This window comes from Clupea harengus, chromosome 25 (assembly GCF_900700415.2).
Source record: "Clupea harengus chromosome 25, Ch_v2.0.2, whole genome shotgun sequence".
In the NCBI taxonomy this organism is placed as follows: domain Eukaryota; kingdom Metazoa; phylum Chordata; class Actinopteri; order Clupeiformes; family Clupeidae; genus Clupea; species Clupea harengus.
The window spans coordinates 9,042,082-9,114,170 of NC_045176.1; the positions used below are offsets into that span (position 1 = coordinate 9,042,082).

At 42.4% G+C, this 72,089-nt stretch overlaps 1 protein-coding gene across 1 annotated transcript; it reads right to left on the reverse strand.

The window, feature by feature from the left end:
• Positions 1–21,055: 21,055 nt before the first annotated feature.
• LOC105900481 (cadherin-18-like) lies at positions 21,056–55,341 on the reverse strand. Its single transcript, XM_012827799.3, has 12 exons — positions 55,138–55,341; positions 49,871–50,413; positions 42,963–43,257; positions 41,436–41,555; positions 37,906–38,073; positions 37,416–37,603; positions 37,036–37,289; positions 36,466–36,602; positions 27,337–27,458; positions 25,320–25,434; positions 22,234–22,485; positions 21,056–21,851 (listed from the first exon to the last, which is right to left on the reverse strand). The coding sequence occupies exons 2-12, from the start codon at positions 50,132–50,134 to the stop codon at positions 21,343–21,345; spliced, it is 2,424 nt and encodes an 807-aa protein (XP_012683253.2). The 5' UTR covers positions 50,135–50,413; positions 55,138–55,341; the 3' UTR covers positions 21,056–21,342.
• Between the last annotated feature and the right edge of the window lie 16,748 nt (positions 55,342–72,089).

The window sequence follows — 72,089 nt, forward strand, 5'->3', positions numbered from 1 at the left end:
ACAGATGACAGCCAAATTTAAATCCGGTTTTTGCTTTTTGAGGTGCAGTCCTGGAACCTTTTGATCGCACCTCATGTGTATTGCATAGCACAGCATTTGTGCATGTTTACATGTCTATTTATTTGTTATTATTTCCAATACTGTGCAAATTAATTTGAAGGCCTTCAGTAGTTGCGCTGCATAGCCTCTAAGTGTCGTCAACTGACAAAAAAACATTAGAAATGTCGTGTAGACACAAAGTTGCTGTGGAGGAACGCACATCCTCACATTATTCGAAGATGGCGTATGCAATGTGTATGTATTGTGTGTACAAAATCTTTGTACATGAGGCCTCTGGTGCCCGAGTCTCTGACGATCAACATGGGAGATGGTGCACCAGTGGCAGTGTGTTCGTTGACTTGCAGGGTCTCTCGGATACGGGATGAGCTGTAGAAGTTGCAGTGGTTGGTCAGATCTCATGGGTGCGGGAAGCAGTGTTGCAGCTGGTGGTCAGACATGATCTGAGACAGTGTCCGAATGAGGGTGATCCAGCAGCATGAAGGCCGAATGACGCCGGGCTGGAGAAGAAGCGGGACAGCGGGTTTGTGTCATCAACGAGGCCACAGCGATTGGAGAGGGCGATTGAGCAGTAGCCTGAGTATAAATTAGATCTTTGCTCCAGGAGCAGCACTGGTGGCAAGCAGGGGGAAACTCTCCACTGGAGGCACATGTATGTCTGCTTGCAGTCGTTCGAAGTGGTTAGACAAATCCAGCAGTAGGGCCTTTTCGGACCATGAAGGACTTCGGTCCAGACTGCGCCTTGGCGTATGCCAACAGGAGTTGAGTGTAGAGAATTCAGCAGTTGAGGCCCGGAATGCAGGGTCTACAAAAGGGAGTCTGAGAGGGTTGTGATGTTTTTAGCTTGTTTTAGCTTTTAGCTTGTTTTAGCTTTTAGCTTGTTTTTAGCTTGCACAATAGTAGGGTGACCAGACGTCCTCTTTTACCCAGACATGTCCTCTTTTCGAGACCTAAAAAATGCGTCCGGCAGGGATTCCAAAATCGTCCGAGATTTTGCCTCGTCGGATATTTGTGTTTCTCTGGGTCTTTCACAAACTAGTTATTACGTCCTTACAAGTTTTGGAAAGGGTATCTCCCTTACGTTCCACCTTCTTGCGCGAGCTCTGACTGTAGAGAGAGCATTGGTAGGCCGCCTTCCCAGTGTTGCCAGATATGATAATTATCCTCTGAATACGATCATTTTGAGCCTTTGATACGATACACCATTTCCAATCTGGCAACACTGAGCACCTTGCCGCCTCCACTAGTTGCATCTTTTACAATAGTACATGACATCTGCATGTGAAAAAGATGTCAAAACTTCATCGCGGGGGAGGGGGCGGGGTCATCTGCATGTGAAAAAGATGTCCAAAAACTCTGTCGCGGGGGAGGGGGTGGGGTCCCACGACAAAGTGTCCTCTTTTTCACAAACTCAAATCTGGTCACCCTACACAAAAGCCATCGTGGTATGTCCTTCAATAAGCAATTCTTTAAGATGCAGCTCCACTGTAAGACGACAGATGATGTTTTTTTCAGTCCATTAATATTATGACCAAGGGAGTATCAGTGGTCACAAGGCATCTTACCAAAGCGATCGGACATTAAGGATGGCCAATATTGCCAATGTAGACTGTAAACTTAGAATGGCAAAATGAATAAAGATTAAAAATAAATATTAAAATGTGGTTAGCCCGATTGCAAAGGCACAGCATTTCATGTCTGCCTGACAGAGTCTAGACTCTAGTCCACATGTGCACCAGGAGAGAAAGAGGGACAACCAGTGATGGTCTCACCCAGACAGCTGTCTGTCTCATTTCTGCTCTTTCCCACTGGTTGGTGTCAGAACCTGTTTGTTAGGTGACAAAACTTGCCAGAAAATGATACATTCTGTACTAATTTGGTATATAGAGGGTTTCATATAAAGAGGGTTATTTGAGAAATAACAAGTAATAAGTGAGAGCAGAGATCTTACATGCCATATCCATCTGAGGTCTGTGTTTTCTATGTTCGTTAACGGCCATCATCTTTCAGCAATGAGAAAATATGCTATTTTCATTAAAAAGACGACCATACCTACCATATAAAGGTTACATACATGAGGATATCTCACCCTTGTATGACTACTGGGTGTTCTGAGAATAAATTGGGTATATATATAGGGTATATGATGTATACAGGTTGTTGTTAAATTGTCATAGTGTGTGAAGAGCAGTCAAAGAAATTGTATACAAATTGAAACTCACCTCATCTTAGTGCCAGCAAAGTGTAGTATGCCAGTTACAACTCACATAGCTACATATAAAATTGCCTTTAAGAATGTCACCAAGACCAGAAATTTGTGGGGATGAAGACAAATCTATTTGGGCATACAGTTGCTTCAACAGATCCTACATACAGTGTTGACTTTTGGCTGTATGCCAATAGGATGTCTTGATTCCAATAAGGTGTTATTGCTTCATCTTGACATGGTGGTATGGTTCTCTGAAGCCCACAGGAACCGCATGTGGGGATGGGTGTGGGTGGTGATGAATGAGGCTTCCAGATTGAAGGTGGCAGATGAATAACAAAGAAATGCAGAGCTTAATTAGCTCAAATGAGAAAGTGTTTGACTAAGTCAAATATGGGGTATGTCTGTTGTGGCATGCCTGCCCTAGTTACCCCATGCTGGTTTGGCTCAGACTGCCTGAAGCTTAATGTTAGCATTCAAAAAACATAAATAACCACTTAATAATGTGGATATATAGCACACATGTCAATGGACAAACTGGATGGTCATTGGCTTATGATTTAAAGGTAGACTCAAGGATTCTGGCAAACGGTTGTTGATATTTGAGCTTAACAACCAATCAAATTACACATCTCCCTTCTGTGCTCCTGAATGAATCCGAATGTGTCCTTTGGGTGGAATTGCTAATGGCGCTCTCCAAGCCATTACTGTTGTTTCCCATTTACAGAGCCAGGACTGTGTGAAACACAAAAGTTTCTTTGAACACACACACACAGAACGGACAGCTAGAGGACCGCGAGGAGTAATTTGAGCAGTTGATTGTTTCATGAAATGATTGAATCGTTCACCTCCTGACACCTGACATTGTCATGTAGGTTAAGACAATCATCCAACATTTCTTTGTAAAATCATTTTTTTGTCATATTAGTCATAATATCAAAGTAGAAACTTCACAAAATCCCACAAAGGCTTTTTTGTATGAGGCATGTAGGGCTTCTGAAAAGGGTCATTACGTCTTCCATTTGCTTAAAGTGGTTTCTCAAGGTAAACAGCATTTTCAGCGGACCGGCGTGCAGGTCTCAGGAAGTACCCTCAATTAGCACACAGAAAGGCCACATGTCGTCGGCGGGCCCGTAATGAAATGGGCAATTATGTAGTTCATTATTTTTAATGCTGGCCGCCATGTCAAGCAGGGATGTGGAGACTCTTTGAGTGCCCACTCCTGTCTCATAAAAATAGTCACCAAAAGACAGTGTGGAAAATTACTCAGCAGCCAGTGAGGTCTATGTTCTGAGGCTTCGCATGGCTGGAGTCCCCAGACTCTTTATGCTGTCGGGTTCGAATATTGTGACATTGTGTGGAATCATACAAGGGTATAGTTTTGTCATAAGCTTCCGATGCAGTTGCTCTCTTTGAAGGTACTGTATGTGTTTGTGTAGTGCCGAAGTGCCTGTCGATTCTGCAGGTGTGGGGGCTCAGTGTGTTCATTCTGTGCGTACACATTTGTGTGTGTGTGTGTCTGAGTTTGAACCATCCTGCCATCTCTTTCTCCTAATAGTACAAAGGCAGCTCTGCAAAGTGTCAGCATTTTGTCAGTGAAGTACATTTCGCTTATTTGTTTGGACTGTGAGAAATACATGCAGTGCAGTTTGCCTGAGTTCTATTCAATTTAGGCAGTCCTTAAATGGATGATATTCACTTTCCTTGCCCTGTAATATAGCTACATTAGAATCCTATCCTCAATACTGTCAGAAGAAATTGCAATCAAAATGAAATTATGGCTCGAGCAGTCAGTAGTCAAGGTCACAACCTCATTTGTCTCCCACACGTGGTGTTCTCATTCTCAGTGCCGGCATGGCAAGGCTTCCCCTTCATCCTCTCCAGCTGACACACTGATCTTGTCGTTTACTTGGAGATGTTAACGTTGCATCCCTCACGAGAATACTTTACCAGAGCTCTTTAGTCATTATAGTTGTGTTAGGATACCAGTTTTTGAAAGACAGTTAGTTTTGGTGTACTCCACAAAAGCACATGAAAAACATGCTGACGGCACAGTTGTTCAAGACGTCCAAGCTACAGGCTGGGGACACAAGATGGCAAGAAATGGAGAGCGTGCTGCTGGCTTTTATGAACAATGATCTACTAACTGAACCACTAACATTTGTGGAAGTCATGAGTTACTGCCTTACTGCTGAAGAAGACAATGTGTCAGCTCTTGTTAGGATTTCTTAACTGAAGTAGGCCATTGAACTAATTATCAGATTAACTTGATTGAACATTGATTATAATGTACATAGTTCATAGTGCTTCAGACCTCAGAGAGTAATTACAGTACAGTCAGTCATTTCAGATACTTTCAAGTTGTGTATTTCACTGTTTAAAACACTACACTTCAAAAGTCCACAGAGATGTTGCTGTTACAAAAGCATGTAGAAAACTAAGTTGTATGTTATTTAAAAAGTTAATTCCAAAATTGGGATGGGAGCTGTCAATTCATGTCTTATTTAGAAAAGGATCAGTTTTTAAATGGCAAATGTACAAAAACAAAATTTGATTTGACACGTGCACAGGTAAAAAAACCACACCCATGCTGGTTTAGAGTCCAATCTGAAAAATGTGAAAACATATTGTCCACAATCATTGTACCCACAGCTACTGCACATAAAGTCATCCTAATTGGTGCTTAAATCAGTGTGGAAGAATGAGGGCTACACACGAGCAGGTGTTAAGGTTATTGAAGTCAAAATCGGAATATTTATATTACAGTGCCGAAGAGAATCAGCCCAGAATCTTACATTAAACTCTAGTACCTATTCATTATAACCTATTCTGTGGGGACAGTTGTAAAGTGGCGGGCTATTCCTTTGATTTACACCTAGTACACTATGCTTGTAGCCTACGGTGTCAGGATTCCCTTGGAGGCACAAATTCCTTGGAGGCATATACTGCATACTGATAAAAAGGTTTATCTTCCTTGCAATTTGAATGAAAGTAAAGAGGTCCATACTGTATGTACACAGAGTGTTCCTTACTGGTCTCCTTTGGGAACTGTACATTTTCAGAGCCTGTGGCACTCCTGAACCTGTTAGTTAATCTCGTATACAGTGTGCTTTGTCAATAATATTTACAGTGCAGCGCAAATACTTGTCCATGTGAATAACAGGTCAATATGGGAGTTTGACTAGCTCATCCTTGGTCCTTCAAGTAGGATGCACATTAATAATTTACTGGTATTATTACTTAGATTTGGTACAGGTCAGGTAGTCTACATTTATGCCATTGAAAACAGACATTTTTGTAAATTACCTCAAGATGATGATGATGATGGTATGGAGGTCAGTAGAGATCTAGACAGCATAAAGACCAACACTGACAAAGCAAGACTTGGTAACATTTTAGTGTTTTAGAGTACATACATTTTTTATAACACATTTATAGGTACTGTATAATAATCATACAGATGTGTTTGTGAAGAACTTAGTTAAGTCTAACATTTCAGTCACAGGCAATCTTGAGTTCTGGTTAGAAGCGTGTAGTAGGATAGCCGCGTGGTCTAGGGGGAAACAAACTCATTGCAGCAACAACAGAGAGTAAGTGGTGATGAAATAACGCTTTGGTAAATCAAAATAAAATGGCTATCCCAACAGGGAACTGCAGAGCCAGGAATTTGGACTCGAGCAGTGTTGTTAATGACTATGCTGAGCACAAGGCCTGTAGGATGAACCTCTAATGGCTGAGTAGAGGTTTTTCGCAATGTCATTTTACCTCTCATATGTTAGAAAAAACACCTACTGTAAGCTTACTGGTCCAAGAAAAATATTTGCAAAAATGATTTCTGCAATCAGAGTTACGTTACTAAATCAATTGCACCATGGCTCCTATTCACCGTGTGGTCCGTTACTTCTAACCGAGATACACGGCTTAAGTTGAGGCCTTGCTGGGTGGATGCTCTGCCTCACAGTGTCCTTTCAGTCTGATGGAGATGAATGCTGTACATGCTGTAGTGAGATGAATTCACCATGCTCACGTCACTGCACTCGTTCAGCACACCTGAGTAATTAGTGGCCATTGCTTGGGTGTGGCTATAAAAGCCTGGAAGTGTGCAATATCTGGAGATTGTGAATCGCTACCTCCTGTGCAGAGTGGCTTCCTGTTTCTCCCGCGGTAGGTTGCCTTCGCCTCTAAGCCAGTTGCGTGGAATTTATATCACACTGTGGACTAACTTCGTCCTTTATTGTAGCCTGGTGTTGTGATCATCTCCTCCTTCGCTGACCTCGAGAACGGTGGTTCACTCTAGTTCCAGATATGCGCTGTTAGTGAATGGGTTAGCAGACCTGGTCATTGAACTTTTATAATTAGGGTTCCTCCGTCAGGAGGAAACCTATTGTTATTGTAGGTATTATTATTATTATTATTAGGGTTCCTCCGTCAGGAGGAAACCTATTGTTATTGTAGGTATTATTATTATTCTTGTGCCATTGAAGTCAATGGCAGCCCCTAGAACCGTATGGTAACTTTTTGTGAAATTTGGCACACTCATTAAGGACAGTCCCTTCTCCACTCACACCAAGTTTCATGTCTCCCACTAGACCACACTAGCGCCACCAACGGGTCAAAGTTGGACTTTTGTTAACACTGTAACTTTTGAACTGTTTGGCCGATTTTCAAAAATGAGGTACCATTGGATTCCTTGGATCAAGACGAATGAAACACACCCTATGGCGTCAATTTCCGGTTATATAGATTTTCTGCAATTTCCGGTTTTATCAAAAACCTTTGAAAGGCATCAACTCCTACAATTTTTGTCAAATCTTCTTCAAAATCACCAGAGATGATCTTCAGACCAAGCCTCACAAAAATTCTCCAACCGAATTTTGATCCTCACAACCGTTTGTCCGACACAGCCACTCAAATGCAGCAGAAAAGCTTTCAAACAGGAAGTGAAGTCATATCTCAGCAAATCTTTCAGATATCAACATCAAACTTGGTATGCACGTGGAAGACACTACAACATGTCCCCGTGTGCAAAGGCAACTTCATATCTTCAAAAATGATTGATATAAAGCAAATTGCATTAATCGCTAACGCGAATGGTGAATATGTAACCGGGTAGCTTTAGGACCCAGGAGTTTATAGGCAGCCAATGGTTGACGTGCTGTTATGAATGCTGCCTGACACGCGCGCGACATGCACGAGACGGACAGACACAATTTTATTGAGACTATTTTGTGGATACGAGAGAAGAGGACGATTTCTGGTGTGGAGAAGATTTTCGTCTACATTTGACCGTAAGTAATAAAAGCATACTTATTACTGTTTAATTCGTATGATAACTGCAAGACGATTTTATTCTGTTTTTATTCTTGGTTAGTGTATTTGAGGTAGCGCAGATGTTTTGGGTCGAAATGGTAGCTAGCTTAGTTAGCTGGATAGTTATCTAGCATTAGGGAGAAGGCAACTTTGGTACCGATAGGTACATTTTGAGGAATTGTGTTCAGAAAGTGATTTAACCAAAGGCCAGAAGTTTAACACAGTTCGTTTGCGTTGATGAATACAAATTAAGTGTTTTATTGACTTGTTCCAGTATCACTTTGTGACTCCGTGCTGTTGTAGCTATCTAATGTAAGTTAGCTGTATTTAATATTTCACTGGGTCTTGGAGCTGTTTCATTCACTGAAATAATTATGAAATGTGATGTTCTATTAGCCATTTCGTTACTTGAGCAAGTCACAGTATTTCCAAGGTTTGATAGTGTAACTGAGACGACACAGTAAATAATTCATCTTTGCTAGTAGAAAGTATGTTGTATGGTAGCATAGCAAGCTAGTAGTATAACTACAAACCTTAACATATAGGCTAGTTTTTGCTTCTGTGGACGGCGTTTCAAATTAACGTACTCTACGTACCTGTACGGTTGGGTTATTGTATATTTACATGTCATTGTGGATGTAATTGTGTTGTTTTAATTAGTGCGTTCCAAGTTTTTCTGACGGTCTCCACAGCGCAAGTAATTTTTTCGAAACTGTAGTTGGCTAGTTAGCTAGGCTACCTTAATTAGCTGTATAGTTAGGCTACCTACCATTAAACTCGTAGCAATGGTAGCTACACTACCATGGTTGTTGTACTTGCTACGTATTAAGCGGTTCAAGGTTTGATCGTTTAGAAGCTCCATTGAAAACATATAGAACTACAGTACAGTATTTTTGTAATTGTTCGTTTGATACGATTAGCTATTGAAGTGTTAGCAGTAGTACTAATTTGAACATAGTTTTTGCTTCTGTGAGACGGCGTTCTAAATATACCTATAACTTAACAACCTGTAACTCTACTTTCATAAATAGGTTTCCCCATCTCCTCCCATACCATGGGCCAGAGGAGCATGACCACCTGGGTGAGGAGTTTCTGAATTATCAGACCATGCCAACCACCTCCCTTCAGGACGAAACTGAGATGGAAAGCTTCTGGGCTGGAATGGCAACACGGAAACATAAGGTATACTTTTTTTTGGCTTTCTTTTTGGCAGGTGTGGCTTGGCTACATCTGTTGCTATTATTGATGCATGCCTATATCGTGTCATACATGATGCAAACTATGCATGTTGTATCTGAACTTTGTTACAGTGTACTTACAGTATTAATCAAAACAAAATATGGTATGTTTTTCCATTTTGTTCTTTGTTCATTCTCAATAGGTGGCAGGAACTAAAGAATTTGAGAGGCTTGTTGCCGTCGCCAAGCTGGTCCTGGTGTTGCCCCATTCGAATGCAGATGCTGAGAGGGTGTTTTCAGTGTTCAGTGGGACTGAACAAAACTAAGACCAGAAATAGCCTGGCATTGGATGGCACCCTGTCTTCAATAATGGCCATAAAGATGGCCGACCTGGAGCCCTGTTTCAGATGGGAGCCCCCCTCAGAGGTCATCAAGGCCTCCAAGAAGGCCACAGGCCAGTACAACCTTGCCCACAGATCTTAGAAAATGACTAACCAGGTTCTGATCTGCACCTGATACCTCATTTTTAGTTATTTTTGTCATGTGTTGATCTATTTTATTGCTTAAAAAGGCTACTGTTTAAGCACTTTATTTGTTGCACTTTTTTGTTTGATGGAACGTGTGGTGGGAGGCTTTGAATAGTGAAAAATATTTCTCCCTAACTAATCTTGTGTCATTTTTTGCTGTTCATAAATCGTTAAGTGCTCATAAATCATTAAATACAATTATTAACAATATAGGTTAGGTTCCAGTTAAGAATTAGTTGAATACCATTGTAATCAAAATGTCAATCAACCTACCTTGGTAAAATCTTAAACACAGGTCTATTAATTAGGCTATATTGTGGTACATAGACAGTCATTGAGGCACAAGAATAGTTTTCTGGTTGAATGTTCAGCTCAAGTCTAAAAGGCCCTACAAGTCATGATCAGATGAACATGAATCAGAATAAGTTCAGGTATTGCACATCTTTAGCATACCACCCAAAAATCCACTAGAATGCAGGAAATAACATCTACTTAAACCAAAATGTCCTGGGGGTGGACCTTCAGCTATGTCTTTGCTTCACAGAATGTAACCAATGTTGTCCATTTCCAGTAGGCCCCACAGTAGGCAGACTTTGGGCCCCAAAAACCAACAGAATGCAGAGCACAACATGGGTACAACGCCAAATTAATTCCAATTCCCTGATATCTGAGCCACCCAACGTGTGTAGCTGCGTGCACGGCAACATTTTCTCACTCCAAGGTTTTTTGAAAAGTTGGCAGCTCTGTGGTGACACGTTTTAGTACACTTTGCAGTGAGTGTGTTTGCCCTACAATGCTAAAAAGTTGCAGTCAAATTTGGCAAAATTGCTAGCTTGGATATTATCTTTACATTTAGATGGGTTGGTGGTTACAAACAATGAGGATGCGCATGCAGCTTCAAGGCAGAACAATGCCTACCATTTCACCTTTACTGTATATGTTCCATCCACCCCCCCTTTCTGAATAAAGTTCCATTGATCTGATTTGTTGCTATCTGTTGCTATAAAAACCATTTTAGCCAAGCTAACTAACATTGTTTTTAGCTAGCTGACATTACCATTCAATCACAAACAAAACATGAATAGAAATAACTTGCTAACAGGGTCCTCACGTTTAATCAAAAGCTTGTAGTGAGATGCATGACCCCCGAGACAAGCTTTCATGTTAATAATCCTGTTGGTCACCCTGATTGTGCATGTTGTGTAGTTAAATGGAATGAGAGAGTCTGACCATGATAAAGTATTGTCAAGCTGCTGTACCATCACAAGGTACACTTGCAAACAGCTGGACATTAGCTGTACCTTGGTCCAGTTCACTGCATGCCTCTTGTCAGTTGTGTATGACTGAGACTAGAGAGATGTCAATTCAGGGAGAGTTCCTATAACCATGGATTTTTAACCAGTTTTTGGGAAATTTTGAAAACAGTGTTATTGTGTGGGACTACGTTTTTTGGGCTACTTCTAATCCTCATGCGGCCGCCGCATTTATCCCTTGGCGTGACCTGCACTGGGAAAGAGGGAAACAGCATGGATGGGGAAAGTGTGTGGGCAGAGCAAGCAGTAGTAGTACATAACCTACAAACGTCCTTTAGTGAAGTGTATCCTCACTTTCATACAGTTATTGTTGTAATCAAAGCTTTTAAAGAATGGATCTCTGCATTAAGGGCCTGACCAGAGCACAGGTGGCCTGACAGAACACGCTTCAAAGTTGTCACTTTCAAAAGGGTGGCATTTTAACCCTGTCAGTCCAAAATGTCTAAAACTTGGTACCCATGACTTATTGCTCATGGGAAACAAAAAAGTCTCAAGAACCCATAATGTCACCAGCATGGATATTTCTCGACAGTGACAATTTGTGAATAATTTAAAAAAAATTACTTCAAATCAGCCATTGATCCAATTATCTGTCCAATGTTGTGTACATGTATGAAATACATGTCAGTGTCATGTCAATTTTGTAGTGATTGGAATGTTGAGGAGGAACCCGCCATTGCTGCCTGCAGCTATATTTAGGGTTCCTCCGTCAGGAGGAAACCTATTGTTATTGTAGGTATTATTATTATTATTATTATTATTATTCTTGTACCATTGAAGTCAATGGCAGGCCCTAGAACCGTATGGTAACTTTTTCTGAAATTTGGCACACTCATTAAGGACAGTCCCTTCTTCACTCACACCAAGTTTCATGTCTCCCACTAGACCACACTAGCGCCACCAACGGGTCAAAGTTGGACTTTTGTTAACACTGTAACTTTTGAACCGTTTGACCGATTTTCAAAAATGAGGTACCATTGGATTCCTTGGATCAAGACGAATTCAACACACCCTATGGCGTCAATTTCCGGTTATATAGATTTTCCGCAATTTCCGGTTTTATCAAAAACCTTTGAAAGGCATCAACTCCTACAATTTTTGTCAAATCTTCTTCAAAATCACCAGAGATGATCTTCAGACCAAGCTTCACAAAAGTTCTTCAACAGAATTTTGATCCTCACAACCGTTTGTCCGGTACAGCCACTGAATTTCAGCAGAAAAGCCATCAAACAGGAAGTGAAGTCATATCTCAGCAAATCTTTCAGATATCAACGCCAAACTTGGTATGCACGTGGAAGACACTACAACATGTCCCCATGTGCAAAGGCAACTTCATATCTTCAAAAATGATTGATATAAAGCAGATTGCATTAATCGCTAACGCTAAAATAATGCTTTACACATTTTTCATTCAAAAAGTGATACTCTGATTCAATCACAAGTTCATATGAAGACACTTGAGAATGTTTAGTACACAAATCTGAAAAAAAGTTGACTGTAAGATGAAAAGTAGATTTTTGGTGAATATTTGAAACATGCATGCTTGGCTAATTGCTACCACCATTTCCAGTGTAATGTCTCCCTCTCTCCTCCTTCGCTCCCCGCGCGGCTTGCCCCAGTTCTCACAGACACAAACTTCCACCTGACACACCAAACACTTGTCAAGACGCACACACACCATTTCATGACATTGTGGCCTGACCAAGGCCCCGCCCCCTCCTTAGCTTGAAGCCTTGTGGATCTTGACAGTATTGCATTTCAAATTGAATATCCCATTGGTAAGTCTGCAGCATGGATTTTTCTATACAGTGACAAATTGTGCAGAATATACATTTTTCCCTGGTTCACAAAGTCTCAAGAACCCATAATGTCACCAGCATGGATATTTCTCGACAGTGACAATTTGTGAATAATTAAAAAAAATGTCTTCAAATCAGCCATTGATCCAATTATCTGCCCAATGTTGTGTACATGTATGAAATACATGTCAGTGTCATGTCAATTTTGTAATGATTGGAATGTTGAGGAGGAACCCGCCATTGCTGCCTGCAGCTATATTTATTATTATTCTTGTACCATTGAAGTCAATGGCAGCCCCTAGAAGCGTATGGTAACTTTTTCTGAAATTTGGCACACTCATTAATGACAGTCCCTTCTTCACTCACACCAAGTTTCATGTCTCCCACTTGACCACACTAGCGCCACCAACGGGTCAAAGTTGGCCTTTTGTTAACACACACAACTTTTGAACCGTTTCACCGATTTTCAAAAATGAGGTACCATTGGATTCCCTGGATGAAGACGAATTTAACACACCCTATGGCGTCAATTTCCGGTTATATAGATTTTCCGCAATTTCCGGTTTTATCAAAAACCTTTGAAAGGCATCAACTCCTACAATTTTTGTCAAATCTTCTTCAAAATCACCAGAGATGATCTTCAGACCAAGCCTCACAAAAGTTCTTCAACAGAATTTTGATCCTCACAACCGTTTGTCCGGTACAGCCACTGAAATTCAGCAGAAAAGATGCCAAACAGGAAGTAAAGTCATATATCAGCAAATCTTTCAGATATCAGCACCAAACTTGGTAAGCACGTGGGAGACACTACAACATGTTCCCATGTGCAAAGGCAACTTCATATCTTCAAAAATGATTGATATAAAGTAAATTGCATTAATCGCTAACGCTAAAACAATGCTTTACACATTTTTCATTCAAAAAGTGATACTCTGATTCAATCACAAGTTCATATGAAGACACTTGAGAATGTTTAGTACACAAATCTGAAAAAAAGTTGACTGTAAGATGAAAAGTAGATTTTTGGTGAATATTTGAAACATGCATGCTTGGCTAATTGCTACCACCATTTCCAATATAATCTGTCCCTGTCCGCTCCTTCGCTCCCCGCGCGGCTTGCCCCAATTCTTACAGACACAAACTTTCACCTGTAACCGGGTAGCTTTAGGACCCAGGAGTTTATAGGCAAGCCCACGCCTGACAGGCTACATTTATTAGCTTTAGGATCCAGTAGCTTCTAGACAGCCCATGGCTGACGTGCTGTTTTCTTAAAGTGGCATTATACAGTAATTGTACATCAGGATTAGGGTTAGGATAAGCAGTTTTACCTTAAAATAACAGTTTTTAAAAAATTGGGGCGCTACAATGACTTTTCATATGGAGAATCGCCTCCGTGCCATTGCTATACCAGGGTCCGTAGGCATATTACTGCTAAATGTAGGTTTGCTGAAGCTGCCCCAATTTCTACTGTCTGCTGAACTAGTAAGTAACTTATTTGCCGTCTTGCTTAGTCTTGTGTGTTGCACTTGATTGGTGTTTGACTGTGTTAGGACAGTTGTTGACTAACTAGTTTGTCATAATGTCAAAGTCAGCACATTTCAAGAGATTTCGTTAGTTTTAGCCGCTAGCATATCGTTAGCGATTAGCAATTGTTCCGTTATCCTTAGGGTGACCAGACGTCCGTATTTTAATGCACTGTTCGGCGCAGCATCAAGCCGGACGCATATTTGTCCTCCTTTTTGGAGTTGGAGGTGCAGAACCCAGCTTGACCGCAGCAGAGAAAGTGATTGTAACCCCCAAAAATCTAAAGAGTTATGTCTGGAAATGTTTCGGATTTTGGTCAGTTGATTGTAAACTTGTTGAGCCTACAGCTAAACTAGTTTGTAAGCTAAGTCAAGCTAGAGTTAGCTAACCATTCAACAACTAGCAACTTGAGGCTACATCTCCAAAATGTGCACCCAAGTGAATATGGCCTAATATGTGGAACTTCAGCGAAACAGCCACGACTGGATACATATTTTGCGCCGTCCGCCACAAGTTCGTTGTCTGCGGCACGACAGGAGGCCTGCACGCAAAAAATGATTTCGTTCATATGCAAGGACATGAGGCGTGTGTGGTGGATGGGATAGGCTTCATGGAGTTCTGTGAAGCACTGGAACCGAGGTACCGTATCTCATTTTATTTTACGTTAACAGAAACATTACTTGTGTGAGCTAGTCGCTACTGTACTGACTGTATATTGCATGAATGAAATAGATTAGATAAGCTACAACAGCTTCATGCACTGGTTTGATTATTTGCCGTTTCATGCCAAGGAAAAGTTTCATGTTTACCACAGCCCAGCTCGCTCGGAGCGTTCAATGTCGGTTCTATACTGTAAAACTTCAATTAATGTTAATAATATTAGTTTCAATCACTGAATGAAGCCTGCCATATTTGGGAGAAGAATCGCGACCTTAAATTGCTTGCACGAAACTCTTGATCAGCACTCAGCATTTGTTTATTGTTGTCGTTCATTTAAACTGATGCAGAGGGCGCGACGATAAGGGAGGGAGAGAGAGAGAAAGAAAGAAAGAGTGCGTGTGTGTGCGAGCGAGAGGCCAAGGTCTACGGTCTTGGCCATTAGTTAATTTACTTATTTTTGTGTAGGTAATATGTTGTTAAATATGTTAACTTAAATAAATTACCTATACAAGTAGTTATGTCTCGTTGTATTAATGTATCCTGTTATTCACGTGCCTTAATGCGCAACCAGATATTCGAATATGTTTGAATATATGTGTTTTTTGAAAGGGAATATTCGAACGTCATTTTTGAGCAATTTTGACAGCCCTATTGCTGACGTGCCGTTTCCTTAATAAGACCCGCGATAGTTTAAATTGCCGTGTTGTAATGGAGGCAATTATTTGCTGCGAGGTTTACCAAATGCTTTAGGCATTAGCTCTGTGTACTTCAGGTAGGCTGGCAACTCTTACTACATCCATAGTAGCTTGCATATTTGCATGGTGTTCAACCTGGTGAGATGTAGCCTAATGTTTTTACCACATAGCGACAGACTCCTCAGCCGTTGACGTGACTGTGGAGTGTTGAGCAGCGAGGTTACAATTGAACAGCCCTCGGTATGTTTTGTTACATAAGTTAAGAACATTTATATAATGATGCTGTTGCTATTGTGTAACTAATACGGGTATTTCTACCACAGGTAGTGTCCAGCGACTGCCACTGTTTTTCCCACATTAGTTTCTCATTGTTTTATTTCTTTCTGTTCTCTGTTTTGTTTAGCTTAAGGGCCTGTTTTGTGTGCTTTATTATTTTGGAGTTATATCTGTATTTTGAGCCTTGGTTATGCTAGGCTTGCTAACCTGGTGACACGTTTTAGTACACTTTGCAGTGAGTGTGTTTGCCCTACAATGCTAAAAAGTTGCAGTCAAATTTGGCAAAATTGCTAGCTTGAATATTAACTTTACATTTCGATGGGTTGGTGGTTACAAACAATGAGGATGCGCATGCAGCTTCAAGGCAGAACAATGCCTACCATTTCACCTTTACTGTATATGTTCCATCCAACCCCCCTTTCTGAAAAAAGTTCCATTGATCTGATTTGTTGCTATCTGTTGCTATGAAAACCATTTTAGCCAAGCTAACTAACATTGTTTTTAGCTAACTGACATTACCATTCAATCACAAACAAAACATGAATAGAAATAACTTGCTAACAGGGTCCTCACGTTTAATCAAAAGCTTGTAGTGAGATGCATGACCCCCCGAGACAAGCTTTCATGTTAATAATACTGTTGGTCACCCTGATTGTGCATGTTGTGTAGTTAAATGGGATGAGAGAGTCTGACCATGATAAAGTATTGTCAAGCTGCTGTACCATCTACTGTGTGTGAACTTTTTTCAGAAAGGGGGGGTGGATGGAACATATACAGTAAAGGTGAAATGGTAGGCATTGTTCTGCCTTGAAGCTGCATGCGCATCCTCATTGTTTGTAACCACCAACCCATCTAAATGTAAAGATAATATCCAAGCTAGCAATTTTGCCAAATTTGACTGCAACTTTTTAGCATTGTAGGGCAAAGGTACACTTGCAAACAGCTGGACATTAGCTCTACCTTGGTCTAGTTCACTGCATGCCTCTTGTCAGTTGTGTATGACTGAGACTAGAGAGATGTCAATTCAGGGAGAGTTCCTATAACCATGGATTTTTAATCAGTTTTGGGGAATTTTGAAATATTTATGCCTTGGCGTGACCTGCACTGGGAAAGAGGGAAACAGCATGGATGGGGAAAGTGTGTGGGCAGAGCAAGCAGTAGTAGTACATAACCTACAAACGTCCTTTAGTGAAGTGTATCCTCACTTTCATACAGTTATTGTTGTAATCAAAGCTTTTAAAGAATGGATCTCTGCATTAAGGGCCTGACCAGAGCACAGGTGGCCTGACAGAACACGCTTCAAAGTTGTCACTTTCAAAAGGGTGGCATTTTAACCCTGTCAGTCCAAAATGTCTAAAACTTGGTACCCATGACTTATTGCTCATGGAAAACAAAAAAGTCTCAAGAAACCAAAATGTCACCAGCATGGATATTTCTCGACAGTGACAATTTGTGAATAATTTAAAAAAATGACTTCAAATCAGCCATTGATCCAATTATCTGTCCAATGTTGTGTACATGTATGAAATACATGTCAGTGTCATGTCAATTTTGTAATGATTGGAATGTTGAGGAGGAACCCGCCATTGCTGCCTGCAGCTATATTTATACTTATATCTGTGTCATGTTTGTTTAGTGAGGACGCACGTTCCCGCGGCAGCCTGTGTCTCCGAGTAACGTGGGTATTTTATTTAAATCTCCCTATTGGCATTATTTTACCTCCGTTAGGTTTTTAATTATGATTTGTGTTCTGCAGACACAACCCGGCCTGGTGGAGGGCTGGAGTCACCACACGAGCTGATGTCTTGTCTTGTCGTTGTTTTGGTTTATACGAGTTGTTTTGCGGTCTGTGTGTTATTTAAGTACCTGGTCATAGTCGTGCACAGCACGCGTTTATTCCTGTGTTCTGTTTATATCGTTTGCCTGTGTATAGTTCTTTTGGTACTTCAGGTATCCTGTGAGAGGGGAATCTAACTTGCCTGTAGTTTCCCTGCTATGTGTGTTTGCCCTACAGCTGGGGTCGACTGGTGCTTTCATATTTTCTTTATCCCCTTTTGTTTGTATGAGCAGGCATTGTGCTATCCTGGAGGGGGGCTAGTCACCTGGTGGTGGAGTCCCGTCAGTGCATATTCACGTGTGATCATTGGTTGCTGTGTGGTTGCTGTGTCACTCTGGTCACTTTTCGTGTGCTGTGCCGTGTTTACCTTCACAAGGGTGGTGTGAGTCCTGAAGCACACTTCCCAGTTAGCCTGCCGCCCCTCTAAGGTAAGTCTCTGCCTGCTATAGTTTGTTTCCATTTAATTCCCTTCCCTAGCGTGTTTGTCAGCCCTGAACCTCAGGGTGCTGATTGTTTAAGCCCTTTTATTCATTATTAAATAAATGCCTTTTCTACTTTGACTAACCTCTCAGTCTGTCTAGGTCCATCTCTCCCTCTATAAGCATACACCTCATAATTACATATCTTTATAATAAATAACATATTGTGGAATTCACGACTCTTGTGTGGTGTGTTTCGAACCTGTTAAGGGCTGATGTGCCTATTAGGACATTTAGTTTAAATATTCTCTGGGTGCAATTCCCAGGGTGGTGTAGTTGGCTACTTAAACAGGGCTGTGGGGTTCCCCCTTATAGCTCCTGTTACAATGCAAACATATACCATAGGACCTTCAACACCACCGCCTCATAACAACACAGCCTTACCCATATTTTCAGTGAAATTGGCCGTTGATGTGTTTTCAGTAGGATAATTGGCCTTAATGTTTGATGCGCATGGTTTTACACACCAGATTGTGTTGGAATGGCTCATTTCAGTGATGAGGCCGATCAACAGGATAGATCATCATAACCACCGTCATCATCATTAACAGTAAAATTAGTTTATTTTTTCTCTGAGCATTATCACAGAATGTGAGGGTGAATGGGTGGGCAGTGGGGCACAGGGAGACTGAACTGAGGGGCGTAACTTTGACTGAGGGTTGGGCAAAGAGTGCCGTGGCTCATGGATCAACCGAGCGACGCTTCCTTGCACTGATGAAAAGATCATATAAGAGTGGTGAAATACAATGATGCATAATCCAGTGTTGAAGCAGTCTTAGGGACCAACCCATATCCGAGTGATTTTATGAAGTTAAAATAAATATGTTGCTTGTTGAAAAGGGATACTGATTGTCCATAGCAAGGTATTTAATTTGATATGTTATCTGTTGTTATTTACAGATTCTCTGTCCGACATAATATTCACAGAAGCAGTGCATGTCGTTTGCAAAAATGAAGTCAGGGCGGTCCAAGACAGGTCATATAACTGGGGGATCTTGTACAAAACAGGGCGACATTAGTCTTTGCAGAGGAATAAACTGATTAACTTACAGACTTTCCTGCATCTTTGAATCATTTGAGTCATTTGTTCGCATCATCGCCATTTTTTTAAATAAAGCTTTCAGAAACGATATGAAATGAGGGTTGTTGCTGAATTGAAATACATGTTGTATGTGATCCAATAACATTAATCAAAAAAGTATAACTTAGTATAAACTATGAAGACATTGCTTATTATCAAAGTACCATGATATGGCCACTCCTGAATGTTAAAAAAGCATAATGTGCAGAAAAATGTTACTAATGATTGTTAGTAATCACTGGGTGAATGACCTAATTTTGCTTTGATTTCCTGAGTGGGATTTGAGATGAATAATTAAAATGAGATTTGTAATTGTGTATAATTAAATCTGCTGATTGTACAACCAACTGTTCAGAATTATGGGGGATCTGGAGTGTGAAAATGGAGCTTTGTCCGGCATTCACAAAATGCAACCATAACAGCATGTAGAGGATCATTTTGAGCCTCATAAAAAAATGACATGGGAATTATCACACAAAATACTTCGGATAGGTCCTGAGCAACACCATGTACAGTGATATTTGCACTTTAATACTTGCTGGTCTGTACATGTGCAAGATTAATGGATATGTCACTTACTGTAGATACAGGGCCAGACAGTTCTACAGTAAAGTTTTCTTTTTTTTTTTTATTTCAAAATATTGGTTGGAGATATAGAAGGGGGCGCAAAAAACTCTGCCCAGCAAAAAACGCCTTTGTCGCCTATAGGAAGCTCTGCCCCTGTGTAATATGATTATCGATGTGTTAGGTGTCATGTAGAATGTTGTAATATGATTATCGATGTGTTAGGTGAGGTTATGTGGCATGTTGCATGTTGTTATATGATTAATGATGTGTTAGGTGAGGTTATGTGTCATGTTGCATGTTGTAAGTAAGATACAACACAAAGCCTGTTACTACTACAAGTCTGATGAGGTAAATTCCATGACTTAAGAAACGGCTCACTATTTGGAGAGTGAAGACAAACCCCTTCAGGTAAAGCACAAGTAAGGCATTCTTATCTGCAATGTCACATTGTAATTAGTCAGATCAGAAGAGCTTGATCAGATTTTAATTGAATTGGCTGAGGTGAAGATTAAGCGCAAAGGTGCAAATATTATTGCAATAATTACATTTGCTAATTAAATGTCAGCCTTTTGAATACCAATGAAGATAAGATCCACGGAGATTCCCTCCTCAATGTCTCTGCTGTGTTTTTGAGAAGAGGAGAGACGACTTATAGCATTCATGAAAATAGCTCCATCAATCATGTCCACGTGAGAACTGGACATATTAATATAAGTGAGAGCTAAACTGCACTTCATAGACTGAACCTATAGAATCACCATGACTTGCTAACGTGTGAAAACATTAAGAAGTTGAAATCTGAGGTCCACACTTCCCCCATATATTTATAAAATATGGTCAGAAATGTTGTACTTTGATCATTACAAAGAACTTGCGATTGATTGTAAAAAATGTATGAGGTCTACTCATTAAACGCAGTAAATGCTGAAAACCCCTTATGCAACAGTCTATCCACCCCCGCCCCATCTTCTTCATCCTAATAATTCCTATAGGGGTATAAAAGCAATCTTAGGGTTCTTTTATTTATGTGTCTCTGGCTTCATGGGAGTTGATCATGCCTGGATTGCAACACAGACTTTTCACAGTTAATTTATGAGTCCTGGGAAAGTAATAAAAGCTGCCCACTCAAGCATTTGAATCCAATTACATTCCATAGAATGCCTATGTTATCAAATTAGAACTCTCTCTATGTGCTGGAGAATTAGAAGAAGCTATTTTTCTTGGTTTTGGCAAAGGCGATATAAATAGAGTTTAGCACCACTTCGCAGAGAAAATGGGAAAAGGGCAAAAAATGCAAAACAGAAAACTACAGATACGCAGAGAGAAATGGTGGGTTATAGTTTAAATGCTGTATTAGATCAGAACTTTTACTTTTTAGACTGCCTGTCCTCCTCTCTCCACCGTATGAATGAAGCAAAGCCATTAAGCTACACTCATTGTGTCTGACTTAGCAAGATGACATTTGATCTGAGGGTTTTTAATGAGTTGGAGGATTAAATTGTTAGTACATGGTTAAGTTGTGTAATATGCACCACAGAACGCATACTAGAGACATGAACTTTATTAAGCAATATAAAATATACATCAGGGAAAATAGCTTCCTCTCTCAGTCTTTTTTTTCATTCATTTTGTGCTTTTTAATCCAAAAAACTTCTTGTTTTCTTTCCACTTGTAGAACCCAGTGAAAAAGAACAGTTGATGGTACATCAAAAGCGAACAAATTTGCACAGTTTAAAAAAAAAAGAGTCTCCACTGTATCCTCTCATTAGGAAATTAGTCAGACTGCAAGAAGAAGATGTATTTTCCTTCCTCCATATCAAACGCAGTTCCAGGTCAGGGGCTGTGCTCACTCCCCGGCTCCCTGAAAAGTCTGGGCAGCGTGTGAACCTCAGGGCCCCAGTCCTCCAGGTCGCCTGGATCCAACTCCGACGGAGCTCCGGGGAGGTCCAGCGAGCTGATGGAGCCGGTGGGGGAGCCGCGGCCCTCGTAAGAGAACGTCTGGAGGGAGTCGTACGGCGGTCCCCTCATGTCCCGGTCGGCCACCACCACCCTCTCCGTGATGACCCTGTGGATGTCCTCGTCGTCCAGCATCAGAGACGAGCAGCTGGCCCCAGCGGCAGCGGCCGCCTCCCAGGCCTGGGACAGGGCGTCCCGCCGGAGACGCAGCTCCTCCGCGGCGGCCGGGTTCCTCAGCGCCACGATGTCGAAGGCCTCGGTGTCCGCCTCACCTCCCCCCTCGTCGTCGTACGTCACCACATTCTCCCGCACGTCCTCCTCCGAGATGATGAGAGGCTCCTTCTTGCTCTTCTTGCTCCGCAGGGTGACAAACAGCACCACGATAGCTGCGGAAAAGGAACAGAGGTCTTTATTGCGTCGCCTGTTGTGAGTGAAACTCTGAGAGAGACCATGGGACGGAGGACACAGTTTTGTAGAGCAATGATGAAAGCGATGATGAAAGCAAAGCAGTCTGAACAAATGTTCCCCAGAGGTCACTCCGAGACCGCATTCAAGGTCTGAACAAATGTTTTACAAAGGAAGAACAGATCAAAAAGTCACCTTGGTCTATGAACTTCAAATTCACTCTCCCTCCCTCTCCCTATCTCCCTCCCTCTATCCCTCCATCTCCCTCTCTCTCCCTCTCTCTCTCCTTCTCCAACTCTCTCTCTCCTTCTCCAACTCTCTCTCTCCCCCTCCCCGCCCCTTCTCCCTCCCTCTTGCTCTTACCCAGCAGAATGACGATGCAGAGGAGGATAGCGATGAGGGCCCCGGTGCTGAGCCCCGCTGAGGATAGGAAGGCCTGTGCCTGGCAGGCCCTCAGCCGGCCGCCCCTCTGGCAGGGACACACCCGCAGGGTGAGGGTGCTGATGCTGCTGAGCGCCGGCTCGCCTCCGTCCCTCACCTCCACAGCCAGCTGGTACAGCTCCTGTTCCGTCTGGCTGAAGCCTCGCCTCTGCGACACAATGCTGGCACTGTTGTCTGAGGTAAAAAGGAAAAAAGAGGTTGTTATGGTTGCGGTTGTTGTTGTTGTTGTTGATGATGATGTTGTATATGCTGTGCCATAGATTGCTCAAACCCAGAGTTCTGGAGGACCCTGAGGGAGTGAGTGTTAAGGCAGATGGGATGACTGGGCTGTCTGCTGATTTCGTCTTTAGGGGGCTAGATATGCTCTGAAAAAAAAAGAAGACTAGATACCGGAAAGACTGTATGTCATTATAAATCGCAGCACCGCCTTTCACAGGTGAAAATGAAACTTTATTCAGTTTTAACTGAAAAAAAATCCGGAACTTTTTTTTCCCTGTGATTCCTTTACCACTCTGGGGCTATTTCTCTTTGAGTGATGAATGGAGGGAGCCGGTGGAGCTGTGAGAGATCGTGTGTGGTGCCAGAAACTTCACGCCTTATTAAATCCACTCTGGCGCCCAGGCTCTTTTGTCGGTCCGGGGAGGCTTGTGTGTGTGGCGAGCGTTCAACCCCGCATCTCCAGAGCCCAGGATCAGTATGTGCAATCACGGCGCGCCTCTTGAAAATGCAGATTCATGTTCCCAATGGAGTGCCGCCGAGCCTCCCGACAGCCCAATGCCCATGGCAGAGGAGGAGGAGGAGGAGGAGGAGGAGGAGGACCGCCAGTCTCCAGGCAAGATACTGCCTACTTGTGAATGTCAACACTGCTATGTGCAAACAGGACTCCCTGGGGAGGGAGGGGGCGACGCCGTCCTCCACAGGCCGTCTCTGATTTACGCCGGATCTGTGCCGGGGAAGGGTCACCATGCTGCTCATTGCCGAGCTGGGAGTTGAAATTCATCACGTCGCCATCGCCCACAGCTTGCTCCCTAGGAGTGCAGCTTGCCTGGCTGGCAGTTGGCAGAGTCGCGGAGGAGACCACAGGCATTACAATTCAAAAAAAAAAGGAAGAGCCCCTCCTGCCTCTTTCCACTGATTGCAAAGGTGATGTCCTCATATGTTGGAGATATGTGTTGAGGCAAAGCAGGCACCAGATGCATAAAAACACAGCAGAAGTGAAAAAGGACACTCTTCCACTCATCTGTTACTTAACTACTGATGGAAACGAACACGTTCCTGTGGTTTAAACACAGCTGATTGTCGAGCACGTACATTTTTGAATGCAGTGGGGTAGCCACGTGATGTGTGCAAGCGGTGTAATTAATTTCTACCAAGAGGCATCCTGTGTGCAAAAAAAATACGGCCTTGGCACTCTTGGTAGCTGTAGCAGTCCAAAAAAACATGAGTGCATCTAAAGTGTGAAGTTAAAAGGGATTTCATGAAGGCGACAGATGAAGCAAATGGGGGGGAAATGTGAGAGACTAAAGCCCATAAGAGGCACTTCTGTCACTAATGTCCGCTGCATAACAGATGGGACATGTGGATGTGCATTTACAGGGCTCTACAGCAGCATCACGACACACACTCCTTGACGAAGATCATGTGGGTAATCTGTGTTTCTCTGTGTGTGTGTACTGTGTAGTGACTCAAGAGAGTATTCTTAGTCACACCAACAGAGTGAGTGGTAGCTCTTTAGACATGGATAAAGTAGTTAAATAAATATATGGTATTCGTTAATGAAGCATTTTAATGAATTAAGAGAGGGCGTTCTTCACATTGAAATTAATGAGTTGAGTACAAAAACAGCCAAAACCCCCAACCAGAAGCTTGCTGGTAGAGTTCAGTGTCAACGAGCAGATGGTTTTTCTTATTTACAGCACCAGGATGCTTCAATGTGTGTGTGTGTGTACTGTGTAGTGACTCAAGAGAGTATTCTTAGTCACACCAACAGAGTGAGTGGTAGCTCTTTAGACATGGATAAAGTAGTTAAATAAATATATGGTATTCGTTAATGAAGTATTTTAATGAATTAAGAGAGGGCGTTCTTCACATTGAAATTAATGAGTTGAGTACAAAAACAGCCAAAACCCCCAACCAGAAGCTTGCTGGTAGAGCTCAGTGTCAACGAGCAGATGGTTTTTCTTATTTACAGCACCAGGATGCTTCAATGATCAAAGATGACAGAGGATCTGCTGGCCTTGTACCAATCAATGGCAGGAAAGACTGCTACAGAGTGCTCTTAAGCCTTGCGAGGGGGGGCCAATAAGTAAACAGAGCTCAGACAGTCCTTCCATGGGGATGCTGCTTGAGTGTGGTATTGCCTTAGGGCGGAGAGCACGCTTGGCTCGAAAGCACACAGTGAACGAGTTCTACACCCCTGATAGAAAACAAGACAAGGCTTGTAGCCTCTAAACATCTCCGTTGCTGATCACACCGATTACCCCCTCCGTTCCCAATAGTACACCGTAGTCTCCACAGTCCAACAGATCCATACAAAAAAAAAGGTTACACTATTTTTTGTATTATTTTGTTTACATTTTTCTTGAGAAGCCGTGAGCTAGTGAGAAATATAAGACTGGTTGCCTGGGAAACAACACCATTGATACACTTCTGTTGCAGCAAAAAAAAAAAGAATAGAAGAGGAAGGAACTTGGGGGCAAGAGACAGCATGTGAGGATTATCCCTGGAACAACAAACAGCACAAACTATGTTTGTATTGGTAAACAGGCTTTAACTACAGAAAGGCTTTGACTACAGCAAGCCTGCTCTCGTGAGACAATAATCTAAGAAATGAGAAGACCAGACTTGAATCCATCATGTGACAATTTTTGAAGGACTAATTGCTTTTTAACGATCCATCACAAACAATTTGTGATCTATATTTGTATATAAACCGTTCGTGAATGGACTCAAAGCCTTATGTACATTTGTGCATTTCAGACTCAGTTTTTACACGTCGTAGGCTGTACCTTCATTGTCCTTCAGGGTGAAATTGGGATTCGCAGGGGGGTCACTGGGCAGAGTGAAGGTAAAGTGTCCATTTGCAAAGTCGTCTCTGTCAGTGGCCTTGATCGTTTGAATCACCTTCATGAGCAGGGGGGGAGAAAAACAAACAGATAAAGGATGAAATACAGAAAGTAGAAACAAAGAGAGAGAATGTGAGAGAAAACAAAAGGGAAGGAGGGTGGAAGGATGTTATGAGACGAGAGGCAGTGACATGCATTCAGATGGTGTCTGAGGATTACTGGTGTAATTGGACTACCTGGGGCTTTCCCTTCCCCTACAGTTTTTGAAGGACATTGGATACAGCCTCTCTGTCTTTCCCTCTCTCTCTCTCTTTCTCTCTCTCTCTCTCTCCCTTACTCTCTTCCTCTCTCTCTCTCTCTCTCTCTCTCTCTCTCTCTCTTTCTCACTCTCTCTCGCTCTCTCTCTCGCTCTCTCTCCCTCTCCTTCTACTGCTGCTGTGTCCAGTTCTGCCTCAGTGAGATGTTGCGGATCAAGGGTGGTGGGTGATGTGCTATGGCTCCTAGCCAATGATATTGTGTCAGCTTGTTAAGATAATTGGCTCCCACTAGAAGATGAGTAGACGGTGAGAACCTCCAAGTGCCACGGCGCTCCAATTATTCTGGTTGCTCACCTGTAAGCTTGAGTGTGTGAAAGTGAAAAAATGCCACTGTTTTAATAAGCTAGAAAACACGCAGGGGCTCTCATACCTGATATCATGCAGCTATTAGCAGCGTTTTTTTTTTTTGGTACCTTAAATATTCAGGGTGAGGTAACGAGAGAGAGCATATCCTCACATCTCTCCTCCTCCTCCTCCTTTTTTATAGTGACTGCAGATCAAATAGAGTGTCTTGTGCATTAAAATGATGTCTGAGCCTACGGGGGAAGCCTGACTTCTTTAGCAGACTGACTCAATAAGGGGTCACGCGGTGACATGCACAGCAACTCCACTGAAGTGTGTGACACTCAGAGGTTTTTTTAAGTGATGGAGTCGCCGTGGAGCCATCAACAGAGAGAGAGTCACGACGGTCTGCATCCCGCGGTTACTGACTGATGAGACCAACGCATGAACTTCAGCATTCAAACTGGCAGAGCCTTAGAGAGAGAGAGATCGTCCACTAGGCCACAGAGATGTTCTTAGCGAAGTGAAACTGTCCTGTGATCATTCTAAACAAATGCAACTGCTATTATGTACAAATTCACTTGACCCCCCCCCCCCCACACACACACACACACACTGCCCCATCCCATGAGATCAAAATGATGCACCAATTCATCATTCGTCCCTTATACCTCCAGTTAATTTTTGCTGCACTGTTGTGAGAGGCCTCTTGACATTTAATCTAAACAGGCATCGTCTGTCACCTCCCTTCAGTGCACAGATTATGTGCCACTGCCTGGTTAGTAATCTTCATTCAAGAGGAAAAATATGAAGAGAAAATGCTATTCCGATGTGAATCTGGGCAGCCGTGCTTTGCTGTGCACAGGCCCAATTTGAATGAGTGATGATTAACATTTCCTGCAAGCCGACTCTGAAGCGCTCAATGCAGCACCTATCTGTCGGCGAAGACACTGGTGCACGCTGAATAATTTATAGGTTCAAGAGGCTGCAACGTCTGCAGAGCCACAGATAAATCCATCCCTGATGGTGTCAGACATTCCATAAAGGCTGTGTGTGTGTGTGTGTGTGTGTGTGTGTGTTTGTGTGTGTGTGTGTGTGCATGTGCGTGCGTGCGTGTGTGCCTATGTGTGTGTGTGTTTGTGCGTGTGTATGTGTGTGTGTGTGTATGTATGTGAGACAGAAAGAGAGACTAGGTGGTAAAAGGCAGTGGAGCTTTTTAGAGGTGTCCTAGAGTCGCAGAGGTGAAAGTGAAGACTAAATGGTGATAATTACGAGAGCTGGGGATGTTGGGGAAGAAGGAGCTAGGAGAGGATGAAACAGAAGGGAGGAAAGGACCAGAGGGAAATAAACCACAGACTTACTTGGCCAACCCTGGAGGTTTCACATACAATGATGTCGTTTTCTGTGTCAATGTATGGCGCATTGTCATTAACATCCAAGACCTGTACTGTGACTGGAACATAACTGACAAGGCTGGGATTATCTAAAAAAAAAAAAGAATAATGAACAAACAGGGAATTATTCATGATGACTAAATTAATTCTTGTAGAATAATAGATCTAGCAATACTTAGAACTTTAAGACATCCAGATGTAATACTACTTAAATGAATGCAAATGAATACATACATTTGAAGACATCATTATCCTGACAGTTTTGAGTCATTAAATAATTGTTTAATTTCATGCTTGTTCGAGGTTTGTAATAATGACTTTGTCTGGGTCTGCGGGAGTCTTTCTTTTGAATGCACTACAGTGAACGTCCCATGTAATGCAATTTAAAGTAGCTCCTTATTCATCAGCCTAAGAAGAACTCATTTAATTTCCCATGCCTTTTTCATGTCTCGTGACCGAATCCTCTGTGGGCTCAGTTTGATACTCTGCTTCTCGAGGTCAGCTAAGTTGCTCTTATACCACGTCAGCATTCAGCGTTTGGCTTGTGTCACATCAGCATTCAGTATGTGACTAACAGCGCTTGTCACTCCAGTATACCAATGTACCAACAAAGCACACAAACGTCTTTTCTCAATTTCATAGAGTATTGTGAGAAGCTGAACATTTCCCTTCTCACTGTTACGAACATTCCGGACTGTTTATGTACTTTACCGCGAAATGCGGGAGTAAGAGACGGTGACTTCATTCATTCTCACACACACACGCACGCAGCCACCATTACACAGCATCTTCCCGCAGGTCACATAATATGTGAACCCTGAACATTGTTGAGAGTGTTGTGGGGTGTTTTGTGGGTTTGTGGTGCTTGTTTGTTACACGGTGTGAGATTGTAATGGTGTCGGGTGTTTACCGCGAATTAGGGTATTGTTTGGTCTGCCGCGATATACAGCACGCATACATATTATTTGCATACACCTGCTGTTGCTCAATTATACTGATATATATACTGGGTACCCACCATCTCATCCATTTACCATTTGCATTGCAATAACATCCATAAACTGGTTCAGATACATATACTCACACTTCCTGGTTCTCACGCTTCCACATACTGGTCCCAACGCGAAAGCGCGCTCGCGCTGGGATAGCACTTTTACATTGTGTCACTAGTGGAGGGAGCGGGGCATTATTTCACAGGGGTGTTTGTCGTGTTCACATTTCATTTAGGTAATAACTATGCATTGTAGGGTGATTTGCTAATGGGTTAAATGGTGTTTGAGTGATTTATATGGAGATATGTTATTTGAATGTATAATTGAATATAATAACATGAATGAATGGTTTTGTTAATAAGATGCACAATGTGCTTTGCTTCCCCATATTCATGGGTTGGCCCTATTAGGCCAATTAGGGGCAATAGCTAGGCCTTCTTAAGAGGCTAGCTCAGTGCCATTCGAGGGGTGGAGGTAGAAGGACAGCTTTCCTGTTGCGAGGAGTTGTCTGTCACGGTAACACTGTTACGCTGCATTTGGATATTGAATCTTTGTTTTTGTCTGAAGTACTTTGTTTTGGTGCTAGTAATACTTTGGCTAAAATCCACAACCTGGAAAGAAAATAAATATGGTTGAATTGAAAACGTAAACCACTGCTCCGGCGACTCTTTTGACCACCATCTCCAAAGTCCACATCCCTAATCGTGGGCTGGCCGCGCCGGTCGCTCACATTTGGTGTCAGAAGTGGGATTGTGTGGCGCCCTAGAGGAAACTGGAGAGAAGAGGTGGAAGAAGAGGTGCGAGGCGTGGACGAGGTAGAACACAGGCTCGTGGCACGTGGCCCAGGATGGACCAACGGCTAGGCCGGAGTGACGAGAAGGAGGGCGATGGCCCTGAGGAAGTGCTACAAGGGGCAGAAGGTGGAACACTGGACACGGTAGAGCGGAGGCATGATGAGAAGCCAGGTGATATAGCCGGGTTATACACCCTGCTGGAGAAGACACTGAAGTCCCAGGAACGGGATGCTAGTAAGCAGGAGCAAAGATGGCGAAGTGTGCAGATCCAGCTAAACCAGCTCCGTGATGACGTTGAGCAAAACCGGCCACCACGTCAAGCATCTCCGCCGCCTCAGCAAGGTCTACAGTCACCACTGCAGCCTCAGCAGGATCTACAGCCACAGCCGCTGCCGCCGCAGCCACAGCCAGATCAGCCGCCACCACTGCAGCATCAGCCCCAACCGCCAGGTAATGCACACCTGAATAGAGATGGCGCAGCTCCAGTGGCATGGTCACGTAAAGCTGTTCCTAGGTATGTGGAAGGTGAGGATATTGAGCAGTACCTCACCACCTTTGAACGACTTGCCAGGGCCTATCGCTGGCCCAGGGAAGATTGGGCGGTGTATATAGTGCCGCACCTCAGTGGCAAAGCCCGCAGTGCTTATGTCGCCATGGACATAAACGACAGTATGGATTATGCCAGAGTGAGGGAGGCGATCCTGGAGAAGTACGAAATCAATGAGGAAGTCTACAGGAGAAGGTTTCGTGAGCCAGATGTCCGGACGGGAGAGTCTCCCAAAGAACTCTACCAGCGTTTGAAAGACTTGTTCCGTAAATGGATTAGACCGGAGCAGAAGACGGTCGAAGAGGTAGCCGAAGACATCATCCTGGAACAATTTTTCCGCACCTTGTCACCTGAAGTCAGGGTGTGGGTGAAAGAGCACAAACCCCGGACTGGCCAGCAGGCCGCAGTACTGGTGGAGAACTTCCTTTCGGCCCGCAGAGGCCCGAAGATCTTCCGTGCTGCGACTGGCTACCAAGCCACGGCCCCTGGTAAGTCAGATGGGTTTGGTGGTGGTCCTAGACCTAGAGAACAGAGTAGAGGGAATGAGAAAGGCCCCTACAGGCCGTATAGGCCGACTACTTTCCACAGGGAACGCCCTGCCAGTCGTGTTGTGTGTAATCACTGTCACAAAGAAGGACATGCAAGACCAGATTGCCCAGCGTGGCAGCCCAAAGCCCAAGGACACTGTTGTCTCCCTGGGTCAGAGGAGCAGAAACAGGGGGTTATGGGTAGGTTGCAGACTGTCCCAGTGCTAGTGGGTGGGAAAGGAACTAGTGCCCTGATTGACACAGGTAGTTCCCAAACTTTAGTCCAGCCCCATCTAGTGGATCGAAATGGGTATGTCACTGGCGGGAGCCTGACAGTCATTTGTGTAAATGGCGATGAGCATGTGTATCCTGTAGCCAAGGTGTACATAGAGGTGCAGAGACAGACTTACCGCCTTACTGTAGGGGTAGTGGAGGGTCTCAGCCACCCAGTAGTCCTTGGACAGGATATACTGATCTTGCCTGAGTTGGTGCAGGCCTATAAGCCTGTTAACGTGGTCATGACTAGGTCACAAGCCAAAGTCCAAGCCGAAGAACCCCAAGAGCTCAGTGAGCTCAGAGCGATGCCATTTTTTGATAGCTTTGAGGTAGCTGAAAAGCTAAAAGCTAAGAAAAGCCTTAGGCAGAGACGGAGAGAGAAGTTAGTGGGGACTCTTAAGAAGCAGCAAGATGGCGAGAGCACTCAGATAGAGGGTGAAGCTTGGGAAGACATGACCCTGGATATAAAGCAGCTACAGAGCCAAGACCCAACTTTGCAGGAGGCCTGTAGTAAAGTTAGCATTAAAGATGGTGTGCCTACTGGCGTGTCAGCATCGCTCAATGGAGAAAGCTTTGTGTTGCATGGAGGTGTGTTGTATCACCAGCCAGAGGGAGATCTAGCAGAGCAGCTAGTGGTACCCAAAGGGCTGAGAGAGAGAGCTCTGTCCTTGGGCCATAGTATCCCATGGTCGGGTCATCTCAGTACGACCAAAACCTTTGAGAGAATTGCGGCTAGGTTTTATTGGCCAGGAATGTACAGAGACATTCAGGGCTACTGCAAGGCTTGCAGTATTTGTCAGATCACTAGCAAGCAGAAAACTAGCCCATTTCCTCTCCAGCCACTTCCCATTATTGAGGTTCCCTTTACAAGGATAGGGATGGACATTGTTGGGCCTCTAGAGAGAACACCGAGAGGGCACCGCTACATTCTAGTAGTTTGCGATTATGCTACCCGCTATCCAGAAGCTTTCCCACTCCGCAAAGTAACTGCCACCACCATAGCACAAGCCATCCTTCAGCTGTTCTCTAGGGTAGGGATACCCCAAGAGATCATCACAGATCAGGGAACAGCCTTTTTGTCCAAGAAGCTCAAGCAGGTCTATAGCTTACTTGGGATTAAGGGGATACGGACCACACCCTATCACCCCCAAACTGATGGCTTGGTTGAACGCTACAACCAAACCCTAAAGAATATGCTACGGAAGTACGTGTCAGCCAATGGAAAAGATTGGGACCGCTGGCTGCCATACTTGCTGTTCGCATATCGTGAGGTGCCCCAGGCATCTACCGGTTTCTCTCCATTTGAACTGTTGTATGGGAGACCAGTGCGAGGCCCCCTGGATCTGCTGAAAGAAGCCTGGGAGGGACCAAAGGCACCGGAGACCCACAGCATTCTTGCCCATGTCCTGCAAATGCGGGAAAAGATGGAGGAGATGACAGAGCTGGTCCGGAGCAAACTGGAGCAAGTGCAACACCGCCAGAAGGTCTGGTACGACAAAAAGGCCAGACAAAGAACTCTTCAGCCGGGGCAGAAAGTTCTCCTGCTCCTCCCTACATCGGAGAACAAGCTACTCGCTCAGTGGCAGGGGCCATACACCATTACCCGGAAGGTGGGGCCTGCCACCTATGAGATCAACATGCCTGGCCGGAAGAAACCAAAGCGGGTCTTCCACATCAACTTGCTTAAAGAGTGGCGGGAGAGAGTTCCCGAGAGCAGTCTACAGCTCATGGTGCAAGCCGTTGGAGAAGAAGAGGATACTCCAGAGCAGTTTTTTCCAACTGCTCAACCACTTGCACCTCTTGACCTAGCACACCTTACTCCACAGCAGCAGAGAGAGCTGGAGGCCATCATTCCTCCAGGTCTGTGTCGAGAGACACCTGGAGTCACCACCCTAGTGGAACACTTCATTCCGCTGAAAGATAGCACACCAGTACGTCAAAGGATGTACCGAATCCCAGAGCGTCTTCTGCCTCTACTTAAGGAGGAGGTGGAGGAGATGCTGTCCCTGGGGGTCATTAAAAGATCCCATAGTGAGTGGAGTAATCCCGTTGTGCTAGTCCCTAAAAAAGATGGCAAAATCCGATTTTGCATAGACTTTCGCAAAGTAAATGCACAATCACACTTTGATGCATACCCAATGCCCAGGCTGGAAGACCTGATTGAACGGCTGGGTAAGGCACGCTACATAACGACCCTGGACCTATGCAAAGGTTATTGGCAGGTGCCGCTTGCTGAGCAGGATCAGCCCTATACTGCCTTTAGAACACCTCAAGGGTTGTTCCATTTCCTTGTTATGCCGTTTGGCCTACAGGGGGCGCCGGCAACCTTTCAGAGACTAATGGACCGTGTTCTTGAGGGCACGGAGTCCTATGCTGGAGCGTACCTTGATGACATTGTTATCTATAGCACCACCTGGGAGGATCATGTGGGTCATCTGGCTGACATTCTGCAGCGCATCCAAAAGGCAGGACTCACAGTCCATCCAAAAAAATGTGACTTTGCCAAACCCGAGGTCCGGTACCTTGGCTATGTGCTGGGCAGGGGTCTAATCAAGCCCCAGAAAGAGAAGGTGCAAGCCATCCAGGATTGTCCCCAGCCGCAAACCCAAAAGGACGTGCGGTCTTTCCTGGGTCTGGTAGGCTGGTACCGGAGGTTCGTGGCTGACTTCTCCACTCGTGCTGCACCTCTTTCGGACTTGACCCGGAAGTCTGGGTCTAGTCGATTGCAGTGGGGTGCAGAACAGGAGCGGGCCTTCAGTGACCTGAAGGGGGCCCTGTGTCAGGGTCCAGTGTTGCAGAGCCCAGACTTTGACAAACCCTTTACAGTGCAGACGGATGCGTCTGGCATTGGTCTGGGCGCGGTGCTACTCCAAGGGGAAGGGGCTGACCAGAGACCGGTGGCTTTTATTAGCCGCAAATTGTTCCCCAGGGAGACCAGATATGCAGCTGTTGAACTGGAGTGTTTAGCCATAAAGTGGGCTTTGGACACTTTGAGATATTATCTGCTTGGCAGAGACTTTAAGCTGGAGACTGACCACAGAGCGCTTCAGTGGCTCGGCCGTATGAAGGACTCTAATGCCCGGATAACCAGATGGTTCCTGGCCCTGCAGCCCTACCGGTTCCAGGTCCAGTATCGGGCTGGAAAGCAGAATGTGGTAGCTGACTTTCTGTCTCGCCACCCTGGTGGTGAGACATCAGAGGGGGAAGGAAATGTGAGAAGCTGAACATTTCCCTTCTCACTGTTACGAACATTCCGGACTGTTTATGTACTTTACCGCGAAATGCGGGAGTAAGAGACGGTGACTTCATTCATTCTCACACACACACGCACGCAGCCACCATTACACAGCATCTTCCCGCAGGTCACATAATATGTGAACCCTGAACATTGTTGAGAGTGTTGTGGGGTGTTTTGTGGGTTTGTGGTGCTTGTTTGTTACACGGTGTGAGATTGTAATGGTGTCGGGTGTTTACCGCGAATTAGGGTATTGTTTGGTCTGCCGCGATATACAGCACGCATACATATTATTTGCATACACCTGCTGTTGCTCAATTATACTGATATATATACTGGGTACCCACCATCTCATCCATTTACCATTTGCATTGCAATAACATCCATAAACTGGTTCAGATACATATACTCACACTTCCTGGTTCTCACGCTTCCACATACTGGTCCCAACGCGAAAGCGCGCTCGCGCTGGGATAGCACTTTTACATTGTGTCACTAGTGGAGGGAGCGGGGCATTATTTCACAGGGGTGTTTGTCGTGTTCACATTTCATTTAGGTAATAACTATGCATTGTAGGGTGATTTGCTAATGGGTTAAATGGTGTTTGAGTGATTTATATGGAGATATGTTATTTGAATGTATAATTGAATATAATAACATGAATGAATGGTTTTGTTAATAAGATGCACAATGTGCTTTGCTTCCCCATATTCATGGGTTGGCCCTATTAGGCCAATTAGGGGCAATAGCTAGGCCTTCTTAAGAGGCTAGCTCAGTGCCATTCGAGGGGTGGAGGTAGAAGGACAGCTTTCCTGTTGCGAGGAGTTGTCTGTCACGGTAACACTGTTACGCTGCATTTGGATATTGAATCTTTGTTTTTGTCTGAAGTACTTTGTTTTGGTGCTAGTAATACTTTGGCTAAAATCCACAACCTGGAAAGAAAATAAATATGGTTGAATTGAAAACGTAAACCACTGCTCCGGCGACTCTTTTGACCACCATCTCCAAAGTCCACATCCCTAATCGTGGGCTGGCCGCGCCGGTCGCTCACAAGTATACACACATACACGCACGCACGCACGCACGCACGCACGCACGCACACACGCACAGACACACACACACACACACACACACACACACACACACACAGATACAAAGACACACACACACAGAGAGAGAGACATACCGTCTATTGAACATAAGAATATTAGGCTTTCTCTGTGATGTAACCAGCAAATTGCGAATTCAACCAGCCAAATATCCCATTTACATATTTAAATGGTTCTCTCACACTGCCCTCAGCCCTGTTAACATTCAGCAGTATGTCGATGATAGCTCCATCCTTTGTTTTAGATTGGCATGTGACATTGTGTTGGATCCAGACAGAAACATCATTCTATGTTTTACAACCATCCAACTGAATCCCTTGAAAAAATACAAACACATGTACCTGTTGTGTTGAGCTGAGCTGTGTTAAACTAGCCTGGATGCCAGACGAACTTAGCCCCGCCCACAACATTTTAGGTCGGGAAGTTCGGTCTGGCATTGCTCCGTTGGGGAGAAAATATGCCCGACCAAAAACTTTACCAGACCAATCAAATTGTCAGGGCGGGCTTTATACGATGATGGATAGATTATCAACAGTAACGTAATCAACCACGTCACCAAGAGCGTTTGGGTTGAATTCGTTTTCAACAAACATGGCTGCCGCTGGAGAGCTGAAATCTGTAGATTTGAGTCTGTTTTAGAAGACATCGACAGCGCATTCATTTTGAAAGAGCAACAGAGAAACGCGATCAAGGCATTTGTCGATCGAAAAGATGTTTTGGCCGTCCTTCCTACGGGATCCGGTAAAAGTTTAATTTATCAGCTGGCCCAGATGGTCTACGTTATGGTCATACTACGTTGCTCTGATTGGTTGCAGGTATATCCAATTGAGCAAAGAGGCATTTTTTTTCCGGGTTCGGTTGAAACACGCCCCATAATCACAGCCCAATGGAGCAGTATCAGACTCATATTCTGACTAGAATTATGAGTATGACATTGTCAGGCTAGTGTTAAACAGGATGATGTTCAGAATACACTACAATGCTTTATGTCTAAGAGGCAATAACAGGCCACTAAGTTGTCACAACAGTACATGTGACAGAACATGGCCATACACGATTATGTTTCACCTTAAATCAAATAGGCAGATAATGATGTGCAACCTACACATTGATTCAGTAAGCTTTAAGATAAAACCCGATATTAAACCAGGTATTAAATAACTAAATTCCTTCACCTGTATACGCCATCTGTGACGAGTTCATTAACACACGTCGGTCTCCAGACGTCTGTGCTCAGACTAATAAAGGCAAGTGAACCTTATCGGCTCGGTGTCAGTCGCCGTTATTGACAGGCAGATTCAACCCATTATCTGAACACCATTGTGCAGAAACCGTTAAAGGAAAGGGTAATTGCTTAGATAGGCATCATTGGATGGAAGAGATAAAAAGTGAAAGAGAAATTGATTGACCTGGTACATGTGCAGCACCACACCCTGTCGCTGACTGTCTTAGCATTAGCCCCCCCCCTAAGGCATCACTCGATAAAGAGTCACAAGTCACAGAAAAATGTCATCTGTGTGTCTCAGACTAAGGCTATTGAAAGAGGCAGAGGAAAGTTTTGAACAAAAAGCGAAAGTCAAACGATTAGAACTGTGAGAGACACAGTCTTGCTTACCTATCTCTGATGCCATCACAGTGATGTTGTGCCAAGCGGCTTCTTCCCTGTCGAGCATTTGATTGGTTGTTATAAGTCCAGTGTGAGCATCAATGGCGAAACTTGTATCTCCACGACTGGTTTGGTTAATGGAATACCTATGAACAAAAGAAGAAAAAGAGTCCAAAATGCGGCGTATTTTCATTGTGCAAATCACAATACTATACAACTCACTTTGTGTGGTACAATGGGCACTGGAGAGTCTTTATACATGAAAATTACGGACAACAAAAGCTGTTGTATCTCTCATCAAAGCCAATACATGTCTACAAAACAATAACTGTCAGACTGCACTGAGAAATTGAAATTCTTCGCCATAGAGAACCCTGTCACACATTTGAATAGAGATTTGTTTCTTAACATCAGTATTCACCAGATAGATGGTGGAGTGGATGAAAAGCTTCTGCCTAAATAAAACGTGATGTAATACTAATGTACCAGAAACAAAGGCGATCTGTCTACATGCCAGAGTGAGATTCCACCAAACGAAGAGAGGGTAGAGTAGCGGAGAAGCTCTCCATGAAGCATTACCTTACAGTGCCCTTGGTGCTGTCGGGGTCCAGGGCAGTGACCATGCCCACTTCGGTCCCTGCAGGGGCGTTTTCGTACACATCCAGGATGTAATAGTCCATGGAGAAGACTGGCGCCTCGTCCACATCTCCTATGATGATCTTCAGAGAAGTGGTGTCTTTGAAGGGACCCAGGTGAAAAAAACGGGAGTCCAGGTGAGTGTTGACCCCCTCAATGTGAAGAGTGTAGGCTTTCTTCTTCTCATAGTCTAGATGCTACAACAAACAGACAGATTCAAATGATGACCAATAGCTCATAATAATGATTACCAAAAAAAATCATAATAGAATTGTATCATCATATAAACCATATTTATATTTTTTTGTAAGTAAGGTAGGAACCTTTTTCAGCATGACAACACCTTCTTTCTTGTCAGTGTCAATGGAGATAGAAAAAATGGCAGCTCCCTCTGAATTGGTGATGCGGTAAGTCATTTCAGCATTGACACCAAGATCGTCATCGTTTGCTTTGATTTTGCCCACTGCTTTCCCGACCTCCGCTGATTCAGGGACGTAGAGCTGGTAGTTCTCTGTAGCCCGGGTGAAACATAACAAGCACTCATTCATTGCATCACCAGTCTCTGTGGACCACAGACATGGCCCTGTCAATCCATTTTGATTAAGTGCTTACGACACCCTACGACACTTAATCATGAGCAATTCTGAGTTCACAGTGTGCTCAAATGGCATTGTGGAAAGATCACAACATGTGTTATTTTCAGATGACATTGTAATTACTTATGGCATATCATGCCCTGGATTCAGTTTTAATGATAGTCCGTGAAATATGTGGATGATGCTGGAGAGAGTGAGGAAGAGAACGAGCACCTACTCTGTGGGAACCTGGGGGGGTTGTCGTTGACGTCGGTCAGTGTGACATTGATGGTGGTTGATCCAGACAGACCTCCCACCTGACCAGCCATGTCCTTGGCTTGGATCAGAACAGTATAAAACTCCCTGGCCTCCCTGTCCATGTTGGCCAAGGCAGTCCTAATGATACCTGCAGCGGAAAAACATGTTCAGTTCAACATAAGGGCATGTTGTGTGAGAACAACCTGGATCTTTTGTATGGATATACGTGTGTTTGTGCATGCGTGTGTGTGAGTGAGAGGGGATGTATATGCCTACGCATGTTTGCATATGTGTTTGTGTGCATTTCTTATTTCCTTTTGTTGAACAAGTTGATCAACTATTGAAGAGATGAACTTTGAACTTTCCTGTTGGAAGGCATATAAAGATCATCTGGCATAAACAAGTTCTCACTGGAAACTAAATGATTGGTGGTGGTGGAGGTGGGAGGGGGGTCTTTACATGGCCCTGTCCTAACTCTCCCGCCCTGCCTGGCCTTTATCCAATCCTTGCATGCCATTCGGCTAGGCGAGCTCCCACACGCTTCACAGGTTTCAGAAGAGTGTGTGTGCCATCTGTCCAAAGCGTGCCCCCAGGTTCAGCAGACCATGTAGTGGCCACAGCAGGCAGGGGGGGAAACAGATTGAGTTTGCACGGTGCACCTGTACAAGCCCAAAGCCCTAGGGAACACAACCCCCCACTGAGGCTATGAGGTGAGGTGTGCAGCATCTGACATTTCCACTGGAAGCAACCACCGATGGGAAGAGCAGCGCAGTGAGCAGCCTTTAATGTCCACGCCTTTAACAGCCTTTAATGTCCACGCCTTTAACAGCCTTTAATGTCCACGGCCTATTCAGTACTAGGGAAACCAGGGGTGAGTGACGGCCGAGGGCCTTCTTGGAGAGGCTGGCTGATTGGGAGGTCAAGTAAATGTGTATTCATTTAGAGCAGATAGTTATCTAAGAGCTGTAGTTGTTGTAGCATATTTATCTGGTTCAATGCCATGGCAAATGTAACCCAATTACACAGCCAGACAAAACGTCTTGTGCACACACATGCAGGATTTGAAACCAAGCGCTAAGGTTAACCAAGGTTAAGGGAAGGAATTGATTGTACAACTTTGAAGTAAATGTGAACAGTCTTCAGGGATTCCATTCTGATTTATTTATGTATTCTGTGGGAACACAGTGTGGCACATATTTGTGTAAGCTGTTAGTCTTTTGAAGTAGAAAATCGCGCTCAACAATTGTTTGAAAATTCTGGAAAATTCCACTGTGAGCTGTGGTACGTTCTTGCAGGAACAGAGGAGAGAAAATATGCAGGCGGACACCTCAATCCGCCAGAACAAATAAGCACAGCCCGGCGTTCAGCCTCAGAGAATGTCATACAGATTGCATCCTGCACATCCAGACCAGATCCCACCTGCCAGAACCGGACATTTCACTAGAAAGCTTTGTTTTTTAAGAAACACGTTAATGTTAAACAGTCTCTCTGCATTCAGCTAACGGCCATCGACCAGAGGCAAGAAGTAAATAAACCAAACAGGAACGGACACTGATGCAGAGCGGGAGCTATACGGTTTATAAGTTATTCCTGAACCATTTCGTAGTCAGCTATACAACGGAGTATTCATAAAAACCTAGTCTGTTTAAAAATATCTTTGAGATGAATTAGTGATGACACAGCAAAAAAAAGTATTCATGTATTCATTTGCCTAGAGCTGTCTATCACTAGTTCATGATTACTAATTGTGATGAATATCGATGAACATGTTGAAAAAATCAATTCAAATGTTAATGAAAATTTCGATTACATCAAAAAATGAAATTGCTTGCCTGCTCCTTTCAAAAAAAGTTCCTTGAAATACCTTTAAATAGATTATATACTAAAAATGCATGAATTACCTCAGCCTTCCTCAGACACACTATGCAATGCCATATTACAAAAAAATGAGGTTAAAATGTTAAGGATAATCAATAATGTTAAACCTAACTATAACAAGTGAGTGACTCCACCATTGATTTACTATTGAACATTGATACTGTATGTTTAAAAACCTTTGGATTTTGTGTGTCTTCAAGAAACTATCAAAATACCTCATGTAACACTTTAAATGAAGGCTGACTGATTGACTGAAGAAGCAATGAAGTGTAATGATAACAAATTAATATATTAGACAGACTTGGTGATAATCTCTTTATTATTAAACATTATTAAATGTTTTAAAGGTCTCTGTCTCTCTGTCTCTCTCTCCCTTAGACACACACACACACACACACACACACACACACACACACACACACACACACACACACACACACACACACACACACACACACACACACACACACACATGGTGAAACATGGTGATTTTTGTTTTACCTTCAATTTATTCTCATGTGGTCTGTAAAGCTGGGTGACTTCGAATAAACTAATATTTATTTGAGCACAGAGAATGATGAGCTATAAAGGGGTGGTGTTACAGTATGGGGATGTCTGGAGAGGCAGTGTTGACACCCACAGACTGGGGACCACTGCATGTCAGGCCACCTCTCAAAGGGCCATGCACTTATTTTTTTGTTTGCCTCTCAAGTCTAGTGCAATTTTATCACACACGATCATTTCCGACTGGCTGTCCACAACAAGGGCATTACTCCCTTCTTGTGATAGGACCGACCTAGTAGAATAATATGTGTCCATTTTGCAATGCTGTACCCAAGCATTACCAATGGAATGCTGTTTAGTTCATCCGAAACAATCAAGGTAATGTCTGTTGAGATGACCCGCTGGCCTTTGCTACTGCTAGAGTAGGATTGTAGAATTTGTACAACCACCAACGCTTCATCCAATTCTTCTTAACAGGCATGGATAATGCCCTTCCATTCGCTAGGTTCTACGGCCCAGACAGTTGTCCGATTTCTTCCCACTCTCTCATATGTCACACGTTTTTTTTTGTCTTTTCAGTCTCATTCCATTATTCTATCTCTTTCTGTCCTTCTCTGTTTATCAATGTACTGTTTTGTACACACACACACACACACACACACACACACACACACACACACACACACACACACACACACACACACACACACACACACACACACACACACACACACACACACACACACAGACACACACACACACACAACACACAAGTAGGTGCTCTAAATTAATTTTGTTAGTACTGACCAAGCTCTTTTGAAAGCCTCGCAACAAAAGACAAATTCAGTCAGTGGTGGTTGCTTTCTTGCTCTTTCAAAAGCTTTCTGTCAGGCTTTTTACTCTGACTGTGTCAAAGGATGGAACAACATGTCCGAGAGCCTTAATACAAAGGAACTACATTATTCTACAGCAATGATCACGCAGCTGCTTCTACATCTGTGCAAGGCAGTGTGCTCACATACGCAAAGTGGGGTTGTATCTACCTCAATGGAGATTTGAATTATATTTACATCTTACATGTAATATTTACATTCCCTGTGAAGGAGGATGAATCAATTGAGAGTTTACCGGTTTTGGGGTCGACAGAGAAGTAAGGATTTCCTTGTAAAATACTGTACACAATCCTGGCACTATTTCCATAGGTGGGATCATCTGCATCAGTTGCAGTGATTTGAAACACTGATGTTCCTAGAAGAATGGATTTAAGAACAAAGTTATTAGTCTTTGGTTCACAAAACAACAGTCTGCACAAACAACATATATAAATACAAGTATGATTGTAAGCATCCATCAACAACTTTACACCACCTGTAACTCCATATCAAATTTGACATTCACAAGATTAGATGGGAGATGGCTTGTAATTAACATCAAGGGCTTCGGCATGTAGGAGGTGCTGTGACACGGTTTATATATTTTAAGAAATCACAGACCAGATTAACTTTCAGAAATATCTTGCTTATCTTTGAAAGAAGGTTATTCTTTTCTCTGACTTGGGTGTCTACCTAGGTGTCCCTGTCATGTATCGTCCACTTGCCAGGAAACCTTGCTCATACACTAGACATGGTACTTTCTTATATTCCAGAAGATGGCATCCAATGATAATCCAGTTTCTAAAACCCTGCCCATGCACCACCACCGGTCTGATTGAATAGCATGGATAGTTCTAACTTCTTGAACACTGAAGCACCTCATCCCAGTCAGTCCTACATTACATATAATCTGTGTTAAAATCAGTCCCTCGCTGATTTTTATGGAAGAAAAAAAAAATGTCTATTGACTAGAAATGTCTAGGCAACAAACAGCAACGAAGACCCAAGGTTTCCATCACCAATACATAAGACACCAACACGTTTGCACCAGCCCTAAGAGATCTCATCTCTCACCTTTTCCTCTTCTCCTTCAGCCTCGGTTTCTTTCTTCCCAGAGATTTAAAGTGTGTATGTACAGGCTTGCTTTGCAACTTGAATAGAACTGAATGTCAATAATGTCTCATGAACACTTTCAAGCTTTTCAACACTGCAAACGTGTCAACAGTCAACACAAAAATGCAATCATGGACAGTATATGACCATGATTTCTTTGGCATTTCAGCTTTTTGCTATCTCAAGGAATGTATCAACAAGTACATATCCTTTTAAGTACTCTCTGGTGTATGTTTGCCATTTATTTGCAACAAAAGGTCCTTTCTAACTAGAACATCTTAGAAACCCATTCAGTGACTGACTGCAGAATAGGCACCATGGTTTGTACATCCAAAGTCTTAACCTCTGGAGTTCAAAAGAGCAGAGAGAATGGACGTTGTTCAGAGCTGTTGTTGCATCATGTTGCCTGGGGACAAGGAAACACCCACAGTACTCTGTCCTTTTAAGTCCTGACAAATATTTCAACACTTTCACTTATCACTATCTCTGTTACACTACGGGACAGCACCGTGATATAACCCCCTTAAGGAACCACCGGACCACCACAATAGGAATCTCACTAGAACACAAAGCCTAGTGAAGCACATGTGAGCTCTCCCTGTTCAGTATAAAAATACAAGGCATCAGCCACCAGACTCCTCAGTGATCCCAGAATCCCCAAAAGCCTCACCAATGTCTGCCATCTCTGGCACAGAAGCTGTAAAGGGGCCATCGGGAAACTTGGGTGCATTATCGTTAACATCCTGGACCTTGATGATGAATTCCGACTCCGACTCTAAGGCTGTGTTAGTGTGCCGGTTGATGGCCTGTGCATGGAGGACATAGTGGCTCTTCTTTTCCCTGTCCAGGCTCTTGGCGGCGTGGATGTCACCGGTGACCTCGTTGATGATGAATATGGTGCCAGCACCTTCCCCGGAGAGCAGGTAGCGTACTGACCCGTCGCCTTTGTCTGAATTAGAGTGTAGCTGAGAGAAGGAGGGAGTTTTTAAAAAAAAAACAGAAAGAGGGAGACAAATAGAAAAAAATATATACCTCAAAACCATGGTCTTAAAAAGATCATGTCAGATATACTTACAACATGCAGAACATTTTACAGGCAGTTTTGTTGTTAACATTGAGAGAAATCATACATGAGAAGTGTTTGAACCTTGCATGGGTAACCTTCCATTCCTTTTTTGTCCAGTACGACAGCATGGTTGTGACTGAGTGTCTCAAAACGTCCTTCCAAATATACAGTAAACATAAAGTATTACTGAAATTTGTTGGCCACAATATCCTAACACAACATCATTTATTGTAATTCACCCAAAAAGCTCAATATATAGCTCAAAATATACTATATGTTACTATATATACTATATACTAAACTCAAGAGTTTTGACAAATAGAATATTTGACAACTTCATAAATTCTTCAACATCATTTGCATATGACTTCTGTATATGACTACATTTATCTAAAAATATTCAGATAAACTCTGGAGGTTTCATTAAATTCATGATCAAAGTGTGTCATGGATGTATGTGGTTCTGAAACAACCAAGAGAAATTGTGTTGAAATAAGTGCAAAGCCCTCAAACCAATCAGAAAGGGAATTGTATGATAGCTATATCTCTTACAACACTCGCAGCAGGGATAAAGCTATCTTGACATTTTGAGGTTAATGCCTTTGTACTCAACCCAAAAGAAGTTATCCACACTGGAAGTATGCCGCTAATGCTGTCTCCAATGTGAGGTTTGAACCGTTCATGAAACCATGTCAAGGAAGTTAGTATCTGTGACATGTGATTGAAATTAATTACATGCATATTCTTTCTGCACCATTCTCGTTGAGACCATTCTGTTCTACCCTGAAACAGATTTCCATTGCCCCTGTGCTTGGTATCTGTGATAGCACAGTATTGCATCGGGGTGATACTGCTAACAAACAGTGCTAAACTGTCATCCTGATATATTTAGCTATACTGCTGTAGGGTCAACCACAACATCTGGGATAGGCTTTTATTATTAGTTATTATTTATTTAATTATTGTTTAATTATTGTAGTGTGGCAGTGTTCTAAAACAATAAGGAATCACCAGGAATACACTGACGCAGAGTAACCTGAAGCTGTGTCAAAATATTTGTCCTCATGAATTCCGGCATTAAAATTGATAACCATCCCTTTTTTATTTTGGCCCACAATGCTGTGAAAAGCAACTGGCAGCCGTTGGCAGTGGGCATCCCTGGGTATTTCAAACACATTTGCTTGGCATGTTTCATCTGTTGTTATTGAAGTGATCCCCTGTCCACCTCCTCTAGTGTGCCTCTCGTTCTTGGCTGCCACAAAAAATCCCAAAGCAGAGAGCAATTAGGCAATACAGCTTTCACCTTCCAAGCCCTTTCCCTGTGGTTGTAAAGGACACTCATCTTCAAAGAAGTACATGCAGCAGACTAAGGTCTCCTCCATGTTTTTTGATATACCTATCACAGTGCTCCGCACCTGGCTGCGTCATTCTTACTACTATGGGAGGATAATCACTTCTGTAACCCTTCATGTAGGGTGGGATATTCATAACAATACTGTAACGTGCAGGTGGTCAGCGAAGCTTCCGCATACTCTAGGTAAGAGACTGTAAGTGACTCCCAGCATGCTGTGCAATTAAGAGAGAGCCAGTGTTCTGTTCATGTGCAAATGTTCTAATTTAGAAATTTGCTTGTGTCTCCCTTTTGTGTCTTGTGTTAGTATGTAATTTTGTCCATGTGTTATGCTGTAACACTTGTGCGCCAACTAACACAGGGGCTATCCGTGCCCCGCCAGTAGCATTGTTATGTCAAAGCTAATGTCTGCCTCCCATTTCTGTCAGTGTCTCTCAGTGTTTCCAGCCTGAATGCTTTTCAGAATAAAAGGCTTGCAGCCAAACAACACAACACTTGCTATTGTCTTCTTCGAAAAGCCAACCAACACTGCTATACCAAATCAATTTACCAGGTCTCATCATACCTTGAAACTAATAATTAAGATCTTGTACAACATATGCTACTACTATTATTATTAACATTTCCAAAATCATGTCACGCACACGTGCAATGATGCACGATGCATGAAAAAGTATAGAAAAATGCACAGAAATGTTAAGAAGTCTGGGTGTGGAGGATTTAGGCATTCCAAGCACCTTGTTATCAAACTTCTGATATTCAGCAAGTTGAAAAAGGTTGAAACCTCTGTCAACCAATGTTCCTTTGAGTCAGCTGCTCAATCTTACAGCTGAAAGGGACCAAAAATGTGTCCTTGAAAACAACATCGCCCACAGATTTAGCTTATACGTATGCAATATCAGCAGATTAATTGATAAACTGATTCTAATAAAAGCAATTCCTCCAGGCTACTGTGTTTATTAGCCAGATGGCTCAGACATGGAATTTGCTGAATATAACAATCATCTACTACTGACAGTCATGAGGCCAACTGCCGTCCCATTCTTTCTACTAGCGTGTTGCTAAATCTTGAGGAAACAAATTAGTATTAAAGCGACTTCAGAAATGATTTCAAGGGAAGACAAACATTTTAAAATGTATTGGCTCTTGAAAATCTGAACGGTCAATTATTTGTTCTGAATATTGTTTAGAGGAAGTCCTAATCAAATTAGTTGAAGTATAATTTTCGCCACCATGAAAATCCAGTGTAATCCTTCACCCTGTAATCTCTTTGAGGGCAGGGTAGTTATGTTAACATTGAAGTGTTGCCTTTTTTTCTGATCTAACAAGAGAACACATACAGATGTCATGTAGTCATAGCACTGGATTAAAGAGAATTTGGAAAATTGTTATTAAATTAGTATGGTAGAAATGTAGGGCTTCATATTTGCCAAAATGAAAGTAACTGACCCACCTCAATGTAGGGTAGACCAATTACAGCTAAATCAAGGGTATGGTTAAACACGCTTCATTTCTCAGATTCTCTTACATAATGCATGAAATTCACAGACAACATGTGTGATGGCATCACCAAGCTATGTTAAAAATGTCAGCTTGTGTCTCTCAAAAGTTATAGACAGACGTTGTGGGGCAAGTTTTCAGGCTTAGTGCAAGATTTTGATGCCACAAAATATCTGTTTTGACAGGAACACAAGTAAAAAGGTGTTGTGACTAGTGATTATTTCTATAACAATTATCTGCTGCATACAATTTGCTATATCTCAATTATAAATATTAGATAAATATATACAAGTGATAGGAGAAGTCGGCTAGGGATAACATGCAAAAACATGTGTCGTATCGAAGGAGCTTCCACTGCTGGCAGCAGAGTGAGAACTGTGGCGACACTGGGACACCTTTGGTTTGTATGCCACTATCTCACTGGCATTTTGAAACAAACACTCTAAAGACTACAACTTAAAAAATAACCCTGAATCACCAGTTTGATTTGGATAATGCATGGCTGTTGCTGTGAATTGGACTTTAGCATATTACAATTGTCCTTGGCCACTGTTTCAACTGTGAGACACAGTAAGGCACAGGTGCTTGAATTAGTGAAGTAAATTAGCTGAAACATGTATGTATGTTGCATATTTTTTCAAATGAAAGGTGTCGCTTTATGTTACTGCTGACAAGGCAATACAACAATAACAATAAGGTAATTGCTATTGTATGAGGACAGGACAGCTCAGGATGGTATCAGCTGGCTAACAGTGAAGAAGTAGCTCCATGTGTTTTTTGCTGACCACACCTGTACACAGAGTAGTTGGAGGTTGACATCGGCAAATGGGAAATGGGAAATTAAACACTTTAGGGATAAGGTGGATATCTGGGTTACCTTATCAAACACAGTTCAAACAGTAAATAGATCTGAAAAAAGTATAAACACTACAGTATATTCATTTGGAGGCCTTGCCGGTGGTATAGCAAGAGGTTTCTACTAGAACGAGGGATGTGAGTATTACATTGGGATGCTGCTCTGAACTAGATCTGCGAGAGCAAAGTGCAGGAGGACCTGTGCAGAGGTTGATACAGAGGTCACCAAATAAGAAGCAGAGCACTCATTAAATTGAGGTCCAGCCTCCTTGGCTAGCCACAAATTATACAAGGTGCGGTGATGGAAAGGTCACTTTTATAGTGTTCCAAGGGCCCTCCACACAACATGAGCAGTGGGCAGGAGCTCGCCCAAGTTTGGCCATTGGACATGAGTATGGGGGGGGGCTGGTGGAGGGGTGTGAAATGTTGAATGCAATCCCTGTCATAGACAACGGGATGGATACTTAATCATCCCATCGACACAGACAGACAGGACAGGTGTAATCAGCTCTCCACTTTCCATTGGAATCTGCTGCCCTCCCCAACTCTTCTGCTAAGCAATGGGCCAATATAGTTAGATTTACAAATGATGGGAAGACCCCAAGTTTAAAGTTGGCAATATTGTCATTGCATTTAAAAACCTTCATCAGACCTATTATGTCTCGGTAATATGTCAAGACAAACAACCTGAGAGTCCTGAAGTCTCAGTAACATGAAGGGATATTGACTGTTAGATATAATAGCATAGCTCTGGCTCAAGTTTTGTACCTGGTTAAATATGTGTATTGGTCAACTGATATAAAATTCATCACCTTGTTAACATGTACATATTTCTTTTAAGCTCAATCAGAGACACAGATAAGGCAGATTTTTACCTTAGTTTCCACAGCTTTGTAGCAGGAGTCTTTTGTAATCTTGTATAATAAGTAGAGGTAGAGAGGAGTGAGGAAAAAAAAAGCTGGGTATTGTCCCTAAGCCCTTAGTAACCAGACTTCACTGGCATTTTCCACTTTCTCAAGAATGACAGTGCTGTGCTTTAGGTAAGTCACACAACAGCATACTATTACATAGCACCCATGTGGGCGTGAAAGACTGATTAGAGTTCACTGGGGTGAATATGAAGTGTTCGGAATTATCATGGGGTTCTTGATGGCATCTATTCCTCCCCCCATTTCACCTTTAATGACATAAGTGCTCCATTTAACTTAGAAAAAAAAAAAAAATCTTACATGTTCTCTTCCCCAAGGAGAGATTTCATAATCGTTACACAGCATTTTGCCTTGACCCTACACCTGTGTCTGGGACGGTGAGCTGGGAGTTGCTGACGGCTAATTGTTTTTCCGGCAGAATCCTGGCAGGTCCTATATGACTAGATAGAGGCCGAGGACACGTGCCGCCTGCAATTTCCTCAGAACAAAAGCTTCGTGTTATACATGTGCGGAGTGATATAATACTTGGCAGGACTTTATTCGCAGGCTTTATTACATTTCACTGATTTGTATCATATCTCCCATGAACAGAAGCTAAAAAAAAAAAAGCAATGCAACCATCCATGAAAACAGCTGATTAAAGTAACACTTCAATGTTAACTTTTTTAATATTTCGCAATGCTGAGGATGAGAATGCTGTCCCATGTGTTCTCCACAGCATCACAGCCTGCACATGGTATGCTCTGGGTGAAATCATCCAAAGACATCTGGATATGATGTGGTCGGGCAGATGGCTCCTCTATGAGCCTCTAATAGCCTTCAATATCTGTCTGTTAGCATCAAAACAGTCAAACCAAATCTAGCCAGCACAGCTCACGTGTTCAGCTCAGGTGTCTAGGGAATAGACACGCAGGTCTTTAGTGATTGTCATTTTTGACCTTAGCCATCGCCTGCTTCCCCTTCACCTTGCAGGGATCACAATGTGTCAATACTCCATGTCACAGTAGATTTGTGACACTGCTGCAGTTGACCACTATGAGCACTCAGCCAGGGGTTGGTAGAATGTAACCTTTGGTGAGGACCACAGTTGTTAAAAAGAAAAATGTTATGTTCTGTTTTCTCCTCAAGGGTCCTTAACCACTTTTGATGAGGAAGGACCCATAATGAAGCTGGTTCTAATGAGATATTTTGCATTTCAAATACCAGTGGACCTTTTTTTTTAAGGGTACACAAGATTCTGGAAAGCACAAGTGGAGATGTACACAGGAAGCCATTAATTGCATCACATTAATCTCTCCTAACTCATGCGAGACACTGCTTAATCATACTCTTATTAACAGCACACAGAGCGTGAGATTGTGGGTCAATCACTAATGAAGTCAAATGAATTTCTTCTAAAATATAAAGACAAACTAAATATCTGGACAGAAAAAAAAGGAGAAACAAACAAACAAACAAACAAAACAAACAGACAATCAAAATAAACAAACAAAACCCTCTTGGTAGACATACAGAATAATGTTAATAGACACGCAGAAACCATCTCAAAGTGGTGTGTCGCTGAGTTACAGAATTAGAATTGTACTCGTTGGCAAAAGCAGGGGATAATTCTGCTAATTAGCAGAAACAATTTGTAAGAAAGCTTGCAAATGTTCGGCTTATCTGGTTACCAGTAAAAGGCATGTAGCCTTTGTATTGGGTGTAATAAATGAAATTAGTATAGTACTATTAATAGAATGACATTTTATCATCTCAATGCAAAGTGCATTATTAACTTTAACATGCACAATGCACAGCATTAGCATTACGTGCTCACACATGTAAGGTGGTTTTTAAATTGGTCCAATTAAATGCGTATAAAAAACCCATCCATTTACCTTTCCCACGTGCTGAGGCTCGGGGCCAATATGTTCCTCCAGAACATAGAACTGATTCCAAATCCACCCTCTCTTGGGTCGGTGATGCGCGTCCGGGTCCGCCGACTTGTTTTGGTTCCGGTTCTGGCTCTGGTTGTATGCAGTTCTGACAGGGCTGGCCGGTGAGGGTGTGCCAGCGGTGGTCCGAGCCACGCAGAGGCACAGCAGCAGCAGCAGCAGCAGCAGACGGAGGCAGCCGGAGGAGACCGTGCTGGATAATCGCATGGTCAGAACCGAGGGGTGGCAACTCCTCGCTCTGTGCACCGTGGGCACACCTTGGGCACACGTTGGGCACACTCAAAGGCCGCTGGCAGGCAGCTGTTCACTGAACACTTAGATCAAACCCATCCAAAGGCGTCTACTGTTGCCCATTGTGTTATTATATCCACTGATCAGGGAGCTCCTTTTTGCATCACATATGCTGAGGAAAGATGCCAGGCACACTTGGTGAAAACGGCAGTGCAGCTGGTTCATCAGAGACAGGAAGGTATATCCATGTTGTATCTGTGAAGAGAAAACAAATGTATACCATCTTAAAACCTGACAGCTGCATTACAACATGCTTCATGTTGCTTATAAAACTCAGAAGTTGAATCTCAAAGAACAAAGCTATGCAGCAGCATTTAAAAAGGACACAACAGCTTTGATCTTATATTGCCAAACATTTTGGAATCGGTTTGAAACCAGACATAACAGATTTGATCAATCTGGGCCATGAAAGCCTTCATCAATGTGCTCAACAATGTTTCTTTGTCTGCCTCTACCTCTCCAAACACACACTCGATGGCAAGGGAGCGCTGGGCACAATGGTACATGCTTCCGTTGCTACCTGGCTCTATATGCAGTTTAAGCCCCATCTGACTCGATGTACACACAATCATGTGCTGTGGATTCAAAACTGAAACTGTATTTAATGGACTGACAGAGACTTTACAATCATATTGGTAGAACTAAGCTCACCATAAAATGACATTCCTAAATGGTTTTGTCTTGAAATAAATGTAAACATGATCTTGATGTACAGGAGATGTACACAGGAATAAATTGCAGCAATAAAGGGCTTTTTAATTAATGGTGTTCAGATTTCCCTGGTTAATACTGTGCAGTTACAGATCATATAATCCAGTAAAATGGGACCATCCCTCTGCTGAATTTAAAACATGAGAGTACAGGATGGAAGCATCGGCGGATCTCTGCCACTCTAAAATAGATATAAGCTTGACATGTGAATAAAATGTTAATCTCTGGGGAAATTGTGAATTGTGATGTATCAGTTTTCCTGCAAACACATTTTGTGTTTCAGTAGGGGTATTTGATCTGATACAACCATTGTGAATTGTCTTCTGTGTTCTCAGGCTCCCCCATATAAATCTGTACACCTGTCAGTGGCAGACAAGCTTGGCTGAAAAATAGCTCAGCAATGAAAAAAACGGCTGTTTGATAAATGTTTTATGTAAAGCTAAATTGAATAACTTGGCAGAGGATGTTGTACTGTGCCCATACATCTCCTAACAACTGAACATGTTGTACATTGTTATTGAAACATCAAATCAAACCTGAGGATGTGGGTTTCACTTGCAGTGTTTTAGGGTTTTATGTGCACAGTGTTGTCGCATTGTTCAATAATATTAGTCAATCTCAATTATTCACTTGGCCATAGTTCAGCCTCTTTGTAACCATGTATTTCATTTTGACCTTGCTGGGGCAGTGTGTTGCAAACACACCCCTTTATACTTCACTGTGTGACAAGGGCTAAAGCAATGCCTCACTCTGGTAATGATTTACTGTTGAGTCTTTTATAAATTGTGAATGTTCCTTTAGCAGGCTTAAACATCCCCCAACTGCTCTCTGCTCTCGGGCGTCTGTATCCACAGCCTAAGGGGACAGCATATCAGCTGTTCATTACGTCACAATGCCCCTCGACCTGCTGTCATCATGTGAAGACACAGGGCATGGAGGATAGCAAGAGGTGGACTTGAGGTCTGGTGAGGTCTTTTCACCCTCATACCTCAATGGCCAGTATGCCAAGTTCAGGCTGCAATGAATGCTGGAAAGGGCAGAGGCATTTGACTGGTGCAAGTTTGTTAAATCAGCTTGCAGCAGGCGAAACCAGAACATTCTGCAGAGATATACTTCCCGGCTGCCTGTTGGTGAATGGAGTGTGATGACTAGAAATTGATTTACTTTATTACTTTGCCTGACTGTTTCCTGATGTAACTCAGTGTGTAGCAAGCTGATGACTTGCTTAAAAAAATACCAGGCAACTCTCCCCTGAGCTACTGCTCTGTGAGGCAGTTACGCAAGAAAGATTGCAGCGGGAGTGAAGGGTTTGTTTCGGCCTGTGATGATACTCAACCACCACAGCCATTATTTTAGCCTGACACTCAGATCAATCAGTTAAATGTAATCTAATGAAATGTAAGGGAGAGGGAGAAACTCGATCTGTTCTGTTCCGCGAGGCTTTTGGGAGTATTCACAGTTGTCTGGAGAGTCGCAGTGACTCCAGCTCGCGTAGAGGTCCCTATGGGCCAGTCTGTAATGCATCATATGTGTGGTTTGCATATGCTGGATCAGTTTCTCTGTATTTAGACGTTGAACTCACTAAGCCCTGGCAGATGCTACACGTGACGGCAGCGATAAGGCAGGCAGAGTGCTTCAGCATTAAACATCACTCTGCCACTCTAACAACGTTACAGTGGTAGTGATGCTAACTTGCCCAGACCATTTAGCATCATGGTTAATGGGTGTTGTCCCTGCCTGAGGCAGCAGTCACCAGTATAGAATCCATGACTGGTCACTCTTCCTGAGAGGTAATCACTAATGTATCACTGCTCATACATATTTCATGAATCTTAGTTTTTGGGGGGCATTCAGCTTAAATGCATTAAATATCAACATGCCATAAATTTAAATGTGTTATACGTGCCCAGTGCCTTAAAACGATTAAAGTTTTTATAAAATGTCTGTCAGCTGTATGAGTATCTGCCTGTATGCTATGAGCATCTAGTGAAATGTGAGTTAGTAGTTAGCAGTATGGGTAGGAACAGTGCATTCAAGATATCAAGGAATTAAGAAAATCTAATTTACATAAATGTAGCAAAGTAAATTAAGTATTGATAATACTAACCGCTTGTTGGAACTATTTTTGGGGGCGGAGAATGATGAAACAAAATCGAAATAAACCATCCATAATAAACAATCGATAAACAGAATAAACGATCTGTCCTCGTGCCTCTGGCCAAATCACAGCCATGGGGATGTCCTTTGCCACCCCCACTCTCACTCATGTCATACTGGTTAAATCATAAGAACCTAGTGCTATATAGCCCAGTGAAAACAGGTATGTGAAATTCCCTTTCTCCCTACCACATTTCAAGCAAAGTGATGGCCTTGATCTTGAGCAATGTTGCTGTGTTTGTCATCAGGATGATCAGGCTTGACAGATAAGAAAAGCGATGGTATACTAGTCATTTTCAGCAGTGTATGATGTTGTGCATACATATTAAATGATCCATTTATGTTCCCTATGTTTCTGAAATATTTAGCACCTTTCTATTTAACAGTTTAATTTGACTTACCAAATGTAAAGAAATATGAAGTTGGTTCCCATTCATTCGAATAGCTTAAAGTATCATTACTGCTATTTGGACAGGATAGAACAATGTCTTCAGATAACAGTGAAAGATGTTTTGTGATTTATCAGCATTTACACAACCTTTGAAATTAATGTGGTAGACACAGCTGTTGAGAATTGATATATCCTTGTTCTGTGTTTTAAGAGCAAAGGAGTTGATTAAATCATACTGGATTCTCAAGGTCTTCAAAACAAGTTTTCAATACTAAGTAATGTTCTCTGTAGCTAATTACTAAAAAGTAATTGGAACAGAAATGTGCACGCAGACTGACTCTAAAAAGCACACCCCAGGAGCTAGGTCTATTTGAGACCCTTTGCCTGTGGTTTCACAACACCCTCAACTGAAATATTTTTTGGAATTGCATGGAATTCATAGCAGTGCGAATCAGGAGCCATTGGCCCAGACTTGTGTGTCATTCCTCTGAATGGAACCACTGGATGCCTCAGCCTCTCGTTTGGTAAATGGCAAAGCCTACCCGATTGACTGCTCCTTTTTGGTACTCTCGTATCTCAGCAGACATACAGACATTGACTGCAAACTCTGTCTTGATATCATGACAACATGAACCCTTTAGTGAATATCTCAGCGAGACTCCAGTGGAAGGATTTTTATTTTTGCCAATCTGAAAAAAAAAGGTGAGGTTGTTTTGTAACCACAGAATATCACCCATCTCGTGGTCCCCACTGTGTGAGCTTAAAAGCCAGAAAGGATGGGAGCAGCTGATTGCTCATTAAAGGATTAACATTAACAGAAGAGTCCCTCCAGGGAACGATTGGCACGTGTTTGGCACCTTGACATGCCCACCATATGCAAGAATTAGCAAAGGCTTCACTGACCTGGAAAGCTGTAACCCTCCACCCCACCCTGCCTTCATCAGAGGAGGCAGAGGTAAATCACTCGACCGAAAGACAATCCAAAAGCAAGACATGCGTTGATCAATGACACATATCAAGCACACCTCACACTGGCTTTAATAAAGTCATTGTAAATGAGTTTAAATCATTTCTTAAACAGATGTGCTGCATGTTTCCAATCACATGGAATATCACAATATTTTAAAAGAGAATAGAGCATTTTCACTGTTTAAAAAATGACAGCATACAGAAAATGGACCGAGGTGTGGAAAACATGAGCAATCTCCAAGTTTCTAAATATTTCCATTCTCATGCCCTCAGGATGTTTTTTGACCTGGACTCACTAAATGAGGCGGGCCAGTGGGGAATTAGCACCTAACTGTTACAGAGGTGCGGATAAAGTACTGTAGCAATAAAATCTGTCTGAGGGGTCGATGGGGAAGAGCTTGCTCTTTCCTCTAATTCTATCCATGCATCGCATCTTCCTTTCCACAAGCATGCACACAAATGCACTAAGTCACACTTTGCCCTGGTAGGGGTTTTCCACCAGCTAACCCTTGCCAAACCGGGAAACAAGCACAAAACAGCTGGAACTGCTTTCGAAACATGTGCAAATCACTCAACTAAAGAGACTGAGGAAGACTGAGAGAGAGAGAGAGATAGAAAGAGAGAGAGAGAGAGAGAGAGAGAGAGAGGGAGAGAGAGGGAGAGATAAGGAGTGCCTGCTGGCTGCTCTTACCCTGTGCATCTGTCCCTGAATGGTAGTAAGGGATGGGAGAGAAAAGAAAGGATCCGAGCTCCCATCCTCATTTTTGCTGCCACCCTGTGAGCCTGTGTGCTCCCAATCCGCCTCACAGCAGAGCGGAGCAGAGCAGCCTGCCGCAGCTCAGGAGAGCTCCTCTGATTGGCCAGTCCAGCTCACAGTCATACCAACACACACACACACACACACACACAAACATGCACTGACATGCACACACTTTCCCCTGCCTTTTCTCTCACTCTAACATATGAATTCACAAGTACACAGAAAGTCAGAGCTGCTTTTTCCACACCTTCTCTCTCTCTCTCTCTCTCTCTTTCTCTCTGTCTCTCACTTATTGCTCTCAACGGACTCCTTTCTGTATATCTCATTCTTTTCTTTTTTTCTCTCTCTCTCTTCTTTCTCTCTTTCATACCACCACTTCATCCAATCAACCTCTCTCTCTCTCTCTCCCTATATCCCCATTTCCAAACAGCACACTGGCTCTGCTGAGCCTCACAGCAGTAACAGCACTGGCAGCATTTGGTTTAAGGCTACAGTGTGGCTCCGAAAAGAAACCTAATTAATAATATAAGAAGTGAGTACGGGGGGGAGGGATGAGGGATGACTGATGTGTACCCTGAGTGTGAAGCGGCCCCAGACCAAAGGCCACGTCTCCTCCCTTCCCTCTCTTCTCTCCACAAAGACCGCCCGCCCGCCTGCGTGTGTCGGCTCATGATGGAAACAGACGGCAGCCGAGAGCAGGCAGGACGGCGCTGCACAGGAGCAGGCAGATGAGAGTGTGATGAAAATAAGAGGCGGACGGGTAGGGAGGGGGGCACAAAAAGGGAGGTTTACATACCCACAGCTTCCAGCCATCGGCTCCTCTCTGTGCCAATCAATCATTTACCTTTGCAGCTGCTCCCTCCCCATTCAGGGGGAAAAATGGTGATGATTTATCTTTTCAAGTTCATTTATTTATGTACTCCTACGCCCCCACCCCACCCCACCCCCCCTCATCTGTGCCCTTGTAGGCGGGGGCCCCGAGGTTGACTTATGTAAAATGATACAGCCTCATGGAACCAGGGTTATCATTTTAATGTAGACCATGCGCTTTATGGAACTGTAGGGAAGCCCAGGAAATTATATTACACAGTAGCACCACAACTATTATTTATCATGTCCCATAAAAAAAGGATGTGCACTGTGCGGGGAATGAGAAAGGTGATCATTTATTTTACTGCATTGAGATTGAGTATTTCATATTCAGAAAATGCCAACACACTGTAAAATTGCTCTCAAGTGATAATGTGGTGGGCATCTCCCCATGTTGTATTCACTGGTCAGAGGGGTAGTGCAGGGGGAATAGTATGTCTAACCAGAAATTTGGTGACATTGAGGTTAGTCTCCGATGCTGCCACAATGGCAAAGGGTGACACATGAGAGCTCGAGACACTAAATCAAAGGTTTAAGTTCGACCACAGGGAATCCTATAATCCCTCCATTTATTGTTAGCAGATATGAGGAAATCAATAGAGAGCGGAGCGGGGCGGAGGCGGCACAGCACTCGTTCAGACCTCACAGATATAAATGCACATTATTATTCTGGGTATTTGTGCTCACTTCCTCGCTCAGTAGCCATTATGAATGCTAAACACTCAATGAAATAACCATAATGATACCGATCAGTGAATATGAAGGTATTTAACAAGCCTGAGAAGCACTAGAAAAGCACCCCAGCAGTAAACCATGTGACTACTACAGGTAATGCTCACTCTCCGACATGGGCCCATGTTGCTCTGCTGTGTGTGTGTGTGTGTGTGTGTGTGTGTGTGTGTGTGTGTGTGTGTGTGTGTGTGTGTGTGTGTGTGTGTGTGTGTGTGTGTGTGTGTGTGTGTGTGTGTGTGTGTGTGTGTGTGTGTGTGTGTGTGTGTGGGGAATCAATGACCATGACCCTCGACGGCAGCTTTCTGTCAGAGAGCCACTGGATATCAATTTCAGTTTTGGAACTTAACCAACTTGTGCTTTTGCTAGTTAGATTCATTTCACAGGAGATAGATATCAAAGTGGGATTATGCTCTAAGAGCAAGATGAGCTTCCCATGAGAGTGGGATAGTAAATAACAAGGCTATGCACACTGTGCCTAAAATGCCCCTTGGGGTTTCTGACCGTCCTCCAAGGAGATTTATAAGTGCAGCACTTGCAATCATTACTACTATGGATTTAGGCCAGGGAAAACAAAACAAGAATTGAATCCTATGCATTGCCATCCTTCCAGCAGAAGCTTGGGATGGGACAAGCGTCAGTGTTCAAAGTATCAACCAAGCTCAGTGTCATTTACAGCAGTGTCAGAGGGGTTCGTCTAAGGCTTAGACGAACCCCCCTTAGACTCTAAGCAGTGTGTGGTCACTGAGAAATTCTTTGACGTGTCATTGAGAATAATCTCATCTCATTCGGAAACCAATATGATAACTCTGTAAGAATACCGCATACAATAGCCCTCACTGAGCAACACAAGCAGTCAAGGCCTGTGTCCTATTTTATCATCATGTCCTGATAAAGAACTTGCCTGGCTGCAAGAATTTTTGTCAAACCCTGAAAACTCTTCTGATTATAACCATTCCACGTAGATAGACTGATCATATAAATGCATGGAGTGTTTTGGGGGTATAGTTGAGGGCACCGACCTAAAAGCAAAGCAAGTAAAAATAAAGCCCAAAAAAGGGTAATTAAATTCACTCTATCTTAATGCATGCTAAATACATTAATGCTAAATACATTCGCTCGGATGAATACTGCATTAACTGTGCATGGGTCCACTGACCTAACTGCATGTATTCTGCATAACTGTTTTATTTTATAGGTTTACACACGACCAATGTATAGTTATATAAACCCAACCCAACCAAAGGAGGACAGACCTACGGACATGAGCCCATGTCCCTTTGAACACCAAAACACCAGTGTTGAAATGCAGCTCATGTTTTACGGCTGCCACAGAGATGTGCTGTCATGCTGCACGCTTCCTGACGTCGGGAGCAAAATGCTTTCTTCCCTCCATTTAACAGACACCTGAGTTAATGAAGCGTGTTGGCGAGGCATGAGTAAAAAGGCATTAGCTCCACAGCACGTCAGCAGTTAATTCACTCCGCCCAGGTGCAGGTTGCCTTGGCTGCAGAGCAACAAGGGTCTCAGTGACATGGGATGGTTAGCACAGCGCTGATTGTGATTTTACTGCATGCATGTGCATTTGTTAAATCAGTCTACAGGTACATTGAATTCTAGCTCTGCAGTAGATGGTCATTCAAGAGTAAAATGTCCTGAATAAACAAACAGTTTGTGTTGTGGCTGTACTGCATCAGTTTTTTTTTTTCAATTCCAAAATAATTTCCTCAATTACACCACAATAAAACTCCACCTCTCAGACCATAGAAGAAAAATAAGGAGTATAAGGCGGCATGGAAAAGAAATAGACCTCTCCATGGCTCCTCGCTCCCCTGTCAGGTGCATTTGTCATTTAAAACAACTACAAAGCGGCTATCAAGGTTACGATTTTACTGAATTAAAATGCACCCACCATTCATGATACACCAAGCATGAAGCATTTCTTTCTTGGAGTTTAAACTGTCTGCATCAACTCTGAGGCATATTGGAGGCATATAGGATATTGATAACTGAGCCAAATGCCTGGACAAAACTTTAAATGGACAAAATACCTGACTAATCATCACTATTGTACCTTAGGGACATGTGCTTGTGATGCAATCATATATTGATATGTTATAAGAAATTAGATTTGAAAAAAGTCAAAGATCTGTGTTTTCTGGAAAATCCCAGGCAAAGTTTAGTCATTCAGAAGGCAGATGTTTCTAGCACATGGGAATTCAATTTCTGCACAGGGTAGCATCTCATCAGGATTTTCAGTGCGATATAAGGTGTTCATCTCACATCACAGACACTTTCACAAGGAGTTCAGATTGCTAGTCTGTTAAGATTTTTAGAGCCCTGGAGTTTTGAGGACTGGTGGTGTCAACAGACTGATATGACAACTCAGAATGTGTTGTGTAAAATACTTTTAAAGATTAGCAGAGTTCTCCTCTACACAAAACTGAGACATGTTTAGTTCACCATATTTTTCAGCTTGTGCCCACTAGTCAGAATAGTCTGAATGGGGAAGTTTGTATGAGTTAGCAAAATGCCACCATCTTTGATGACCGTCTTCTTGGTGGTTCACAAATGTCCATGGAAGGACTAACTTTGTTGTAGTGACTGCACTATGACACAAGGTAGTTGTAATGTTTTGTGTGTTATATTAACATGTTACTGCTTAGTGCAATGTAAATTTTGACCTACTTTCCGATTTGCTTTGTTATGTTATGTTTAGACAGACGGCTTTGTGTGAATAATTTGACTTAATTTAGATAGCGTTTACAATTTCTTTTTTTTTTTTTTATTTCATTTCATTGTAACCGGGGTTCCCTTGCAGCAAACCCTGTAGCAACAGAGGCAAGTCAAAATATCAGAATAAGTAGACAGAAGATGCAGAGCTTATTAAGTGTGCAGTGGGCTTTGGAGATAAATACAGATTCACGCCATGGTGAATATGTGTGAGTTAATGTTTGCATTTATTTCATATGATCTGAACAGCCCGAAACGCTAGGACATGTACAGGATAAAATACTGGGTACCAATACCTTCGTAGGGTCTCAACATGGTTCATCACTTGCTGTCAACTCTCAAAAAAAACGAGATAAGTTCATTTGGACATGGCCATTCTTCGAGCTCCTGAGGACATCTCACTGCCTTCAGATTAAATAATTTGACAAGGCTTATTATCCAGTCTCTTTATCTGAAGTCTTTATTACAGCGTGTCAAAGTGCATTTGGTCGACAAGCAAGACATACATTCCAATTAATCAACTCACTGAGTATAGACCATCAACTGGAATGTTCATGTTTTGGAACAATGTAATCTTTTATGGCCATAGTTTTTTGGAAAATAATAATATTTAAGATCATTGAATGCACAAAAAAGAACATACTTATACTGAAAATAATACAAACTAAAACTGGTACAGCAACACCTTAAATCACACAGTCCTTGTCAAATGGTTTCTAGAACAATTAGGCACATACAGAAGTGCCACGCAGTGGCGGTTCTACATGGAATTACGCCCCGGGCGAAACTCCCTCTGAGCGCCCCCCGCCGAAAAAAAAAGAATCTTATTTATTTTTTATTATAACAATATAAGTGAAAGACAAACTTAAATGTATCAATTGCACAAATCCTTCAATAGAACATTTGAATAACACACTTAAGAGAATCAATGCACACATCATGTACATTAATGTTAGCTAACCAGCTCTCTGCAAGTTAGGTTGTGCAAGTACTCAACATGCATTATGGTTTAGTTGAGTTAGCTAATCGTGGCTAACGGGATTTCGCTAACGCTGGCTAGTATAGTTGTGTCAAAAGGAAATATATGGTCTAACCAGCTAGCTATCGACCTGTTCATTATTAAGATTATACTAGTACTCTGTATGCTGTTATATTATGTTAGTTGTGGCTAGCGGGACTTCGCTAACACTTTAGCCTAGTGTCAAGATGAATGAACATGTTCATACCCTAATATGGTCAAATCAGCTAGCTAACGCTAGCTAGCAAACAATTTTGTTGGTGCTCAACATTAACTGGTTGCCTTAATAGGAATTTAGGTTAAGTTACACTTGACTGAAAACACATTTTTACCTTGTCCACTTGAGCATCCTTCAATAGTTATCTTGAGATAAGTTGAAGCAGTCAGTGATGTCCTTCCACCAATTCACCTTGCCCTTGGTGACCACATAATCGTTCTGTATTACCTATTTGTATTAGCCATTTCACACAATTCAGAAAAACGAAAACGTGCAGGAATTATAGGCCTGTAATTATAATGTTATGAATGTGCGTTATTTGGAAGAAAGAGACCCAGAGGTGAACTGTACCCCGCGCCCTCTCCCCTTCCCCCTTCTCCCTTCTCACTCAGGATCTGTCCACGGCACCTTCTTAGCGAGCAGAGGCGCCTGCAGCTGCAGGGGGCGCCAATTTGCCAATTCCACACACAGTGATATGATAGATAATAGAAAACCGCTTCGTGGCCCAGATGTTTTTTTTTTTAAAGTGCTCTTGCCGCCCCCCACGTCTTATGAAAAAGTGCCGCCCCGGGCGGCTGCCCGGGTCGCCCGTGCCTAAAACCGCCCCTGGTGCCACATAACAGTGTAACTCAGTGTCCTACTCTACAGGTCTATACCTCGACAGATCTATCCCTACTGTTGTGTTATAGGAGTGTGTGTGGTCACTGAGGAGGCTTTGACGTGTCATTGAGAATCATCTCATCTTATCATATTCTGAAACCAATATGATAACTCTGTAACACTAACAATACTGCATAAAATAGTCCTCAATGAGCAACACTAGCAGTCATTTGCAAAGGTGCTATATAAAGGATAAAAACTCAAAAGTGCTATTCCTACCTGAGTGATCTATCAAGTGTGAAGAATCCTAGTGCTTTTGCATGTAATTGCACAGATAAACATTGCAATTCATAACTCAATGTTAAATGACTGAAAGAAAGATTGTAGAAGTGAAAGCAAGTACAAAACCACTAGAAAAACCAGCACACAGTCTACCACTATAAATAGTCACCTTGTCCTTGATGTGGATTTGTAAATATATCTATTAGTTGGCCTGTGTGCTGTCCGACAGCTCCTAATCTCTAGCCATTGGTCATTGTATGGTGATGCTGATCTAAAGTGGTGGTGATGTGAGGGTCAGAGTGTTGACATGGACACGGGCTTCATCACGGCGGGTAATGGTGTGGGAGACAGCGAGGGAGGCGAGGGCCAGGGTTATTGACAGTCAGGGGTGCACACGGTGGCACGCCACTGTCCTCTGTCTCTACAGCTGTGACCGAACACAGGCTTCAGCACAGCGTGGTCAACGACAGCCGTGTATGCCATACATCACAAACACGTGGAACGGCGGCGGCAAGCTGTTTAACATGCAGAAGACTGCTATTCATTTTCCAGTAATTCTACGTATCAGTGTAAACAAAGAGTAGGAGAGGATCTCTATCAGGGGCTGTGCATCATCGGTGCCCATCCCCCCACCTCTCTCTTTCTCTTTTCTTTGCACACACACATACACTCTCTCTCTCTCTCACACACACACACGACCACACGCGCACACAACCACACCCACAAACACACAGGCACACTCTCACACACACACACACTTTAATGCTTTATCAAGCTTAGTAGTAGTACAACCACATTGCCCTTGAGTTGGTATTGCCCAGACTATCACCCCAATTCTCTCTTCTTCATTTATCACAAATGATCACATTCATCAGGTCAACTATGTCATTTTGAGATCTAAGGTGAACTGCAGCGTGGCATCAAGAATAAGTGGAAATATTTTCTCGTGAAAAATGGATAAGAAGTAAAACAACTTGTATGCCTTATTATCCACTATCAAGAGGAATTAGTGAAATATTTGTCAAACTGAAGGGAAGTGGAGGCAAGAGAGAGAGAGAGAGTGAAAAAAACTAAAATATCATTAAATGATCAGGCCTGTTTGAAGGTACCAGATAATGGCGTGGACAGTGATATAGATGGATGGGAACATCGCTGTCATCACATGCAAGGACATGTGGGCATGAACAGCACACGCTGTCATCTCAGTCCCGTGAGAAGACGGCCGAGGAGTTATTCATGATACTGCCAGGATGGTTCGCTTCAATCACTCACTAAGAAGGAGACTCTCCGGAGCCTTTCGGCTGTATCCCAACGCCGTGACATTTGTCTTACTGCATCAAGACCTTACACACTCATACTGCCTGCTTACTTGCTTTGATTGTTTCCATAAAACACAAAAGCTTTAGGAAATAACCTGTGGCTATGAATATTTTAAACTCTGTAATATCATAGAAAAGGTCAAGCCACTGAAAGCTGTCAGCTGTCTTGTTAATGTGCTTCATACTCCAATGCTTTCAGCTAACTTGTATAAGCTATGCTATGCTATGCTATGCTATGCATGTTGCTCTCCTTGGTCTCATGTCAATTCACTGCACATACCCATGCAACCAGTTTATGCCAGTTTATTAAAAAAAAAAAAAAACAGACTGGCCATGTTCTAAAAAAGCAGCTTGGTTGCAATATAGGTAAACTCATTAGCAGATAACATCAGTAACAAACATTTTCAACCAATGATAATCCCTCAGCTTGGATTCAGATGGTATAAACAACATTTGCCACCTTGAGGCTAGTCTGCTCGGCAGGTAAAATGAAAATCCAGTTTTCATGAAACATGGATTATTTGTTGTCCACAGTAAAATATTAGAGTATTTTGAGAGAGAGCGCCTGCTATGGATTCTGTAAGTAATGCAGTAAGTAAATGAGCCGCCAGAGGGGCAAATACAGTGGAATTCATCCAGGAGAAAAGATAAAAAGAAGTTAAACAAAGGCTGTAGGCTATAAATGTTCTATTGTAGTGTTATTGGCCATGTTTATGTTATGTTGTCTTGGTTAATGTCAAATTGTCATAACAAAGACATCCACGACATAGTCAACTTTGCATTCAAAATTACATAACTGACTGAGATACACTTAAGGACATCAGTCATAAACATTCAGAAAGACTCCTTCATGTTAATGACAGGTGTTGTGTCGTGGTTATGACAGTGTCACGTCAGTGTCTTGCACAGCCCTTCAAATAAAGTGTTACCAAGTCTTGTCACTGTATTTCATACGCCGCCTCTGCAAGGTCATCATAGATATGAGCTGACGATAAAAGGATGAAAGATGAAAGATTGGATAGAACACAATGTCTTGCAAAGTGATTTAATCCTTTGTGAAAATTACATATTATTTTCACCTATATTATAGGGTCGAGTCAAGACATTGTGAAGTTAGCTTTACCCTTCCGATAATCCTCCGGAATATCCATTATATTTTCAGCATGGGACCACGCTGATGCAGATTCTCATGTAGTTGAAAGTGATAGATATTAATGTCAGTTAAAGTGACAGGTCTGGAAAGAGGACTGTATTTCTGTACAACATTTCTTCTTCTCAGGGCTAATACTCTTAATCAAAGTGAAAGGGTGGTCCAGAGTGAACTCAGAGTTTGGAGGCTCCACTTACACACATTCAAATGGTGTATTTATTTTAAATTGGTTTGTCTAGAAGACATACTTTTTGCTTTTGTTCTGGGTAACTTCTTTAGTTTTGCTAGTCAAATTTCTATAATAATGTTATTATCTTATTTCTTATTCACATAGGTAATTACATTTCATTCATTTTATTTCAAGGGGCACCTTCTTAAAGGAGCTGGGTTCCATTTCATGATCCAATATGGCTGGGAAAAAACATACTAATAGGTTAGTCAAATGTCAGTACAAGCAGATCCAAGACAACAGATAATTATCAGAGTAAAAAAAAAAACCACAAGGTTTTGTCATCTAAAGCACATGGACAAATAGGAACGAAATCAGCAGGCAACAGGCAGCGCCAGAGAAACAAGCGGAAGCTGTAAATGCACGTCATTTAGTAACACTGGGACAATCTTCCACAGCAGAGTGCAAAGCTCAAGCTCTGAAGACTCAAACTAATTAGCAGAACATCAAATGGACGATCTCCTGGCTGATAATGGGTAATAGTTGAGGGGCGGGGACCGAAACACATGGATCGGGTAAACAGTCTAGTTGAGGCTGATGCCAGACTCTTGATACATGTGAAATATGTCAACCCCACGTTGGACCACATAACTGTCCTTTTTTTGTGCCAGAGGGGGGAAAAAATCATTCAAAAGGCTTTGTAAAAGGAAATAACCCAGAAAATGTGTGACCACCTGAACCTTAACTGTCAGCACTTCTCTGTTTAGTATCCAAACTCCAGCCGTGCTCAACAGCTACAGCTCTGGCCTCTGCCAACACCCCACTGCACTGGCAGTCCTCCTGTGACACGGCTTTGAATGCCGTGGCTGTAGGCTCTTCCTATTTTCTCAGACATGACAAAGCAGCTCTCTCAGTGAGTGGCACGCTGGCCAGAGAGCAGGAACCAGAGCTGCGCACGGCATTAATCACTTGTTTACTCTGCCTGGGAGCACCGAGCTGACGAGGAGGAGGAGGAGGAGGAGGAGGAGGAAGCGGTGGTGGAAGAGGAGGAGGAGGTGGAGGAGGAGGAGCAGGAGGTGGAGGTATGGCCATGGCTGTGGTGGTGGGGTGGGTGGGGGTAGGCTTTATGTCACTGTAACCAGACAGGTTATGTGATTTATACCCATGTCAGTTTGGCAGAGCACCATGGCTGCCGGCCCTCACTCTCTGTTCAGAAGCCCAGTGAAGCCAAAGCACAAATCATACATTGTCCTCTGGCTGTTGTATTGTGCTGCAAGGTCTTTGTCGATGCGTTTGTCTATAATGGGGCAATACGCTGGTGACATTTAGCTGACAGGCACATGCATTTTTGGATCACTAATATTACAGGTAGTTCAGCAGCAGTAAACTAACTTACCAAAGAATGCCTTTACATCTGTCTTCTACTCTGCATGAAATGTAAATGTATATCTCAATGTTAAGCTTACATTTTCATATATGACAGATTAGATGAAGTTTTGGGTTGATTGTATTAGCTTTAATTCAGGATATACACTGTAAGCAAAGCAACCAGACAATTTCTTTTATCTGATATTCCGTTTTTTCTCCTCTATTCCCCACTGTTAGCTTGCTTAGAATCGTTAGAACCACTGATATAAAGGAAGTACTGGTTTGTGAAATATTAATTTGAATGAATTAATTAGGGATGAACACATCACTCACTGAAAATCATTACCTGTGTTTCCTCAGAGCCCCCAAGGTAAAACAAGTCTACTCAATTAAAGTATACTTTGTATACATGCATGCACTCATGATTAATGTACCAAAAGTGTGCTATTTTCGAGTACTAATTATTTACTTTGTATACTAATACAATACTTTACCTAAATTTCCCTCGGGGTTAATAAAGTATCCATCTATCTATCTATCTATCTATCTAATGATATATCATTAGTGCTAATAAATGTATACTTAAATACAACAAAGTGTAAGTGACTGTACTATTTTGAGACACAAATATACTTAACTAACTAGTGACTAATTCTGTACTTTTTTTTTTTTTTACTTTGTTTCAACTTAGAGTATTTAAGTAGACTTCAGCTTAATCTGGGCTATGTTATTCGGGTGCACTGTTGTCATTCTTTTATCACACTCCTATAAGGACCACATATACCGTAATTATCATATCAAACTTCTGACAAGTTACCCAAGTAAGAAATTAAATCAATAAACATCGACAAATATTTTTAAATATATTCTAAACTATAACATAACATTTACAGGAGTTTATGGACAGAAACACTATTTCCTTTCTGAAAAGGAAGAGATATGTGACCCCAGTAAATCATGTCATTCACATTTACTAAACATGTAAGTCACTTTCAGAGGATGAAAATGTTATGCAGCTATTATTAAAAAATATCTATCATGTTCATTTTATATAGTGTTTCCCCTTTGTCCACACTCACACCGCATTGTCAGCTGAATGGCAGTGTTCCTGCTGTTACTTTGCTAGTACATTAAAATACATCATAATACACTATTTTTACTTGGACCATAATGCAAGCTGGTTGGCACGTGCTTCGCATGTGTTAAAGTGAAAAGTCTTTCAGTAAAACCTCTCTAGTCTTGACGTCTAGTAGGATATACATGAAAGCTTCTTTTCAAATAGGCAGAGCAGTAATGTATGTGAGAAGAGTTATACTAAGGATTCAAAATACACACCTCCCTTTGAAATTATCACTACTCTTTGCAAAGTGCTCTCGCACTGACTAAGACCTCTTGATACGGATGTGATTACAGAGTAAAGCTGATTAGGAAATATGTACAGTAATGTGTTTCATGGCAACTGACAGAGCTTTAGAGATTTATATAACCGCTGGTAAGCACATACGGCAGTCTTCAGTCACTAAAGCCAAATGTATGCAATGTGTATGCATGTCTGTAGGTATGTTTAAAGTTGTGTTTAACACAATCCATGTAAATGTATCAAAACATTTACAGTGAATTCATCCACATGCTGAGCATCTCCACCTATTGTCCACATGACATTTGACAATACACACCCTGCCTGCACCTTTGCTAACCTATTTATATTTAATCACATTGTTGAATCTGCAGTAACAGAGCTTCATAGGACGTAAGAAGTAGAACCACTCCCTATGGACAGTAATCAAGGGGTGTCCTTTAAATATGAGGAGTGCAAGATGGTATGGAGCATTTTTATACGTGCTTGTGGAGGTGAACTCTGAAAAAATGTGGCTCTGCTTAACTTGTTTACTTGATCAGTAAATGATAGATGAGTGAACAATTTCACCTCGGCATCTGAAAATAGCTTTACTTGTAGTATCTCACATGGCTTACTGACTTAAATAATTCATCAATAATTAGTGCCACCAAGGTATGATTCTGTGTCATAAGAAATGACTGACACTTTCTTAATGCATCTGGAATGGCTTTGGAATGCCTAGAGAAACCCTCTTTAAAGACCCTCTTAACATACCGTGCCTGGAAATGATGGTAATTACATTGTGCTGATAAAATGGCTCTCAATGAATTCAAACTATCAGCAGTTTCATGTAGTCAAATCATCTTGTACTAATAAATCATTAAAAATTAATTGCAGCAATCTCCTTTGAATTCTAAACACAGTATTCATTAATATTTTACATGATTCATTTTCCACTGAACTGCCTCGATTTTTTTTCCATTTCCTAGTAGCAGTGTTTCATCATTGATAAGGCCATAAAACAATTAACGTTCTCCATTATACTTCTAATATACACTGTTTTGAGGAACCCAAGGTCGTCAGATGATGTGTGTGGTTACATGATATTGTTGCACAGCATGAGCAGTTGAAAAAAATAAAGTAAGTAAAATAAAATGGTGCACTTGCCTTTGCTGCTGTCACAAGTGTAAATATGTCTATGTGTGTATGTGTGTATATGTGTGTGAATTAAAGGTTCCCATGTCAGAAAAGGCTGTGGGGCAACTATCTCTTCTTGCAGGACACATCTATCCTAACATAAGGCATCAGTGAAAGACATATTTACTGATGATAAACAGTCTCAGACATAACAGAAAAGTTCTGCTGCAGTATTATTTTTCAGTATGTTCACATGCAGTACCACATGCCCACATTCAGGCTCTGGTGATTGGCCATCCACAACTCACCTGAGGACAGAAGAACCCCAAAATGCTAATTTGGGGAAAAATGAGCGGAAATTGATTGTTCTAAAGCCTGTTTATTTTTTCGTTTGGAGTTTTGTAGCTAGGTTATCATAGCTACAGTATAGTCTATGTATGGTAGTCCCTTAGCTGTCACTGGCCTACAGCTTCGTAACACAATTTTGAAATTGTCCACCATGGTTCAAACAAACACATGTTCTTGCGCAATGTACATTTGATTGATTTTTATTTGATTGAAGGCAATTCAGTATGTCATTTTCAGTGGTTTAGTGAGATATCAAAATACTGTTTTTGGTGCTGAAACAATGGGTGAATGCACTATAAACCCTATTAATGAAAGTTTGACATATTGGTATGTTGAACATGTTCATGTCCATTAAATGACACACATACAGTGGAAGTATCTTAGCAAGTTTTGTCCAACAACAGCTAAACACTCTTATACTCCTGATTACTCTCTGTGACTTCTGCATGTTGCAAATGTGCACACAGCTAATAACTGTGTCTACCTTCATCAAAATCCATTAGTACTCTTAAACCACAGGACAAAGCGATCATCCTTCACAATCAAGATATAAATAGAACTGAGCACAATATCTTTAGGTGTCGCAGAGAACAGGAGGAAAGTGTCTCCTTTCCTTCTCTGTAGGCGAGGGATGATGAAGAAGCCTTAGATGGATATCTCTGTGCGTGACAGTGATCCACCTGTGCATGAGAACAGGAATTTCCTGCATTCTGTAAATAAAAACTGGACTGCCAAATAACTCTTCTCCCTCATCACTGTAAAATGATGCCCAGTAGTTGAGAGTCTCTGCACCAGCTCCATTACAGGCTGATATAGCGCCCTCGGGATTTGGATACGACCTGTGGATTGGTCGTTAATGTTCCCATTGGTTGCTGGTAGCTTCCTATAAAATTCTGTGACGATACAGGAGATACATGCACGGGGGAGTTATGATCCTACTCTTATCTTGGCAGACACGGATACTGATCAAGCCCTGTGCCAGGTTTAATAAACAATGTACACACATACACACTTGCACACACACACACACGCACACACGCACACACGCACACAGACACACACACATGCCCACACACACACACATACACGCACGCACACACAACAAACCAACAAACTGCCATTTTGATGCTTACACTGGACCACAGGACCATTTGCTTTTAATGTAGCATTTTTACACATCACTAAGGTTCAATCTATCAGTGGACTGCCTAATGTAAAACAGGCTAAAATATTTTTAATTCTGAACCAGATAAATCTGTGCCACCACTGCCACAGCACTGACCTATGGGGTCCATTACGTAAAGATTGATTTTTTTTTTTGCGTCAGGTTACCTTCAAAACGAAATGTTGACTGAAGAAGAGTGTGATGGCATAGTGGGGGAGGATCGGTGATGCTTGGCAAACAAAACACGCTTCTGTCCACAGAGATGTGCAAACTGAGCTTGTGACATCTCGGCTCTGACACAGTTGACACTGCTGGCCCTAATTTCATTGGCGGGCAATAAGCACTGAGCAAAGTCTGTTACACACGAACTAAAGCTATTGTGTGGCATGTGGGAGCATTGCCCTGACCCACCCATGTTTGCGCTTAGAATCTTGCTACTGGTATTAGTAAACTAGTAAAATGATGTTGATGTTGAAGTTATTAAATTAGCTTTAGCTCATGCTCAGTGGACTTTGCTCATTGCCAGTTGCCCATCAATGAAATGAGGGGCCTGCATGTTATGGAAATGAACTATCACATTTCAAGTAGATGAAATATGATGTTTTAAGTAGCATGAACCATGGTACTGAAAATAATGGACATAATTTAATGGCTTTCAATAACTGGTTCAAATTTCAAACACAATGCTCTCACGTATCCAAGTCCTACCAGCTATCTAACATCTTCATCACAAGCAGCCTTTTCCCTTCCCTTGCATAACCTGACATTTTCATAATCACTTTTATAGCAATTTTGTCATGCTCCAGTGCTTAGAGCACTGCTGGCGATGAGCTCGGTTCTGGTTTGTCACATTTTCCTATTCAAATGCACATCATAACGAAGAGTGCATCAATGACCTCTTTATTTGAAATAATCCAATCCTAAAACATATTTTAGGTTTAAAATATCAACAAAACAAACCCATGTGTGTGCTTGACTTGTGTTTATATGTCACGATGGCTATTGTAAGTGAATCGTGGTGAAGTTCCAACAAGACAAACACACCATGAAATGTCATCCTAGCACAAAGACAATCAGATGCAGGGAAATGTGAACCGCACACACAATAGCAGTGGCTCAGATGACCTAATTTGAAAAGATGATTGTGATACAAGACCATCCACTTATCTGCCTGCGTTTGTTCTGCTCATACGCTATGCCGTCCACACCCTTCCCCAGATGTCTGCAATGCAGTGTAGCATCTCAAACCTCATCATCCTGAAGTAAGTGCCTGCCTCTGGTCAAATGGTCCATTACCCAACCTGCTCCTCCTTGTACTCGGGTATTACCCATTTTATTTCATTGGATTACTCTCAGCTCTTGGGTCCAGGGCCAAGGTCACGTGGTTAATACAATTTGGTGATTTGTACAACTGCACTTTTTTTCCCCCCCCAACACAAAACTGCACACTAAGATGGGCCTTAATAACAGTTCACCAAGGCTCCTGGCTTTTGGTCAAGGATATTGATGACCTATTTGAGTTTTTTTTTTTTTTTTTAGATAAAAATGGCCATGCAGTGATACTTTTGTGTGTGTGTGTGTGTGTGTGTGTGTGTGTGTGTGTGTTTCCACTCACTGTGTCTATGCAACTGAAAATTACTAGATCGCTTAATTTGAAAGGCAAAGGTTGGAAAAATGAAATCTGCTATTTCTTTTGTCGTGATTAAGGAGATTGGCAATTAAGAGTGGATGTCTGAAAGTTAACTCATTCCCATTTCATTTGCACTGACCTTGCTACTCCTTGCTTTCATCATGTTCATCTTCTAGAGAGCAGTAGGCTATGAGTACAGACGAATAACTGACATGGTTCTTTAGTTGCTGTTAATCACAAGCAACACTGTTTGCACCAGGAGGGAGCATCTATTCCGACTGAGGCTGAGTACAAACATGGTGTTGATGCCCCCTGACTAGTCATTCCTGAAGATGTCACACGAGTGACCAGTTTTTTTTCCCATTTTGGTAAAAACATTTACATTAATCTTAGACATGTTTATAGAACAATCTTCTGCTACTAAAGGCAAAAGCGTGACCCACCAGTATGTAACTGCAACACATATTATCATGTCATTACACAGAATACATAACATTCCTTTGAACTCTACAGCCTTATTTGGGATTACAATAAATCCTTTGAGTCAGTGGAAACTTCTCACATGATCTGGGATGCAAGTTTGCTAACTGCTGTGTAGAGACAAATATAACTCCCCAGTGAACAAAACTAAAACAAAACAGTAATGTCTATCAGTGTACTTTACTGCCCATGTTACATTCATATGCTATTTTGTTTTTGTTCAGAAAAACTTTTCTGACGATCATATCCTATATGTGGTTACTCTAAACTATGAATAATGCAGAAAAACGTAAATATTAAGCACCCTGTTTATCAAGCCAGTCACATTG

Coding starts and splice junctions, on each gene's coding strand:
- LOC105900481 (XM_012827799.3), bottom strand. CDS start 50,134: ATGCGATTATCCAGCACGGTCTCCTCCGGCTGCCTCCGTCTGCTGCTG. Junction 37,290..37,415: donor GTGTTGTCATGCTGAAAAAG/GTTCCTACCTTA, acceptor TGTTTGTTGTAG/CATCTAGACTATGAGAAGAA. Junction 27,459..36,465: donor TGTGATGGCATCAGAGATAG/GTAAGCAAGACT, acceptor TTTTTTTTTTAG/ATAATCCCAGCCTTGTCAGT.